The sequence below is a fragment of the Chelonia mydas genome, chromosome 20 (assembly GCF_015237465.2).
Source record: "Chelonia mydas isolate rCheMyd1 chromosome 20, rCheMyd1.pri.v2, whole genome shotgun sequence".
Lineage (NCBI taxonomy): Eukaryota > Metazoa > Chordata > Testudines > Cheloniidae > Chelonia > Chelonia mydas.
The window spans coordinates 7761959-7831922 of NC_051260.2; the positions used below are offsets into that span (position 1 = coordinate 7761959).

Below are 69964 nucleotides of genomic sequence, written 5' to 3' on the forward strand. Positions count from 1 at the left end.
TGCACCAGTTTCGTTTTAATTGGTTTACAAACTGAGTTAGTGCAAATCAGTGATTTAGTGGACACTGTGAAATCGGTGCCGATAGCTGGTGTTAAGCCGATTTAAGAGTGTTCACACACAAAGCAGCCCCAGTTTAAATAAACGGGAGTGAAATTGCATCTTCAGTTAAACCAGGGAAAGTTTTTTGCATAGACCAGACCCTGGTGAGTCACACCAGTTTAACGCACTCACTTATGTGGACAAGGCCTTGAAGAGCTGGATTCTCAAAAGTGCTGAGTCCCCGCAGCGCCCATGGACCCCAGCAGGAGTGGAGAGTTGCCAGTGCTTGCAAGGATTGGGACCTTGGGGAGGCAAACAAGCCCAAACGCCATGGTGATGGGCTCGGGGTCCTGTGGGGACAAAGAAGGCTCTGTTCTCTCCTCTTTACAGTGCACACCCCAGAGTGCACTCCCTGGGGTTGTGGGGGGCACCCACTAGACCCTGCTCCTCTCTTACAGCAGGGAGTAGAACCCAGGAGCCCTAGCTCCCAGACCCGTCTGCCACTCCCCTCCCCTCCCTGAGCTGGGGATAGAACCCAGGAGTCCTAACTCCCAGCCCCTTCCCCCACGTTTTAACCACTGGACCCCTCTCCCACCATCTTGCACATGTAGGTCGTTCTCCTGCCCGCGGCTGGTGGCATGGGTAGAGATTACACCAGCTGTTCTTCCGCTGACTCGTGCTCTAGCCGCTGATGTCGCTGTTCTTTGCAGCTGTCTCCACCCTGAAGGCAAAGGAGCAGAGAGGCTGTGGGAGAAAGTCCTTGGGCATCCTTTATGCCCTGGTGGGGGTGTCTCTGCTGCTGTCGACAGCCGCCTTCTTGCTCATGCTCCTGAAATGTAAGTGCTGGTCCCGGGCCTGCTGCCTGGTGTGTCTGGATGGAGGCTTCAGGCAGACAGTCCTGCACCAAGGAGGGGCGGGGAGGTGACAGCAGAACCTCCCGCATACTAGTGCTGCATCCACGCAACCTGCAGGGGGAGGATCAGTGGCCTTGAGATGGACCCAAAGCGGGATCTAGATCCAGATCCAGATCAGAACTTTCACATAGTCTGGGCACGTTCAGCCCTGAAGAGGCTTTAGATGGGGGCTGATTTGTTTTGTCCTTGAATGCATCACTGTCCCAGCACCTATGCTACATAGAGGATAACAGCCTATTACTGCCACCAGCTGAGGGAGCCGCTCCTTTACCTCACACGGCCGGAGCTGGGTGCTCACGGTACCAGGTTCAATCTCAGCTGTAGAAGTGACTGTCCCACAAACTTGGGATGTTCCTTTCCCCCTCAAATCTTTCTCGTGACTGAGCTGAGCTGTAGGTGCTGGATCCTGGGTGTGAGTCAGGGTGACTAAGGCTTCCTGTCCTGTAGTGGTGGCTTTGCTCTGGCCGAGCTGGTTTCTCACAGTGACAATTTCTTGTTTATCTCTTTACTTGGGATCCTGATTTCTCAAGATTTGTCTGATGCAAAACAGGAACAAACGTGTCCAGGCGACTATCTGGGGCGCGGGGGGGAGGCGAGTGGCGGGGGGGTTGTGTGTCTCAGACCAGGGATCTGGGATCATAGCCCACAGCACGAACGCTCCTCCCCCGAGCAGAACTACAGGCTCCTTAGGGGCCGAACGGGTGCCGCTGGAGGTGGGAGTGGGAGGGCTGGTGGAGAGGACTCAGGGCTCTGCTCTAACCTGGAGGGGAGCCCAGCAGGTTGGGAACTTTTGGACAAAACCTTTTTTCCCAGGAAAATGGCGATTCATCAAAGCCGAAACTTTTCACAGAAACGGGTCAGTTTTGACTAACCGTTCCACGGGAAGGTCTGTCAGGGCCGCGGTGGAAGCTCTGGTCAGAAGCAGCTAAAGGAAGTCCCACCCCATTCTGGGCATAGCCTGGGGCACGCAGCTGGGATGTGGGAGACCAAACCAGGCACAGCAGGGACATGGAGCTGGGTCTTTTACCACCCTGGCGAGTGCCCAAGCCAGGGGGCTCTAGGGTCAGTCACTCATGTGCATATGCACACTCTTTCTCCCCTCCCCCAGAGAATGCCTCTATAGCTGGGCGTTCAGGGCACGTGCCAGGGTTGGGGGGGACTGAGGTTCAAGTCCCTGCATTACCTGAGTCAGAGGCTTGGCCCTGGCTTTCCCATGCCCCTGGTTGGTGCCCTCTTCACTGGGCCATTGGTTATTCTGGGCCAGTCTTAGCTTCATTTTGCAATGGAATGAAAACAAATGTCAAAACCTTCCGTTCAGTTCATCCCGTTTCTTGCCGGCCCCGGCACGGAGGCAGCGCAGTCGGCTGTGTCCAGACAGGAGTTAGGAATCGCCCAGCTGGTGACCGTGGGTAGTGTGGGCTGGGAGCTGCAGAATCACACGGTCTGTTCCTGTTCCGCAGCCTCCTGGGCTGGGAGCGAGCAACCGGCTGGGATACTCGATGGGGCTGGCCTGGGCTGGGATGCAGGATGAGCGGGATGTTACCAGCATGGATCTGTGGGCCCTGGGGTGAACTGCAGCCTGTGTTGCAGGGATCCCGTGCTGCCCGCATGGCTGGGAGGAGTTCCAGAAGAAATGCTACTTCTTCTCCGCGGACAAGGAGACCTGGGATTCGGCCAAGAACTCATGCAGCAGCCACAGTGCAGAGCTAGCTGTCATCGGCAACCAGTGGGAGCAGGTAAGTCCCCATACTCCTGCCCCCGGGGAGAGGCAGAACTGGGCGAAGTGCTGGGCCACCTGCCTGGGATCTCTCCTCCCAGGCCGAAACTGCTGCTGTTATCCCAGCCTGCTGGGCCCATGCTTCGCAGCCTCTGAATCCAGCCCAGCATGCCCAGGGGAAGGAGGGCAGCTGCATTGCTTGACCCTGGGTCCTGTGCTGTGAGGACATTGCAGGGACCCTACTTCCCTGCCCCAAGCCCCCTAGGCACAGCAGATGCTGCAGCCAAGCACCAGAGAAATCAGCAAAGGCTTGCTCTAGGGATTTCTGTCACAAAGCTCCACCAGCCCCTGCCCGTTGCAAGCCCCCTCATCCCTCCCACAGCTCCTGCAATCCCAGAAGAGACATGACCCCACTGGCAGGCCCCTCACCCAACCACCCCTGCTGATGTGGCCACCAGTGGGGATTGCCCTCCAGCCTCCAGCTCTTGCGATCAGCTCTGCAGGGTGTGTGTGGTTGGAACCGATAGGCATAGGTGCACCTTGTTACCTGGAGACACTGACGGGATCCAGGCAAAGCCCTGTGACCAGATCCTGCTCTTGTTTACACCAGTGTAAATCCATATTCCCATAACCCCGCTCCACCTCACAGCCCTTTCCCGGTAGCAATGACTTCTCGCTTCCGCCCCTGCTCCTGCCTTGCCGTCCGGTCTGTGTGCCTGCAGGTGGGGTAGGCGGTTTCAGCACAACACCTGGACAAGGCAGGTGATGGAGGGCTGGGCAGGCCCCGTGGGACGCGGGCCCCTGGTGGTTTGCAGAACACCATGTAGGAGACAAATAGCTGCTGTTTGTGCTTCTCTCCCATCCCCCCTTAGGCCTTCCTGACAGTGGGGATCAATTCCGTTCACCACTGGATCGGCCTGAGCAACGAAGGCCCAGAAGCAAACTGGACGTGGGTGGATGGCTCACCGGTATCATATACGTGAGTAAGGCCATGTCTACACTACAAAGTTAAGTCCACTTATGTTAGTCTCTGTACCGACACCAGCAATTACTGTGGTTTATCATATTCACCCTGCCCTCCTGTCAGTGGTGTGAGTCCTCATCAGGGGCAGTGCCGGGGGCTGAGAGCCTGGGAGGCAGCTGGCTCCAGCTGTGGGGACTCCAGCTGGGAGGGAGCTCACAGCCCGGGCTCTCAGCACTGGGCAGCGAGGCTCCAGCTGTCAGCACTGCTGGGGCTCACAGCCCGAACACCCCCGCCCCGATCCATTTCAAAACAGGGACCCTACCAGCCGTGAAATTGACATTCTTGTCAATTTCACGGCTCCAGCAGTCAGCCAGGCTGACAGCCAACAGGCATGCAAGTAAAGGGGGGAGGGATAGCTCAGTGGTTTGAGGAGGGATAGCTCTGTAGTTTGTGAGTTCAATCCTTGAGGCGGCCAGTTAGGGACCTGGGGCAAAAATTGGGGATTGGTCCTGCTTTGAGCCGGGGTTTGGACTAGATGATCTCCTGAGGTCCCTTCCAACCCTGAGATTCTATGATAAAGCAGTGTCTATACAGACACATCAACGCTCGGGCTATGTTGACCTAAGCCTTATGCCTCTCGAGGTGGATTTACTAAGTCGGCGTAGCAGGTGAGTTACAGCGGTGGGAGGGACACTGTAGTGTGACACTTACATAGTTCGGTCAACATAAGCTACCTCACATTGACTTCACTTTTACTCCTGGGGGAGCTCTGCACCAAAAAATTAAACTCTGTGCCAAAAAATTTACAATTCTGCACACAATATATTAAAATAACACAATAGAATCACACCAGTTACAATTATTTTGGTAATTTATTTCAAAATACCTGTTAGCAAGTATGTCTGTAGGAATACATGCAAAAAAAAAGATTCAGGAAATGGTTGGGGTTTTGGTTTTTTTTTTGACAACTAGATTCCTTACTAGGTATAGTAATACAGAACTTTGAGTAGTTCATTTAAACTACAATACAGAACTGTATTTCCGCACCTCTCAGAAGCAGTGCAAAGGCTTGGGGGAGTCAGGGGTAATAGAGGAGCTGAAGGAGAGGGAAGGAGCCCAGGAGTGAACCTGGAATTTTTTTGGGTATGGGTGGGGGAAGTTTCTTTTGGGGCTGGGGGAATTGTTGGGGAGCCTCCCCCATGCAGATCCTGGCTGACCCCGAGCCTCTCCCATTCAGTCAGGCATATCTGGCCCCGTCCCTGTGTGTCACTGCATCCCCTGTCCCCATGTGGCCCTGGAGCCCTCCTACCCCCAGTCCCCATGTGGCCCAGAGCCCCCCTCTTGTTCAGCCCCTGGATCAATGCTGTCACTCCACTAGCTTCTGAGCCCACACCCCAGTCTGTCCCCCTCACTATCCCTTCTGAACCCCAGTCTATGACCCCCTGGCAGCACCGTGTGCCCCACTGTGCCTCCTAACCTGGCTCACTGGTAGGCTGCTGTAACGAACGTGACCAGCTGCTAGCTGTTACTGCCGGTCAGCCAGTCGTTCTGGTGGGCAACAGTCGGAACTTCAGCACTTCTTGGGCAGAATGTATTTTCTGTGGGGAAAAAAAATTCTGCACCAGACATGAATTCTGTGCATGTGCAGCAACACAGAATTGCCCCAGGAGTAAACTTGGTAGTGTAGACATGCCCTAGCATTTACTGTCCTCTGCCTGCTTTCATGTGTCTCCTCACCCTGCTCCCAAATCCAGCAGGGACCTGTACACTACACCTCACTCACCCCCTCCTCTGGAGTGGGGAAGATGGCTGGCCTCCTCCCACAAAGCACAGTCTGGCCCCTCGGGCTGGTGAGTCCCGGGGTCAGGACTATGGGGAGAAGGGAATAGCCAACTGACTTCAGGCTGGCATCGCTGGGGACGAGCATTGTTACGTGGCCTAGAGCCAGCAGGGGAGTCAATGGGGCAGGTTGAAAATTTTCCCCTGAACGGTTCTTTGATGAGAAATCGGGATTTTGACTCAACATTTTTTGCATCGTCTTGCAAAACATCTCGATTTTTTGTTGAAAAATATATGCCCCAAAAGCAAAATATTTTCCTTCAGAAATAGTGCCCTAGTGCCTCATGGGAGTTGTAGTTCAGTTATTGCATGTTCTCCTTTTCCATTACAGGTCAGCCTCCCCAGCCTGACTATATCTCCCATGATGCTCTGCCTCTCTTCTCCAGAGGGAAGACCAGAGTTCAGTTGCTGTATGTCATCATTCTCCCCTATGAGCCGGGCTCCCAGCAGGATTACACCTCCCATGATGCATCATGGCCAGGGAGTCCCAGGATGCTCCACCTCTCCCCTCCAGGGGGAATACCATAGTGCACTGTGGGAGATGTAGTCCAGCCAGGGAGCCCACCTTATAGAGGAGAATAGGACATGAGGCACCCAAACATGAGCTGATCTCAGCTGTTCTCAGTGGAAGCGGCAGGTGCTCAGCACCAGGAAGTCTGGCTCTAACACACTGCGGTCCTGCAATAAACCTTGGATAGGATCACAGTGGGGAGGATGGGGTTAGCACGGGGAGTGGGGAGGAACATGAGCTTTATTCACAGACACTGAGCCCTGTGCAGTGCAGTGCAGCTCTGCTCTGAGCTGGTACGCTGAGGTAGCTGCGCTGTGGGGGGCCCCGTCCCTCTGAGACCCCAGACCAAGTGGGCTCCGGGGGCAACACTGCAGGTTTCCTCAGGATCAGAGTCAAAAGGGAGCTCATCACTTCTCCTTGATCTTCCCCGCTGACCCTGGTGCTTCCACCCCCTTCACCCTGCCCGCCCCCAAAATTTTGGCCGAATCTAGTCAACGAATTTGTGTCAGATTTTCAAATGGAAAAAAATTCACTCAGCTGTAATGGGAATGGTTGTATGGGAATGTCCAGGGAGAGACAGGCATAAGTTTATGGAGATAGATATCTACATAGGTAGATAGATAGGCAGCAGGTATCGAAGGCCAGGGGAGGATAAACCTCCCCTAACCCAGGCAATGGCCCCGCCCATGCTCCATCCTGAGGCCCTGCCCTCTCTCCCCCTCTCCCCTGAAGCCAGCAGGGGCTCAGCTCCTGCTGGTGGTCTGGAACTCGGGGCTTGGGCCGACAGCCAGGGGCTGGGGTGGCCAGGGCGGCTTGGGACAGTCTAGGAATTGGGCCAGCTGGCACAGCTGGGGCAGGTCAGCCAGGGCTCCTCCAGCCATGGGGGGCATGGGGGTGGCTCAGGGTTCTGGTGGGTGAGGCCTCAGCTGGAAGGGGCGGGGCTGTGAGGCTAGCCTCCCTGAAGGGAGGGTTCACCTGCCACCCATGGATAGATAAAGAGTATGGGTATAGATGGGAGTGTATGGGGCTAGATAGGTAGATTGATAGATGGAAGAGTATGGATGTATGCGATTGGTAGGAGGGTATGGGGATGGCTAGATAGGGGGGTGGATGAACACGGACAGGTAGGTGTGAATGGGGACAGATAGGCAGATGGAAGTGCATGGGGATGTATAATTAGGGAGCTGTGTGCTGGGATCACTAGGCGGAGTGCCTGGGATGGATGGATAGATGTGTGATATGGGGGTAGATAGAGAGATATTGCCGTCTTCCCTTTTCAGCGGTTGTGGTAAGTTGCTCTGTTGGATCATGTGGATCCATGACAAAGAGGTTCCTGACTAGAGCGGATTCCCCAGGAGCTGCTCTAGCCACTGGAAATATTCCCCTTGTTTCTTTCAGATCTTGGTCTTCAGGGATCCCCAGCGTTAATAACACTCCTAAACAGTGCATCCACCTCACAGGGGGTGTCAGAGGCAAGTGGAACAACACAGAGTGTGCGACTTGCTATAACTTCGTTTGTGAAAGATCTGGGACCTTTTGTGTGTAATTTGCACCTTTGAAAACATTTTGCCATTTCGAGGTTTATTTTCTTTAAGCAGCCAATAAAAGTCAGCAGAGCCCTAGGTGCATTCATGGGCTAGCTCACCTCACTGACCGCGACCGGGCTGTCGGCGCTACTGAGCACGGTGAGATCCATTCTACAGGACTTTCAACTGTCAACCTCCCTCCTAGCTGAGCAAAACCCAATGTCTAACAACATTGTAAGGAGAGTGATCACTTTGATAAGCTATTACCAGCAGGAGAGTGGGGTGGGGGGAGAGAAAACCTTTTGTAGTGGTAAACACCCATTTTTTCATGCTTTGTGTGTATAAAAATCTTCTATACTTTCCACAGTATGCATCCGATGAAGTGAGCTGTAGCTCACGAAAACTTATGCTCAAATAAATTGGTTAGTCTCTAAGGTGCCACAAGTACTCCTTTTCTTTTTGCGAATACAGATTAACACGGCTGTTACTCTGAAAAATGTCTAGCTGAGAGGCTGCCAGACCTGGGTCCAGCTCAGAGCTCTGCAATTCCTGTGTGACCTGGCAAGGGTCATGTAAGATCCAGGCCAGGTGCTGAGTGCCATTGACTGCCACTAGAGTCAGAAGTGGTCAGCCTTGGGCGCGATGAGACCGACAGTCCCTCTGCTTCTCCCCTCGCTCTCCAGGGTCCCTCGTTCCCACTAGGTTTAGCTCCCAGGGTACGGCACAAATTGGCTGTGCTGGCATTGAAATCTGAAGCCCAAAGAACTCTGCTTCTGAGGTTACGGGGAGTTCTGTGCACTGAGGGCGGGGATCCCCCAGCAGTTCCAGTTTCCTGCAAAAGTATCTGCTGTGTCTCCCTAGCCAGTGCAGAGAACATCTGTGTGCGTCTGGGTTCAGCTCACTGGGCACTCAGAACTCTGCAGAAATCCCTCTTCTGCTCCAGTGAACAGTGCTGTAAGGGCCTGATCCTGGACGTGCCCGGCTTCCCCTGCCAGGCCCCGAGTCCCTCCTGCCGGGGTGCCCAGAGCTAGCGGCACTAGACAGGAGGAGGCATTTTGCCATCAGTGAGTCACCCACCTGAAGTCACACAGCAAGTCAGTGGAAGGGTTGGGGAGAGAACCCAGGAATCCAGACACCCAGATCCCCCCCACACCCCACCCCCGCTGTAACTGCTAGGCCTTGTCTACGCTACAAAGTTTTGTCAGCAAAAGTTGTGCTGCTTTAATTAAAATCGCTGTTGCATCTCCACGCTATCTTCTTGTGCCGGCAGAGCGCATCCACACTAGCAGCTCTTGCATCAACACAGAGGGCAGTGCAGTGTGGGTAGCTATCTCCCAGTGCAGCTGGCTGCAGGGTGCTTTGGGAAAGGTTTGCAGTGTCTCGTGGGGCAGGAACAGCGTCACATGATGCAGGTTTCTCAATCTCATCCTTCCCGGAGTAGACTGTCAGCTGCTTTTTCAAAAGAAGTGTGCGGGGGAGTGGTGTGTCTGGGACGGAGAAGACAGCAGGCTGACCGACCTATCCTGCGGCAGGGGGAATGGGACACCCCTCCCCCCCTACCCCCCATCAGCCCCTGACTCTGCGCAGCGTAGCAGTCTCTCCCCAAGCACAAGTAGCCTGCTCTGCCTGCCTGCCTATGGTTCTGTGATTCCCTCCGAGAGCGGCATCCTGAGCAGCCCGGGGAGCTCTCCGTGCTGCGGACTGTCAAAGCAGCCCAGCGGTTCCCTGCTCCCTGCAGCAGCAGCCTGCCTGTGTTCCTAGTGCAGGGCAGAACAGGAGCATGCCACATGAATGATTTGCTCTTTGTTCCCCAGCAAGCTCAGCTGTCCGATACTTCCCGGAGCTTTGAAAGGGGAGCTTTTGCTGACAAAACTTGGTAGTGTAGACAAGGCCTTAGACCCCACTCCCCTCCCAGCACTGGGGAGAGAAACCAGGAGGCCTGACTCCACTCGAGCACACGCTTCACCTCTACATCACGCTGAGCATGCTGCTGCCACAGCCTGTCTGTCTCTGAAAAAAGAAAAGGAGGACTTGTGGCACCTTAGAGACTAACCAATTTATTTGAGCATAAGCTTTCGAAAGCTTATGCTCAAATAAATTGGCTAGTCTCTAAGGTGCCACAAGTCCTCCTTTTCTTTTTGCGAATACAGACTAACACGGCTGTTACTCTGAAACCTGTCTGCCTCTGGCCATTTTCCTGCACCACCCCTGGCATCAGAGAAGGGCAGTGTGCGTGTGAGAGAGCCAATACCTGGGGGAAGAATCAAACAGAGGCGCTCTTAGAGGGAATGGCCACACGGTGGCGCCGTTACTCTAGGAGTGGGGCCAAGCTGGGGGGGTCAGAGGCAGCTGCAGAATGTATTTCCAGCTCCACTCCGCAGGGCTACACTTGACATGAGTCTGAATATCCAGGGGTTCCCTGGCCCTCAGCATCTTCAGAATGACCATTCTCCCAGCCCGTTGCTTTGCCCCTGCCGCCCCCTCTTCGCATCCCTCCACTGGGTCCCCCTTCCTCACACCAAACACCAGCTGCTCCTCTTCGCTGTCATCTAGAGCAAGGGGAAATTCTCCCGCTGAATTCTTTTTTTCTGAGTCGTTTCGCTGAATTGTTGGTTTTGGGATGGGGACCAGAATAAGCAAAAGTTGAAACATTGGTCATTGCGGTTGGAAATGACTTTTTGGTCGCCCAGTTCCTTGGATTGTATTTTAAAAAATTCAAAAGCAATAAAAACCATCAAAATCTAAATGAAACAGCCCTCTGGATGGAGGGGGCCCTATTAAGCTTGTATTGAGGAATTCTGGGCACTTCACATTCATCACCCAGCTGAGAGGGGTGGAGACCAGGTGACAGGGTGTGAAAATCATCATGCAGCAGTTTGCGACCCCCAGTCCCACGCACTGGACCGTTTGCGCTTTCACAGAGTCATGGATAAAAAGGGAGCTAGGGTGGAGAACCCTGTGCAGAATGCCACAGAGAAAGCAATTTGATATTCAGAGATGGTAAAGCTAGGGGGGACCATTAGGCCATCCTGCCTGATGTCCTGCATAGGGCAGGCCAGAGATGGCTGCCAGGGGTCCTGGCACCCAGCCCAGAACTTCTGATTAGCGGGACCATATCTTTTAGAAAGAGACACCCACGCCTTATTTAAAGACTCCAACTCAGAAAATAAGAATGGCCATAATGGGTCAGCCCAAGGGTCCATCTAGCCCAGTGTCCTGTCTTCCAACCATGGCTGGATGCTTCAGAGGGAGTGAACAGAATGGGGCAATCATCGAGTGATACATCCCATGTCGTCCAATCCCAGCTTCTGGCAGACAGAGGCTTAGGGACACCCAGAGCATGGGGTTGCCTCCCTGACCACCATGGCTAATAGTCATTCATGGACCTGTCCTCCAGGAACTTATCTAGGTGTTTTTTGAATCCAGTGATACTTTTGTCCTTCACAACAGCCCCTGGCAATGAGTTCCACAGACTGATTGTACGTTGTGTGAAGAAATACTTCCTTAGGTTTGTTTTAAACCGGCTGACTATTAATTTCATCGGGTGACCCCTGGTTTTTGTGTTATGTGAAGGGATCAATAACACTTCCCTAGTCACTTTCTCCACATCAGGCATGATTTTATAGACCTCTGTCACCATAGTCGTCTCTTTTCTAAGCCAAACAGTTCCAGTCTTTTCAATCTTCCCTCATATAGAAGTTGTTCCAGCCCCCTGATCATTTTTATTGCCCTTCTCTGCACCTTTTCCATTTCTAATATAGCTTTTTTTGAGATGGGGCGAGCAGATCTGCACACCATGTTCAAAGTGTGGGCATACTATGGATTTATATAGGGGCAATATGATATTTTCTGTCTCATTATCTACCCCTTTCCCAATGGCTCCCAACATTCTGTTCGCTTTTTAGACGGCCGCTGCACATTGAGCGGATGAGTTCTGAGAACTATCCATGATGGCTCCAAAATCTCTTTCTTGAGTGATAACAGATAATTTAGGCCCCATAATTTTGTATGTATAGGTGGGTTTATGTTTTCCAATGTGTGTTACTTTGCATTATCAACACTGAATGTCATCTGCCATTTTGTTACTCAGTCACCCAGTTTTGTGAGATCTTTTCGTAGCTCTTTGCAGACTGCTTTGGACTATTTTGAGTAGTTTTGTGTCATCTGCAAATCTTGGCACCTCACTGTTCACCTCACTTTCCAGATCATTTATGAATATATTGAACAGAACTAGTCCCAATACAGATCCTTGGAAGACCCCACTATTTACCTATTTCCATTTTGAAAAGTGACCTTCCTACCCTTTGTTTCCTATCTTTTAACCAGTTGCTGATCCATGAGAGGATCTTCCCTCTTATCCCATGACAGCTTACTTTGCTTAAGAGCCTTTGGTGTCTTGTCAAAGGCTTTCTGAAACTCCAGGTACATTATATCATTTGCATTACTCTTGTCCACATGCTTGTTGATCCCCTCAAAGAATTCTAATAGATTGGTGAGGCATGATTTCCCTTTACAAGAGCCCTGTTGACTCTTTTCCAGCACATCATGTTCATCTATGTGTCTGATAATTCTGTTCTTTATTATAGTTTCAACCAATTATAAACTTTATTATAGTTTCAACAAGGACAAGTGCAGAGTCCTGCACTTAGGACGGAAGAATCCCATGCACTGCTACAGACTAGGGACCGAATGGCTCGGCAGCAGTTCTGCAGAAAAGGACCTAGGGGTTACAGTGGACGAGAAGCTGGATATGAGTCAACAGTGTGCCCTTGTTGCCAAGAGGGCCAACGGCATTCTGGGATGTATAAGTAGGGGCATTGCCAGCAGATCGAGGAACGTGATCGTTCCCCTCTATTCGACATTGGTGAGGCCTCATCTGGAGTACTGTGTCCAGTTTTGGGCCCCACACTACAAGAAGGATGTGGAAAAATTGGAAAGAGTCCAGCGGAGGGCAACAAAAATGATTAGGGGACTGGAACACATGACTTATGAGGAGAGGCTGAGGGAACTGGGATTGTTTATTCTACGGAAGAGAAGAATGAGGGGGGATTTGATAGCTGCTTTCAACTACCTGAAAGGGGGTTCCAAAGAGGATGGCTCTAGACTGTTCTCAGTGGTAGCAGATGACAGCACAAGGAGTAATGGTCTCAAGTTGCAATGGGGGAGGTTTAGGTTGGATATTAGGAAAAACTTTTTCACTAGGAGGGTGGTGAAACACTGGAATGCGTTACCTAGGGAGGTGGTAGAATCTCCTTCCTTAGAAGTTTTTAAGGTCAGGCTTCACAAAGCCCTGGCTGGGATGATTTAATTGGGGATCGGTCCTGCTTTGAGCAGGGGGTTGGACTAGATGACCTCCCGAGGTCCCTTCCAACCCTGATATTCTATGATTCTATGATTCACTTTGCCTGGTGCTGAAGTCAGGCTTGCCGGCCTGTAATTGCCAGGATCTCATCTGGAGCCTTTTTTAAAATTAGCGTCACATTAGCTCTCCTCCAGTCATCTGATGAAGTGAGCTGTAGCTCACGAAAGCTTGTGCTCTAATAAATTGGTTAGTCTCTAAGGTGCCACAAGTCCTCCTGTTCTTTTTTCCTCTGGTACAGAGGCTGCTTTAAGCACTAGGGTACATACCACAGTTAGTAATTCTACAATTTCTCTTTTGAGTTCCTTCAGAGCTCTTGGGTGAATGCCAGCTGGGCCTGGGGACTTATTACTGCTAAATTTATCATTTTATTCCAAAACCTGCTTTACTGACACCTCCATCTGGGACAGCTCCTCAGATCTGTCACCTGAAAAGAATGGCTCGGTTGTGGGGCTCTCCCTCACATCCTCTGCGGTGAAGACCCATGCACCCGGATTCTGCTGGAGGATGGCCCAGGGGCTAGGGCACTAAACAATCAATGGGTGCTGAGGGACTTCTGAAAACCCCACTAGACACAAAAACCTTTTAGAAATCTGGCCCTTAGCATGCCTGTGCCTCAGTTTCCCAGGTGTAAAAATTAGGGTTATAACCCTGTCCTGCCTCAGGGGGGCATGTGAGGATAAAGCCACTTTGAGATCTACCGATGAAAGGTGCTATATTCAAGCTTAGGGTAACCAGATAGCAAGTGTGAAAAATCGGGACGGGGGGTGAGCGGTAATAGGCATCTATATAAGAAAAAGCCCTGAATATCGGCATGGTCCCTATAAAATCAGGACATCTGGTCACCTGAGTTAAGGGAGATTATTACAATCCCTGGGGCAGTTGTTCCAATGGCTAATTCCCCTTGCTGTTAAAACTCTGCACCTTTATTTCTAGCCTGAATTTATCTAGCTTCAGCCCGCGGCCCTGGCATCTCGTTCTGCCTTTGTCTGCCCTCTGTTCTCAGAACTCTCCTCCCCATGGAGGTGGGTACAGCCAGGGACCTGGGCACCTCGGAACCTTCTCTTGGAGAAACGGGAGAGACTGAGCTCCCAGGCTCTAGCTCTAAGGCAGGTTTCCCAGCACAAGCACCTCTTTTTCTGAGCCCATGTCAATCCGTCACCCTCCTTTTTGCAGTGCAGCCCCCAGAACTGGACCCAGTATCCAGTGATGGGCTCACCAGTGCTGTATACAGAGTAACACCCCTCCCTGCTGCTAGTGAGATTTCCCCACTTATACAAAGCAGGGTGGCATTAGCCTTTTTAGCCGCAGCTCTCGTTCAGCCAGTTCCCACCATGACCCCATTTCCCTTTTAGGGCTTTCCAGGGTACGATCCCCCATCCTATAAGTGTGACCTACGTTCTTTGTTCCTAGATGCCTGATCTTGCATCTGGCTTTACTGGAACGCGTATCGTTCCGATGAGCCCACCTTACCAAGCGATTGGACAATGGATCCAATCTCCCTGCAGGCGCTCCTGCCTCCAGGCACAAATAAGACACATTTAAAATTCACAATGCAATTATGATTGTCACGCTGCCTGGTATGGGCCACATCTAAGAGCGCCAATCTCAGGCCAAACTGCCAGGAAACAGGGCATGTTCCCCAAACTGGTGGTATATTCGCTTGTAAAATTTCACCAAACCAGTAACAGATGTGTGCTTTCAACTACTCACTAGTTATTATGGATCCACAGACAGGCCCCTCTAGCCCCTCCTGAACCACCCAGACATACCAGACTTCTGTGATAAATGATTATTAAAACCAGAAATCACATGTATTAGGTTCTTCCAGTTCCAAAGAACCAGACAAACACCTCGGGGCAAAATATACTTCAACTCTTACCCCAAACAGCATGCTGGTAGCCAGTCCTTTAGTAACTAGAAACTAAAGGTTTAGTCATATTAAGAAAGAAAGAGAGTTATTAAAAATTTAAAGGCTTCAGAGTAACAGCTGTGTTAGTCTGTATTCACAAAAAGAAAAGGAGGACTTGTGGCACCTTAGAGACTAACCAATTTATTTGAGCATAAGCTTTCGTGAGCTACAGCATCCGGTGAAGTGAGCTGTAGCTCACGAAAGCTTATGCTCAAATAAATTGGTTAGTCTCTAAGGTGCCACAAGTCCTCCTGTTCTTTTCTAAAAATTTAAAATGAATCAGGTACATTACAGTTGATTTCAGAGTTAGTAGATCAGGATAATAGCAGTGATGTTAAATCTGCCAGTTTGTAATAAGTCTCTCTGGTTCATCCCAAATATTGGGCTCCTCAGTCCATTGTTCAAAGCTCTTCTTTGTTAGAAATCATAGTCCAGAGAAAGAGGCAAGGGGATGATGTCACCCTCTTCAAATTATCCCCGCTGCCGTGTGCCTGGCAAGCTACTGTCTGGAACAGGGAGTTCTACGTGCCCTGTTGAGTCACGGGGCCTCCATTGTCCACAAGCTGCTGAGGCGTCCTTGGGAGGGGCCCTTTGGAAGAGTCGATTCTCTGCAATGGCCCATCAGCCTACGGCTGGCTGCTCCTGATGGAAATTTGTCATGTGGGTGCTACCCAGGAACACAACATGTCTGAGATACGGCCACACAGCAAAGATTCGTAACTTCAAAATACGGCGATAATACGCACATATCAACAGGGTAACATTGTTCAGCAGATCACAACTTGAACCAATGACACCTTACTTTGTATAAGATTTATCACAGTCGTGCAAGAGTGTTGGTACATCAGTGGCTATAACAGTGTACGCAAGGTCATCGTCCTTTCTGTATAGTCACAATTATTACGATTTATTATTTCTTTGCAGACTTGCCCAGTAGCAATGTAAGGACAGTCCTAGCACCAAAGGAACGGAAACCTGCTAGATTTGGAGCGTTTCACAGTTGCAAATCTTATAGTTTCCTCCAATTATGATCCCAATAGGGAAGGCAAGACGGAGTCACTAAGGGATCTGTCTCAGGGCACACCCGCTCTAACCCAGAGGTTCTCAGACTGGGGGGGTGCACCCCCTTTAGAGGGGGAGGAATGTATTGGGAGGGGTGTGAGAATCTGGAAAGAAAAAAAACCTTCCTGCTCACATTTTACCCACAGCAAGGAATAACTAGCTAAACTGATCCCTCCAGGCACATCAGGTGCTCAGCTTGTGCTGTGCGTTTGACTCCAGATGGCGCTGTGCATTTTGACGGATTTCTGTGAAGCTTGCACAGCATTATCCTAAGTTGTTGCCATCTGTACATTAATCTCTTTGCTACAACGCGCTGTGGGCATTTCACTGTAAGCAGCGACCACAATCGCAGTTTTGCTTTTGCTCTTTGCTCTTTTTGCATTGGCTCATTCCTGCAGTTCATGGAATTGTAATGATACCCCCTGGGTTCTGTTTCTTTGCCTTCTGAACTCTGAGCATTGCAGGGTCACTCTTCCACCTTTTCTCTGCCACCATGAGGGCTGACAGTATGCTTAAAAAAAAAAAGCCGAGATTGTCCCTTAATCCCACGATGCTGGAGTTGGGGCTTTAACACTAAACATCATGAGATATAAAATAAAATCATAACACTGGGGGAACTCTGGAGCTGGGATCTGGGATTCATGGGCCAGGCCCAACTCCAGTGGAAACATGTCGTGGTGGATTCTGCATCACTGACCATTTTTAAACCAGGATGGGATGTTTTCCTGAAAGCTCTGCTCCAGGAATTATTGTAGGGAAGTTCTCTGGCCTGGGTTACCCAGGAGGTCAGACTAGAAATAAAAATGAGCCCCTCTGGCCTTGGCAAGTTTGCTCCAGTGCCATTTCTGGAGCCTTCCCTGCTGATGGAAACTCTATGGCCACTTCCCTTACCTTGTCCCCGCACTGTCTCATTCTCCATGGCATGGGCCAGGCCAGTCCCACTGGGATTAGTATGATTTATTAGGTGTATTATGGTAGCAGGCCCCAGTCATGGGCCAGGATCCCATTGTGCTAGGCACTATACATTATTTATTAGGTGTATTACGGTAGCGCCCAGGAGCCCCAGTCATTTCTGCATTATGTAACGTGTAGAATAGCATGCTCCAAAATTGCGGGCAGTGAAACCGGTCACTTAGGGCGGGTCAGAGCTAACTCCAGCCAGAGTGGACGTCCTCCTGCCCAGCCCGGCCAAGTGTTCACAAGAAGCTGGTGTGGGCCTGTGCAAAGCACAGAAGAGCCCAAGAAAAAGACTTTGAATAGGGGCCCCGAAAGGAGCGAACTGACATTAACGAATCTTCCTGGTTATGGAAGGAGACGCCGATCGGGGACCGTACGATAGGAGGCAGGAAGGCACAAGATGGGATCCATGACGGAGGTGACAGGCACTCTGCCACCAGAAGCGTCTCATCAAAGGTGGAGCCCAGCTCCCTGGACCGCACAAGCGCCGTACGGACTGACCGTTGGGGCCAAAGTACCTAGTTAGACCGGAAAGGAACTGGTTAATAAGTACCCGCTCAAGACTGCAGTTTATATTTTTCTTTTCTCTGTAACCATATGTTTCCAAGCCTTATACCAGCTTCTATTTAACTCTCTTAAGCTCTGTCAAATAAACTTCCATCTGGTTTTACTCTAGGCACGACGAAGTGGTGTGTGCTAAGGAGAGGGTTGGACTGAGGTGAAGCTAGTGAACCATGGGGCGGCTGCTTCCCTGGGGGCAGTGAGTCTGTGCACGTTGCAGGTTGCCAGACGTCACGGGACTGGGCACTGAAGTGTAAGGAAGTGGGTATATAGACAGGTTGGAGGGACCTGTGGGCAGAGGAGAACTCTAGAGGCTAAAAGAACAGGAGGACTTGTGGCACCTTAGAGACTAACAAATTTATTAGAGCATAAGCTTTCGTGGGCTACAGCCCACTTCATCGGATGCATAGAAGGGAACATATAGTAAGAAGACACACATACACATACAGAGAAGGTGGAGGTTTCCATAGAAACTGTAAGAGGCTAATTAATGAAGATGAGCTATTATCAGCAGGAGAAAAAAACTTCTGTAGTGATAATCAAGATGGCCCATTTAGACAGTTGACAAGAAGGTGTGCGGATACTTTGCTAGATACCATTAACTTGGGTTTGAATAGAGACTGGGAGTGGCTGGGTCATTACACATATTGACTCCATTTCCCCATGTTAACTATCCTCAAATCTATTTGAGCATAAGCTTTCGTGAGCTACAGCTGAAGTGAGCTGTAGCTCACGAAAGCTTATGATCAAATAAATTGGTTAGTCTCTAAGGTGCCACAAATCCTCCTTTTCTTTTTGTTCTACTACAGACACCCTAGACAATAGACTGGCTCCCAGGGGTTTGTGTGGGCGGGGGTGGCCTGGCCACGAAGGCACCTGGTCGAGGTCTGGGATCACCGAGGGAGGCTGAGGCAGGTGACAGCAGGGCTGGAAGGTTATAAAGGGCAGAGGCTGATCTATTCTGGGTCTTTGTACGTTTCACCAGCTAAAGAGGAGCGACCCCAGAGCGACCCCTGCCCCGACTGCTGCAGGATCCTGACGAGGTAAAGGGGACCCTGTGACCTGAACCCAGACAGACCCCGAAGGACTCCCAAGGGAAAGGCGAGCTCGTGAGCGGCACTGTGGTGGGAGATGGCTCTTTGCTTGTGATCTGGGCTCTCTGGGCTCTGTTAAGTGAAGAGCAATGGGGCCAGAACCCTGTGCGCAGTGTCTGTGCGCGCCCGGCTACACTGGCCACCCGGCCCCTGGAAGAGGGAACCCACCTAGCCCACGTCTTCAGAGGGAATTCTGGGAGAAGGGGCTAGGGGTTCAGTTACTGAGCTATTTGGGGGTCAGTGCTGGGCCTGGGGGCCTAAGGCAGGTGGGCCATGGGGCTCCATTTCTCTGAAGGGATAACAGACAGAGTCAAGTGCCCAGGAAATGTGCCCCAGAGGCCACATGAGTAACCAGTGCTACAGCCTGCTGAGACCCAGGGAAGCTCAGAGCCACTGATGGACCCTATTCTCCAGGAATTTATCTAGTTCTTTTTTAAATCCTGTTATAGTTTTGGTCTTCACAGCATCCCCTGGCAAAGAGTTCCACAGGTTGACTGTGCGTTGTGTGAAGAAATACATCCATTTGTTTTTTTTTAAACCTGCTGCCTATTAATTTCATTGGGTGACTGCTAGTTCTTGTGTCATGTGAAGGATTAAATAACATTTCCTTATTCACTTTCTTCACACCAATCATCATTTTATAGACCTCTAGCATATCCCCCTCTTTGTGGTCTCTTTTCTAAACTGAAAAGTCCCGGTCATTTTAATCTGTCCTCCTCTTTCATACCCCTAATCATTTTTGTTGCCCATCTCTGCACCTTTTCCAATTCCAATATATCTTTTTTGGGATGGGGTGACCAGATCTGCACACAGTATTCAAGGTGTGCGCGTACCATGGATTTATATAGAGGCAACCATGATATTTTCTGTCTTATTAGCTGTCCCTTCTTAATGATTCCCAATATTCTGTTTGCTTCTTTAACTGCCGCTGCACATTGAGTGAATGTTTTCACAGAACTATCGACAATGACTCCAAGATCTCTTTCTGTACCATCTGCAATTTTGCCAGCTCACTGTTTACCCATTTTTCCAGATCATTTATGAATATGTTGAATAGGACTGGTCTCGTAAAGACCCCTCAGGGACACCACTATTTTTCTCTCTCCAGTCTGAAAACTGATAATTTATTCCTACCCTTTGTTTCCCATCTTTTAACGAGTTACTGATCGATCAGAGGACTTTCCTCTTATTCCATGATGGCTTACTTTTCAAAAGTCAATTTAAATTATTATTTTCTTTAAATTATATTTGTTTTAGAAATCTAGAACTGTTATGTGTTTTGGTGTAATTTGCATTATCCTTATGTTAAATTTGCATTATCCTAACATAACATTTAATTTATTCATATCTCTTTTATATGTTGCAGGTCAAAGTGAAAATGAGAAGACAAAAACAATACGACAATTTTTCCACTCAAAGGCCTCAAAAACTAACCAAGCTGAAGAACACATCAAGAACTAAGACTATATCAACATGTCATCTGAAGGGTCAAGTGGTGTATCTACATCCGACCAGCCCGAAGCACAAATACAGCTACCTACTGAAGAAACCGTGTCTCCAAAACCTAGGGGCCTTTCCCGAGGTTTGTCGGTCAAAGTGTGCCCATTTATTGAAGTTACAAAAGATGGCTACTGGTGCACCTCTTGCAAAAAAGCTTATGAAGAAGGAAAGCTTCCCAATGCTATAACTGGTAAAAGTGGAGGAGGTTTGTTTGTCAGATCGATCAGCAAAGCCAATGCTGACAAACTACGTGAAAAGGCTGCAAAACACCATGCCTCTGGACTGCATCCACATGCAGAAAGCCTTATAAGCCCCTTTTCAAATCCAATTTTAGAAGTACTTAATGAGGCTCTTAAGAATGCTGGAGACATAACACAGTTCATGTGAACAAACATGGCTGTGACATCATACTTTCTATTTAAGCAAGAGATACCACACACTACAAACTGGAGGCCAATGTTAAGTGCATTGTCACTTGTTCATCCTGAAGTTGAACACTGGTTCCGAACAAGACGGGTAAATGCTCACTAATTTTCTGCAAGAAACTCGACTGACTGGCTAGAAGCATGTGGTGCAAGCGTGAAAGACTCAACAGCTGAAAAAGTGAAGAACTCTCTCACCACATTCAAAAAATTTGCATACCTGGCTGATGGATGCACCGATGCAAATGGACATCAAGTATTAAGTCATTGTGTACGTTATCTTGATGTCAGTGGTAGGCCAGTAGATGCATTTCTAGGTGTTCAAGTTACAGAAGACACATTGGCTGCACCTGTGAAAACCCACATCTTATAAGAGTTAAATGCTTGTCAGTTGGACCCCAAACAAACAGATGGCTGCTTGTGCATTTGATGGAGCTGCAAACTTCTCTGGAAGACATGGTGGAGTACAAGCTTTGCTCAGAAAAAAGTGTAACCCTAATCTCTCCTATACACACTGCAGAGGCCATCTACTCCAGCTAGCTCTAGTACGAGTTGCAGACTCTTCAAAAGACATTAAAAAAGCTATAAATGTAATGTTTTCATTATATTCTTTTTTCAGCAAGAGACCAAAAAGACTGAATATCTTGGAAAATATAGAAGATACACTGGGACAGAAGTTGAAATTAGTCCAACCTGGGAAAACCCTCTGGCTTTCTCATGAGCGATCCTTGGCTGTTGCCTTAAAATTACTGCAACCATTATTACTGACTTTGGAAAGTATCTACAAGATGGGATGGATCTAAGTAGTGAGGCTGGTGGATTACTTTTGCTACTATGTTCAGAGAAGACTATTGCCATTCTCTCTCTTGTAAGTCTACTGTTTAAACCACTTGGGTCATTGAACAATGCCATCCAGGCATCTGCTACAACAGTAGTGGATCTTTGTCCAGGAACAGAAGCTACATTTGGACCAACCAGAGAGCTATCCATTGAAAAAGTACTGGAAGAAGCAAAGACTTCAGTCCAGAAGTTGACTAATGGAGCCATTTATATTGAATCCTTAAGTGAAGAGGACAAGAAGTGTTTGTTAAGACAACTGAAAAAGTACACAGACTTGATTCTAAAAAATCTGCAACAGCGACTTCTAGATTCTACTCAGCCTCTGCGTAGCTTTTACAGATCCCTGTCCTATAAAACACCGACAGTTGAGTGGAGTGAGGCACTTCCAGCAATGCGACTGCTATGTGATCATGACAGAATAGAAACATTTTTCAGTTTTTACTATGGTGCCACACAGCCCACCTTCACCCTCACGGTCTGACCCCTCATCTGCCCTTACGCCCCCCCTCCCACCGTAAATTCGAACACTTCCCCTAATTTCAATTCCTGGGGAAAACACGGTCCAGGGTGATTCAGTGTCTGGACTCTGGTAGCGATCTGGTGAGCCGCCTGCACGGGCAGCCCAACCGGATCTGGAAGAGAGGCCTCTCTGGGGGAAATAGGAGAGGGAGGCAGAGTTGAGCCCCCTGCCCATGCTCTGGCCCTGGGTACCAGAGACCTGGAGTCAGGGGAAGGACAGACCCAGAGAAGCCTCAACAGACCCAGATCCAAGTTTACTCATTGCATGAGAGGCCCAGCATGGTTCTGTGCCAGGGCCCACGGCAGGGGCAGCAGGCTGGGTGGGGCTCTCCAGTGCCCCAGGCTGGGGCTGGGCATCACTCCAGGCCTATCTTGCAGCAGCGTGCGGCCGTCCAGTCGATGCCGGCGCACTGGCAGTAGCAAGTGGAGTCGGTGCGAATGTCCCAGGAGCCGCAGCCCATTCCGCAGGCGCAGCCCGTGGGCTTGTACCCTGTGGGGGGATGGTGGGAGGTGAGTTAGGGGAGCAGCTGGTGGCAGGACGGGAGTCATGGGGGGCACCGAGGTGCCCTGCTGTCTCCTCCTCCCCAGCCCCCAGGGTATGGCCCTGAGGCTCCCTTGCAGCCAGGCCACTGCCCAAACAAGGGAGGTCAGTGAGAATCTCGCCCATTCCTCACAGAGGACTATTGTGCTATGTTCTTGCATAGCCAGGCAGTGATTGGAGAAGGAGCTGTGGGGCTAGGATGCCCAGGGCCTATTCCCACCTCTGCCATTGATTCTGCGTGGGTCACTTCAATTGCCCTGCGCCTCAGTTTCCCTGCCTGCTAAGGATTAGTCTTTTGGGGCTGAAATAAACTCTGGTATTGTTGCCATCTGAGCAAGCCCGGCATCAAGTCTGTGGAGCCTTTAGGAGCCCATGGAAACATCCTCCCGCTCTATCCCCTGCTGGGTGACCGGGCTACACCGCCCTTCTGCTAGCCCTGCCTGTGCTCTGCTCCCACCCTCCGCCTCCAGCCGGGGAGTGGACTCTCGCCCAGTCCAGGTGGCTGGGAAATGGCACCTGAGAGGCAGTTTGCATGGGGAGGATGCGCTAAGATGGGGTGGGCTCTGCAGCTGTAGGGTGAGGAGATAGGGGTCAGACTCCTGGTCCTAGAGACCCTCCTTGACCCCAATCCTAGTGGCACCCACCTGACCCTCACTAGATCCCCCTACCAAGGTGCAGCCCAATGGCAGGGAGGGGCAAGAGCTGGGAAACACCTCTGTAGCTGTTCTTACCTGCCTCCTCTGCCTTCTGTTTTGCCAATGCCTTTCCTCGCTGTACCTGGGCTTCTTTCACCTCCTTAAACACTGAAGACACCAATCGCTTCCATCTACCTAGAGTGTCAGCTCTTTGGGTCAGGGACCCTCTTGGTATTCAGTTTGTACAGCACCTAGCACAGCAGGGTCCTGGGTCATGAGTGGGACTCCCAGGAGCTACTCTAATACACCTAATACATAATGTACAGCACCCATTATAATGAGGTCCTGGGCCAAGACTGGGGCTCTGAGGCACTAGAGTAATACATCTAATAATGTACAGCGCCCAGCACAACAAGGTCATGGTCCAAGACTGGGGATCTGAGCACTACTGAAATTCAGATCGCAAGGATTCCTAGCCCCCCAGGTCCCCAGCTATGAAAGCTGGCCACAGAATGGGGGGAGGGCATTCCATGGAAAATTTCAATGAAAATGATGAGAGGGGAAAATCATATCTGCCAAAATTTTCACAATTTTTCAGAAAATCTACAACTTTTTGGTGTTCAGCAGCTGAAATGCTGCAGCTGAAAACTACCCAAAAATGTACAACAAATTCAGTTTTGGCTAAAAAAAAATTGTTTTTGTTTTTCCCCCTGCTTTTTTGATGAAAAATCAAAAATCTTTGCCGGAGGCAGATACATTCTGCAAAATGAGTTTAGTCAAAAGCCCAATTTTCTGTCAGAAAAAAGTTTTGATGGAAAATTTCCCCTGGGGCTAGACTGGGCCTAATTCTCCTGGCCTCGTGTGACGAAGTGGGAATGTTCTTGATGTTTTCTCTGAATGTGGTGTGGGTGCCTCAGTTTCCCCTGTGCATTTCTTGGGTGTCTAGGTGGGGGGATTAGGGGGTGTGATTGTTGCAGAGCCTTAGAGGGCCAGTTTGATGCTGTCTACACAGAGAATGGCTGACACCCTGTCTCCTAGCAACTGATGGCCTGGGCCCCTCCCCTGCAAAGGTGCCAACTGAAGGTGTTGGAGAACAAAGAGATCAGGTGACTCCTGGCCTGGGAAAGAGACAAAGGCCAGAGGAGGTGTTGGAGAGTTTCAATTTGGAGCTGGCTGGGCAAATGGAGGGAGGCCCAGATGTGGCTCTGGCCTCCCTGCCCCCCAGGATGGACCAGACTGAGGGGTCCTGTTCTCTGTACCTACAAGCTCTGTTTTGACTGTGTTCCTGTCGTCTAATAAACTTTCTGTTTTACTGGCTGGCTGAGAGTCACGTCTGACTGTGGAGTTGGGGTGCAGGACCCTCTGGCTTCCACAGGAGCCCCGTCTGTGCGGACTCGCTGGGGGAAGCACATGGTGTGGAAGGGGATGCTGAATGCTCCGAGGTCAGCCCCAGGAAGGTCGAAGCTGTGGAAGCTTCTTGTCCTGGACACAGTCTGCTCACAGCGAGGAGGTTCTCCAGAGTCCTGACTGGCTTCGTAGGGAGCAGTTCCAGAGCATCGCCCGGGGACTCCGTGACACCTCGTGCTCACAGAACCCAGCCTCTCCCCACAGGAGGTTATGGAGAATGCCCATTAGCTGTGCCCACTCCATCAATGGCTCAGATGCTCTATTGGCAATGCCCATGCCCCTGGACTCCGTGACTGCTCCTTATGGGTTGCGTGTGATGGATGATGCTCCAGCTTCTTCAGTGTTTTCTGTTGACCTAGAAATACTGGTTCTGCAGTCAAGACAGGAAACAAACGTACCTTGGTTTATCCTCTGGGAAAGGGCAGCATTTATCCTCTTTAATTCCCCAGTCATCTTCTGGTCTTAAAGCAACAACAACAAAATGTTAAACAGGCGTAGTTTTCATTGCAGCTTTATAATTCCCTTAACTCAATCAGTCTGGACATTTCCCACAGAGGGGTGGGGAGAGTTGATGATTGTCTGATAGGAAGGATCTCACTACGCATACATATGCATCAGCATCCATATTCATCTATTCATCCATTGGCATACATACAGTTCCATCCACCCGAGCGTATAGACACATCCATCGACACATCCTCCATCCTTCAGTATACATACACATCCAACCAACCTCCATCCTTCAGTATGCATACACATCCCTGGCTGGGATGATTTAGTTGGGGTTGGTCCTGCTTTGAGCAGAGGGTTGGACTAGATAACTTCCTGAGGTCTCTTCCAACCCTAATCTTTTATGATTCTATGATCTTTCCATCCATCAGCATATATGCTTCCCTATCCATTCACACATCAGCATACATACTCAGCCTTCCATCTATCCATCCATCAACATATATACACTTCCATCCATCAGCATCCACACACATCCATCCATCCATCCATCAGTGTTCATATGCATCCATCCTCCAACCATTGGCATACATACTCACCTATCCATCCATTGTCATACATATTCCTCTGTCCATTCACTCATCAGCATAAATACCTATCCTTCTGTCTATCCATCCATTGACATACATATCCCCCTCCATCCATTGGTATTAGCACATGTATTTAGCCATCACACTGTATGTATTAATCTATTCCAAAACAAAAATTAATTCTGTAAAATACCATGTAAGGGTCACTAAGTGACTGTCAGGGTTCCCTCTACTCTCTGAACTCTAGGGTACAGATGTGGGGACCCACATGAAAGACCCCCTAAGCTTATTTCTGCCAGCTTAGGTTAAAACTTCCCCAAGGCACAAATTCTTTGCTCTTGGAGGGTACACTGCCACCACCGAGTGATTTAACAAAGAATCAGGGAAAAGACCACTTGGAGTTCCTATTCCCCAAAATATCCCCCCAAGCTCTTACACCCCCTTTCCTGGGGAGGCTTGAGAATAATATCCTAACCAATTGGTTACAAAGTGACCACAGACCCAAACCCTGAATCTTAGGACAATAGAGAAATCAGTCAGGTTCTTAAAAGAAGGATTTTATTTAAAAAAAAAGGTAAAAATCACCTCTGTAAAATCAGGATGGAAAATAACTTTACAGGATAACAAAAGATTCAGAAACACAGCAGAACTTTCTCTAGGCTAAGTTTCAAAGTTACAAAAACCAGGAATAAACCTCCCTCCAGCAAAGGAAAAATTCACAAGCTGAACAAAAGATAATCTAACACTCCTTGCCTGGCTTTTACTTACAATTTCTGTAATATGAGAGACTTTTAGGATGGTTTATAGGAGAAGGAGTTTTCTGGCCTGATGCTTCTCTGCTTTCCAAAAGAACACACACAAAAACAAAGCCTCCCCTCCCCCAAGATTTCAAAGGATCTTCTTTCCCCATTGGTCCTTTTGGTCACGTGCCAACCAGGTTATTTGAGCTTCTTAACCCCTTACAGGTAAGGAGGAATTCTAGGCTACCCTTAGCTGTATGGTTATGACAGTGACATTAATGTATTGACCTATCATTATGTTCACAAAACCCAAGCACCCACAAGCAAGGGACAGACTAGCTGAGAATACAATCTATCTAGCACAGCCCACATAAAAAACACAAACACAACAGTCATATCCAGTGCAGAGAAATACATATTTCATCTTAACACAAGAGCCTTGACTCTGATCCATGGATTGTTTATTTGTTTGAATGTCTGATTCTGGTATTATCAGTTAATATCTTTAGCCATTATTTTGGAAAGTACTTTGACTTGTGATGTCTTGAGAAAGATGGAGAATAGATAGTTTAACAGGCTATACCCCAACAAAACCAGGTAAGCAGCACCATTGAGTGAATAGGGCACTGGCTTTGGGAGACCTGGGTTCTATTCCTGGCTTTGCCACTGACCTGCTGGGTGACCTTGGGCAAGTCACTTCCCCTTTCTGTGCCTCAATTTCCCATCCTTTGCCTACTTAGATCATAAGCTCTTTGGGGCAGAGCCTGGCACAAGAGGACCCTGATCTCACTTGGGGTCTCTAGGAACCCCGTAGTCTGTATGTTTCTATCTCATAAGGATCTCACGTTGTGTTGAACTGCTGGGATCACATGCAGGCAGACATGGGGCCTAATCCAGAGCCCAACGATGTCAATGGATCAGGCTCTCAGCAGAGAGGAGTCTTTGGGCTGTATATAGGTGGAAGGGTCTTTCCCCACCTGGGATGAGGTCTTTCCTTCCACCTTAACCATCTGTGTTAAAACTGCCAACTACACCCCATCTCTGTAGCTCCAGAATCCTGTCCCAAGGAGGTTTCGTGCTTTCCCCCTGATTTTCACTGTCTGATTCACAGATTGCTAGGGTGAAATCCAGACAACGTTTTGCCATTGATGTCCATGGGACCAGGGTTCCACCCCTCAGGTTCAATACCAGAAGGGACCAATGTAATTCAGTCTGAACTCCTGTAAAACAAAGTCCAGAGCAGTCCACACAGTGAACCCTGAGTGGAGCCCAGGAACTGCTGGTGGAGCTGGAGTGGATCTTATAGCAGGAACCACTTGGTCTGGTTTTAAAGCAGCTAAAGTCCAGGACAGTCCACCACACCCCTGGGTCAGCTGTCCCAATGGTTAATTCCCTGCCCTGTTCAAACTATGTACCTTATATAGCACAATCTGAACTTGCTCCCAGCCCTTGGATCTGTTAGATTAAAGAACCCCCTGGCTGTCAGAAAAGTCATTGAAACATAGAAATTCAGGGCTGAAGGAATCTCAAGAGGTCATCTAGTCCAGCACTGAGGTAGGACCACGTAAACCAAGTATCCCTATAGATGTTTGTCCAACCTGTTCTTAGAAACCTCCAGTGATAGGGATTCAACAACTCCCGAGGTCACCTGTTCCAGAGCTTAACTAATATCCAGCCTAAATCTCCCTTGCTGCAAACTGCACCAGTTCCTTCAAAGCTGGGACATGAAGAACAACTGATCACTGTCCTCATTATAACAACCTGCTACAGATCTGTAAACTGTCATCAGGTGTGTGTCCCCTGCCAGCCTTCTCTTCTCTAGGTTAAACATGCCCAATTCTTCCAATCGCTCCTCAGAGGGCAGGTTTTCTAACCCCCTGATCAATTATGTTGCTTTCTTCTGGACTCTCCAGTTAGTTCACGTCTTTCTTAAAGTGTGGCACGGACAATAGGACACAGGACTCCAGCTGAGGTTTCCCCAGTGCCCGGGGGAGCAGAACAATTAGCTCCTGTGTGTTTACATGCAGCACTCCAGAATGACATTTGCCTTTTTCACAACAGCATCACATTGTTGACTCATATTGTATTTGTGGTAGATCTTTTAGGGCCGGCCGTGCTGCGGAAGTTCCTCCCCATAGATCCCTAGTGACCTGTTAACTTTCTCTCTGATAAGCTGAACAGATGGTGCTCCTTTAGTGTCTCCTTCTCAGGCAGGTGTTCCACACCTCGAATGGTCATAGGACCTGGGGTCTTCTCTGCACCTTTCACAGGTGATCACCCATCCGCTTGGCGGCCAGGGCTGGATGGGGGCAGACTCACCATTCACGACTGTGAGCGAGAGGAGAGCGATCCACATGAGAAAGCAAACGGCCATCAGGAGGTACAGCATCAGCATGTGTTTCTGCTCCCGGGTTCTCCCTTTAGAATCATAGAATATCAGGGTTGGAAGAGACCTCAGGAGGTCATCTAGTCCAATCCCCTGCTCAAAGCAGGACTTTGGCAGGCTGTGGGGTGGATGGAGCTGTAGGGGCTGGAAAACAGCTGTTGTTACATTTGAGCAGGTTCTGGGTATGTTCTGTATGTGCTAACATGTGCCGTACACAGCAGGGGATTAACACATGGGCCCACGGGGCCTGTACCAAAGGGCCTGGCCAATTTTGGTGCCCCCACAGGAGCCCTGGAATCTGTGTAGAAATCTGGGGAGGCCACCAGCGCTGGAACTGTGGCCCTGCCCCTGTTCCTTCTCTCCCCCCAAGGCCCTGCCCCCTGGCCAGGCCAGAAGTCAGAGCCGGGCCATGGCAAGAGCCACCCAAGGAGCCTGGGATGCTGGGGGGAACCCTGGACCCTCCTCCTGCCTGAGGAGCGGGAGGGTGGGGGGCACAGGGTGCCCAAAAGCAGCCCCCAGCCCAAGTCCCTGCCCCCTGGGTGCATTGCCCAGGGCAGGTGGAGGGTCCGGGGCTCCCCAAAGTGGCCCGGAGCCAGCTCTTACCATGGCCCAGCTCTGGCTTCCGGCCTGGCCAGGGGGCACGGCCTGCAGGGTGTGAAGCCCTGTGGTGAGAAGCAGCTAAGGCCCACCTCCGCCCCCACCACCACGAAGAGGCTGGCGCTTCTAACAGGGACTGTGCTGCATAGCGGGGGAGCTGATCACCTTCTCAGCGCCCTGCCGCAAAGTTCAGCCCTGGCCGCTGCTCTGCGCCTGCCCATGTTAAAAGATGTGCAGGCATGGGCCTCCCTCTTTTAAAAGTCGGGGGCTATGGCCCCTCTGCCCCCCCGCCCCTCCACCCTGGTTCCAGTGTTCTTGGGTCCCCGGGGTGTGGAGGGCCCAAATGTTCTTTTTGCCCAGGGTCCCAATAAATCATAATCCGCCTCTGGGGCCGTACATCACAGTAATACCTGGCATTTACACAGGGGTTTCCACCCCTAGATACCAGAGCCTGGCTGGCTTGGTGATTCCATGGCCAGCTGCCATGCTGCCTATGGGTGGAGCGGGAGGGGAAGGTAGGGGGAGGGAGTGATGGATGACTCAGCCCCATCTGCCTAGAGCTGGGCCTGGGCAGTAGTTGGGTGACCTCCCCAAACAAACCACAGCTCCCTGGATGCTGTAGAGGGTGGTGTGAATTCAGTGCTGTGCTGCAGGGAAGGTGGTGAGGACAGGGGCACTGTGCGGTAGGGATCAAGGTGGGGGGCTGTAGGGGGCGCTCTCCCCATGCAGTCAGTGCTGACCGCAATGCCCCAGTGTGGCACTAGGAGGTGCTGTGCTGAAGGGAGCAGGGTGGGGGGCTCAGTAGGGGGCGCTCTCCCCTGGCAGTCAGCGCTGGCCCCAGTGCCCCAGTGTGGCACTAGAAGGCACTCCATGCCCTGCTGGCTTGGGACTGGTTCTTTTCATCCTCCTGCCTGGTGAACTCACTACAACCTTGCGGTTCACATATATGTCGTTCATGTCCATGGCCCCGTCCCGCGACTCAGTTCGACCATTCCGTGAGCTGTCTCTCCAACTCTGATCCCGATGACGCAACAGAGCATCTTATTTCAGCAACAGGCCCTGTTGCGTAATCCCAGACAGCATCAGAGCCAGGGGGGAGCCAATGGGGCTGCATTTCCGAGACGCTGCTGCTGGGTCCAAGAGCAAAGGACGACAGCAGCGTCTCCTGACTATGCTGGCCCTGGGAGAGCAGGTGCCGTGGGGCTGCTGTTCAAACCAGCACCGCCTCCAGGTGTGGAGCAACAGGGCAGATGCGTGGGTGTGGGAAGGGAGGTTCTCTCCAGTCCAGGCAGAGAAATGACCCAAGCAAAGGGTGGGAATTTCAAGACATCAGCTGGGGCCAAAGTTGGGGTGAGATGATGAAATCAGATCCTCCGGGGCTCTTTGGATCAGAATCTGTATCTCCATGGCAAACTGGCCCAGTGTGGTCTTGATCGTTTATTAGGTGTATCATGGTAGGACCCCACTGGTTAGGGTTAGGACCACACTGGACGCTCATTCCAATGCACTACTGATGGATGAACCTCCCAAGTCCGTAATACACCTAAGAAATAATACTAATGCCAATGGGACTGGATTGACCCAGGTCCTGGGGCTGACTGTTTGGAAGGGTATGGTACGTAGAGTCAGGGAGGTGGCATTAGGTTGGGGATCCAGGAGGGTTTCCAGCAGCAGAGAGGTCTTTAGAAAATAGCCAGGGAACGCCCTCAGGACTTGTTTCCGCTGGAGTTTGGCCCAAGCTACAATACCAGATCCAAAGCACTCCCAGTGCTACGATTTTGTCACGAGTATCATGCTGTTTGACGTTAAAGCCCCAGCTCTGGGAGTCATGGGATTACAGGAGACTCTTGCTTTCTTCTTTTTTTTTAAAGCAGGTTTTCTGCCCGCGCACAGGAAAGCTGGAAAATGTGACCCGGCAAGGCTCAGAATCCAGCAGGTAAAGAAACAGAATCCAATGCATATGATTTTATTTTTTAATTATGACTTTTCAGCCAAACCCCTGATTTTGCTCGACTCGTCATTTTTGAAGGTTTGGGGCTGGTGATGCTCTTAAAGAGGCAAGATTTTTGCTAGGAAACATGGCTTTTTTTATTGCCATTGCATCTAGCCTGGCTGAAGTCATGGGCCATTGATAACTGATTCAAATGGGTTGTTAGGAAGGTGGCGTTGTGCTGGGGATCTGGAGGCGCTACCAGGAAAAGGGAGACTCCAGGAAATGTTGATAAAGTTCCCACCAGAGATGGGCCCAGCTAATGAAGCCCAGATCCAAGAGACAAACTGCACAGAGCTAGGGGAGTAGTTCGGCCTTCCACTACTGCCCAGTCCAGGACAGGATGTCGGGAATGGAGTGGAGACACAGACTGGGAATTTGGGGAGTTGTCATAAATATAAAGGGAAGGCTAACCACCTTTAAATCCCTCCTGTCCAGAGGAAAAAACCCTTTAAGGGTTAAGAAGCTAGGATAACCTCCCTGGCACCTGACCAAAATGACCAGTGAGAAGATAAGATACTTTCAAAGCTGGAGGGGGGAGAAACAAAGGTTCTCTCTGTCTGTATGTTGCCTTTGCCGGGACCAGAGCAGGAATGCAGGTCAGAACTCCTGTAAAGAGTCAGTAAGCAATCTAGTTAGATATGCGTTAGATTCTGTTTTGTTTAAATGGCTGATAAAATAAGTTGTGCTGAATGGAATGGATATTCCTGTTTTTGTGTCTTTTTGTAACTTAAGGTTTTGCCTAGAAAAATAAGCTTAGGGGGTTTTTCATGCAGGTCCCCACATCTGTACCCTAGAGTTCAGAGTGGGGAAGGAACCTTGACAGGAGTAGACTCTGCTCTAGGTACCACAATGTCTCCTGGGAATTGTAGTTCAGGTATGCCATGCCTTCACTCTTCCCCAGGGGCCCCTCCCCAGACAGCATCCTAGTAAATGTATGAGCCATCAAGAATGAAATGAGCCACATTTCCCAAGGAAAATCTTTTCTCTTTAATGAGGATTTTTTCCCAGTGGTTGGTCGGCCATCATTTAAATGAGGGGTGGGGTGAAGAGGGGGCATAAAGGCAAGGGAGGGAGCAGATGTCATCTTCCACACTGCTGAGGATTCCCGTTACCTCCTCGGAGATGCAGCAAAGCAGACGTGCAATAGATGAGAGTCCCGGATGCGGGGTGAAATGCACAGTGAGGCCTGGAAGCACCTGGCATAGCAGGGAGCTCTTGTTGACTGAATGCTGGAAGTGGGAGCATGAGCCTCCAAAACTTTTTTGCGGCTGAAATAAACTCTAGTATTGTGGCAGTCTGAGCAAGCCCGGCATCAAGTTTGTGGAGCTCTTAGGAGCCCATGGAAACATCCTCCCCACTGGAATCACTGGGAGTTAGAAGCCTCTGAGAATCTGGCCCTTAGGAGTCCAAGCCTCTTTGAAAGTCAGGGGGAATTGCTGATTTTCAGAGACTTGGGCTCTTAAGAAGAGCTGGAGGACATTTTTCACCCAAAATCATTTTTCAGAGAAAAATGTGGATTTGGCACCACAGAAACACTCCTCAAATTCATGCCAATGTCTCTGAATTGTTTCAGTTGGGAAAAAAACCTCCAAAAAAAATTGAAAGAATTTGATTTTCTGGTTCCAAACTAGTTTTTGTTTTGAAAGTCTCTCTAATTTAATTTGAAAAAAATCAAAAATGTTCAAAAATGCTTCAAATAAAAACTAATCGAATGAAATAAGGGGTGTTTTTTTACTTTTCAATTAACTCAAAATTTCATAGTTTTCAATTTAGCCCAACACGATTTTATAAAAACTTTTTGCTTTACCTACGAATTTGGAAAATTTCATTTTGGGTTCAACCTGAAACTATTTCGCTCTGTTTCTTTGGGATTGCCAAAGAACTGAGAAAGCCGTTATTCACTTCAAAATTCCACCCCCAGGTGTTAGAAAAAAATACAGTGGGCCAATTCTACTCGCTCCATCTGTCCAACCTGTCTGAGAGCGTCAGTTTGTTCCACGCACACACTGGTGATAGCTGCACGCCAGCTCTCAGCCAGCCCAGGGTAGATCCAGAGTGAAGCCACTCTAGAGTCACACCTCAGATCGGGGCGTGGGTGGCCCTTTGTGTCTCTATCAGACACTGATGCCAAGAGAGAGGACTCGGAGCCTTTCGTTTTTACAGCAGGTGAGCACTTCAAAGCTGCTGCTGGTTTATTGCGGCAAAGGGTTGTTACCCACCCAGTGGCTGCTCAGTGGGAATGCACGGGAGGGTCTTGGCTTAGCTCCCCACAAGCCACACAAATGCCATCTGGCGGAGAGGCCAAGGGCTGAGTGGGCTGTGGAGAAGGGGGACCCACAGTGCACTGTCCCCAGTCCAGGGCTCAGGCAGGCTGCTGCCCCCTTTGAGCTCCTCAGGAGCTTGGAGGCTTGGTCATCGAGGCTGGAAACGAGACAAAAACATCCCTGGTCAGCCAGGCCCAGTGGGTGGGAGCCAGTTCCCCATCCCCCCCCATGGCAGCCAAGCTCACCTCCACCTGAGCCCTCTGATAGCCCCTCCTCTTGCCACCTAGTGCTTCCATCCTTTGGACCGGCCCAGATCCCTCCGTGTGGGGGATTGGGAAGGGACCACCACAGCGAACCCATCCACAAGAGGGGCCTGGCCCATGACGGGGACTCTGAGCAGCTGGTGAGCAGGGACGGGGGCAGATGAAGGGACTCACCCACGTACAGAGGTGGGTGCTTCGGATCTGTGAGAAGTGGAGTTACCTTGGCCAGCAGCGCCCCAAGATCTGCACCCGTCTGTGCCCCAACCACTGCTTCACGCCCACAGGGGATGCATGGAGCAGCATCGCTGGGCCTAAAGGAGCCCCGCAGAGAACACAGCCCAAGGGCTCTATGCCACAGGCTTTCTTCCTGCTGCTCGGTGGGAAGGGCTGATCCAGCCATGCGTGTGGGGTAGTGAATGGCGTCCCTGGGTCACTCTTGTCTCATGGAGCCTGATTTCCCAAAGAAGCTCAAGGCTTGGATTTCCAGCCACCATCAAGGCTTCATTTCCTAGACTCCTCAGCAGTCCCCGTTGGGAGGGTTACGGTCAATTTCTCAAGGGGGCTCTGCCCCCAGCGTGCTAAACACGGAGAATCTCGCCCGTTCCTCACAGAGGACTATTGTGCTATGTTCTTGCACAGCCAGGCAGTGACTGGAGAAGGAGTTGTGGATGCCCAGGATGCCCAGGGCCTATTCCCACCTCTGCCATTGATCCTAGGTGGGTCACTTCAATTGCCCTGCGCCTCAGTTTCCCTGCTTGCTAAGGATTAGTCTTTTGGGGCTGAAATAAACTCTGGTATTGTTGCCGTCTGAGCAAGCCTGGCATCAAGTTTGTGGAGCCTTTAGGAGCCCATGGAAACATCCTCCCGCTCTATCCCCTGCTGGGTGCCCAGACTACACCACCCTTCTGCTAGCCCTGCATGTGCTCTGCTCCCACCCTCCACCTCCAGCCAGGGAGCGGACTCTCGCCCAGTCCAGGTGGCTGGGAAATGGCACCTGAGAGGCAGTTTGCACAGGGAGGATGCGCTACGATGGGGCGGGGTCTGCAGCTGTAGGGTGAGGGGATAGGGGTCAGACTCCTGCTCCTAGAGACCCTCCTTGACCCCAATCCTAGCGGCACCCTCCTGACCCCCACTAGATCCGCCTACCAAGGCTGGTGAATACCCACTTCCCAGGTGCAGCGCAATGGCCAGGAGGGGCGAGAGGCAGGAAACACCTCTGTAGCTGTTCTTACCTGCCTCCTCTGCCTTCTGTTTTGCCAATGCCTTTCCTAGCTGAACCTGGGCTTCTTTCACCTCCTTAGACACTGAAGACACAAGCAAGAGGCATCTGATCTCAGCACAACAAGGTGATTTCAGTATGAGGGCCCCTCCCCCAATCAATTCCATCTACTTAAAGTGTCAGCTCTTTCGGTCAGGGACTCTCTTGGTATCCAGTTTGTACAGCGCCTAGCACAGCAGGGTCCTGAGTCATGAGTGGGACACCCAGGTGCTGCTCAAATACACCTAATACATACTGTACAGCACCCAGAGTAATGGGGTGCTGGGCCAAGACTGGGGCTCTGAGGCACTACCGTAATACATCTTATAACGTACAGCGCCCGGCACAACGAGGTCATGGTCCATGGCTGGGGCTTCTAGGCTCTACTGGAATTCAGATCACAAGGATTCTTAGCCCCCCAGGTCCCCAGCTATGAAAGCTGGCCACAGAATGGGGGGAGGGCATTCCATGGAAAATTTCAACGAAAATGATGAGAGGGGAAAATCATATCTGCCAAAATGTTCACATTTTTTTCAGAAAATCCACAACTTTTTGGTGTTCAGCAGCTGCTGCAGCTGAAAACTACCCAAAAACGTACAACAATTTCAGTTTTGGCCAAAAAAATTTTTTATTTTTTTTTTTGTTTTGGTTTTTTGATGAAAAATCAAAAATCTTTGCCGGAGGCAGATACATTCTGCAAAATGAGTTTAGTCAAAAGCCCAATTTTCTCTCAGAAAAAAGTTTTGATGGAAATTTCCCCCCCAGCCCTACCCACTGCACCACATGCTGGGGCTACCTGGGCCTAACTCTCCTGGCCTTTGTGCTCACAGAACCCAGCCTCTCCCCACAGGAGGTTATGGAGCATGCCCATTAGCTGTGCCCCGGGCCCACGCCATCAATGGTTCAGATGCTCTATTGGCAATGCCCATGCCCCTGGACTCCATGACTGCTCCTTATGGGCCGTGTGTGACTGATGATGCTCCAGCCTCTTGTGTTGTCTGTTGACCTAGAAATATGGTTCTGCAATCTAGACAGGAACCAAACGTACCTTGGTTTATCCTCTGGGAAAGGGAAGCGTTTATCCTCTTTAATTCCCCAGTCATCTTCTGGTCTTAAAGCAACAACAACAAAATGTTAAACAGGTATAGTTTTCATTGCAGCTTTACAATTCCCTTAACTCAATCAGTCTGGACATTTCCCACAGAGGAGTGGGGAGAGTTGGTGATTGTCTGGTAGGAAGGATCTCTCTATACATACATACACATCGGCATCCATATACATGTATTCATCCATCCATCCATTGGCATACATACACTTCCATCCACTGGCATATAGACACATCCATCGACATATCCTCCATCCTTCAGCATCCTTCCCCTGGGAGGCTAATATGAGAGGGAAAGGAGTCCACGAGAGATGGCTGTATTTCAAAGAACCTTATTGAGGGCGCAGGAACAAACCATCCCGATGTGCAGAAAGAATAGCAAATATGGCAGGCGACCAGCTTGGCTTAACAGTGAAATCTTTGGTGAGCTTAAACTCAAAAAGGAAGCTTACAAGAAGTGGAAATTTGGACAGATGATTAGGGAGGAGTATAAAAATATTGCTCAAGCATGCAGGCGTATAATCAGGAAAGACAAGGCACAATTGGAGTTGCAGCTAACAAGGGATATGAAGGTAACAAGAAGGGTTTCTACAGGTATGTTAGCAACATGAAGAAGGTCAGGGAAAGTGTGGGGCCCTTACTGAATGGGGGAGGCAACCTAGTGACAGATGAGTGGGATAAGCTGAAGTACTCAATGCTTTTTTTGCCTTGGTCTTCACAGACAAGGTCAGCTCCCAGACTGCTGCACTGGGCAGCACAGCATGGGGAAGAGGTGAGCAGCCCTCAGTGGTGAAAGAACAGGTTAAGGACTATTTAGAAAAGCTGGACATGCACAAGTCCGTGGGTCCAGATCTTAGGCTTCCGAGGGTGCTGAGGGATTTGGCTGATGTGATTGCAGAGCCATTGGCCATTATCTTTGAAAATTCATGGTGATTGTGGGAGGTCCCGGATGACTGGAAAAAGGCAAATATAGTGCCCATATTTTAAAAAGGGAAGAAAGAGAACCCGGGGAACTACAGACTGGTCAGCTCACTTCAGAGCCTGGCAAAATCATGGAGCAGGTCCTCAAGGAATCCATTTTGAAGCACTTGGAGGAGAGGAAGGTGATCAGGAACAGTCAACATGGATTCACCAAGGACAAGTCATGCCTGACTAACCTGATTGCCTTTTATGATGAGATAACTGGCTCTGTGGATATGGGGAAAGCAGTGGTTGTGATATATCTTGACTTTAGCAAAGCTTTTGATCAGGTCTCCAACAGTATTCTTGCCAGCAAGTTAAAGAAGTATGGGCTGGATGAATGGACTATAAGGTGGATAGAAAGCTGGCTAGATTGTCAGGCTCAATGGGTAGTGATCAATGGCTCCATGTCTAGTTGGCAGCCGGTATCAAGTGGAGTGCCCCAGGGGTTGGTCCTGGGGCCGGTTTTGTTCAACATCTTTATTAATGATCTGGATGATGGGATAAATTGCACCCTCAGTGAGTTCGCAGATGACACTAAGCTGGGGGGAGAGGTAGATATGCTGGAGGATAGGGATAGGGTCCAGAATGACCTAGACAAGTTGGAGGAATGGGCCAAAAGAAATCTGATGAGGTTCAACAAGGACAAGTGCAGAGTCTAGAATTTAGGAAGAAAGAATCCCATGCACCGCTACAGGCTGGGACCGACTGGCTAAGCATCAGTTCTGCAGAAAAGGACCTGGGGATTACAGTGGACGAGAAGCTGGATATGAGTCACCAGTGTGCGCTTGTTGTCCAGAAGGCCAATGGCATATTGGGCTGTATGAGTAGAAGCATTGCCAGCAGATCAAGGGAAGTGATTATTCCCCTCTATTTGGCACTGGTGAGGCCACACCTGGAGTATTGCGTTCTGTTTTGGTCCCCCCACTACAGAAGGGATGTGGACAAATTGGAAAGAGTCCAGCGGAGGGCAAAGAAAATGATTAGGGGACTGTAGCACATGACTTACGAGGAGACGCTGAGGGAACTGGGGTTATTTAGTCTGCAGAAGAGAAGAGCGAGGGGGGATTTGATAGCAGCCTTGGAAGGCGGGTTCCAAAGAGGATGGAGCTGGGCTGTTCTCAGTGGTGGCAGAACAAGAAGCAATGGTCTCAAGTTCCCCAGTCATCTTCTGGTCTTAAAGCAACAACAAAATGTTAAACAGGCATCATTTTCATTGCAGCTTTACAATTTCCTTAACTTTATCAGTCTGGACATTTCCCACAGAGGAGTGGGGAGAGTTGATGACTGTCTGGTAGGAAGGATCTCTCTACATACATATGCATCGGCATCCATACATATGTATTCATCCATCCATCCATCGGAATACATACACTTCCATCCATCGGCATATAGACACATCCATGGACACATCCTCCATCCTGCAGCACCCATACTCATCCAACCAACCTCCATCCTTCAGTATGCATACACATCTCTGGCTGGGATGATTTAGTTGGGGTTGGTCCTGCTTTGAGCAGGGGATTGGACTAGATGACTTCCTGAAGTCTCTTCCAATTATATCTTTTATGATTCTATGATCTTTCCATCCATCAGCATATATGCTTCTCAATCCATTCACCCATCAGCATACATACTCAGCCATCCATCCATCAACATACATTCACTTCCATCCATCACATCAACATACATTCACTTCAGCATCCATACACATTCATCCATCCATTGGCGTTCATATGCATCCATCCATCCATCCTCCATCCTCCTTCCACTGGCATACATACTCCTCTATCCACTTACTCATCAGCATAAATACTCATCCTTCAGTCTATCCACCCATTGACATACATACACACACCCCTCCATCCATCGGTATTAGCACATATATTTAGCCATCACACTGCATGTACTCATCTATTCCAAAACAAAAAACAATTCTGTAAAATACCATGTAAGGGTCACTACATGACATTAATGTATTGACCTATCATTACGTTCACAAAACCCAGGCATCCACAAGCAAGGGACAGACTAGCTGAGAATACAATCTATCTAGCACAGCCCACATAAGAAACACAAACACAACAGTCATATCCAGTGCAGACAAACACTTATTTCATCTTAACACAAGAGCTTTGACGCTGATCCGTGGATTGTTTATTTGTTTGAATGTCTGATTCTGGTATTATCAGTTAATATCTTTAGCCATTATTTTGGAAAGTACTTTGACTTGTGATGTCTTGAGAAAGATGGAGAATAGATAGTTTAACAGGCTATACCCCAACAAAACCAGGTAAGCAGCACCATTGAGTGGATAGGGCACTGGCTTTGGGAGACCTGGGTTCTATTCCTGGCTTTGCCACCGACCTGCTGGGTGACCTTGGGCAAGTCACTTCCCCTTTCTGTGCCTCAATTTCCCATCCTTTGCCTACTTAGATCATAAGCTCTTTGGGGCAGAGCCTGGCACAAGAGGACCCTGTTCTCACTTGGGGTCTCTAGGAACCCCGTAGTCTGTATGTTTCTATCTCATAAGGATCTCACTTTGTGTTGAACTGCTGGGATCACATGCAGGCAGACTTGGAGCCTAATCCAGAGCCCAACGATATCAATGGACAGACTCCCATGGATAGCAGGAACCACTCGGTCTGGTTTTAAAGCAGCTAAAGTCCAGGACAATCCACCACACCCCTGGGTCAACTGTCCCAATGATTAATTCTCTGCCCTGTTCAAACTATGTACCTTATATAGCACAGTCTGAACTTGCTCCCAGCCCTTGGATCTGTTAGATTAAAGAACCCCCTGGCTGTCAGAAAAGTCATTGAAACATAGAAATTCAGGGCTGAAGGAATCTCAAGAGGTCATCTAGTCCAGCACTGAGGTAGGACCACGTAAACCAAGTATCCCTATAGATGTTTGTCCAACCTGTTCTTAGAAACCTCCAATGATAGGGATTCCACAACTCCCGAGGTCACCTGTTCCAGAGCTTAACTAATATCCAGCCTAAATCTCCCTTGCTGCAAACTGCACCAGTTTCTTCAAAGCTGGGACATGGAGAACAACTGATCACTGTCCTCATTATAACAACCTGCTACAGATCTGTAAACTGTCATCAGGTGTGTGTCCCCTGCCAGCCTTCTCTTCTCTAGGTTAAACATGCCCAGTTCTTCCAATCGCTCCTCAGAGGGCAGGTTTTCTAACCCCCTGATCAATTATGTTGCTTCTTCTGGACTCTCCAATTAGTTCACGTCTTTCTTAAAGTGTGGCACGGACAATTGGACACAGGACTCCAGCTGAGGTTTCCCCAGTGCCCGGGGGAGCAGAACAATTAGCTCCTGTGTGTTTACATGCAGCACTCCAGAATGACATTTGCCTTTTTCGCAACAGCATCACATTGTTGACTCATATTGTATTTGTGGTAGATCTTTTAGGGCCGGCCGTGCTGCGGAAGTTCCTCCCCATAGATCCCTAGTGACCTCTTAACTTTCTCTCTGATAAGCTGAACAGATGGTGCTCCTTTAGTGTCTCCTTCTCAGGCAGGTGTTCCACACCTCGAATGGTCATAGGACCTGGGGTCTTCTCTGCACCTTTCACAGGTGATCACCCATCCGCTTGGCGGCCAGGGCTGGATGGGGGCAGACTCACCGTTCACGACTGTGAGCGAGAGGAGAGAGATCCACAAGAGAAAGCAAACGGCCATCAGGAGGTACAGCATCAGCATGTGTTTCTGCTCCCGGGTTCTCCCTTTGGCAGGCTGTGGGGTGGATGGAGCTATAGGGGCTGGAAAACAGCTGTTGTTACAATTGAGCAGGTTCTGGGTATGTTCCGTATGTGCTAAGATATGCGCTGTACACAGTGGGAAATTAACGCATGGGCCCACGGGGCTTGTGCCCAAGGGCCCGGACAATTTGGGGGCCCCCACAGGAGCACTGGAACGTGTGTAGAAGTCTGGGGAGGCTACTGGTGCCGGAACTGTGGCCCTGCCCCCTGCTCCTCCTCTTCCCCCCAAGGTCCTGCCCCCTGGCCAGGCTGGAAGCCAGAGCCGGGCCATGGTAAGAGCCGCCTAGGGAGTCTGGGCTGCTAGGGGGAACTCCGTACCCTCCACCTGCCCTTGGGGGGGGGCAGGGTGCCCGAGAGCAGCCCCCAGTCCATGTCCCTGCCCCCTGGGGTGCATCGCCCAGGGCAGGTGCAGGGTCCAGGGCTCCCCACAGTGGCGCAGGACCATGGCCCAGTGCTGGCTTCTGGCCTGGCCAGGGGGCAGGGCCTGCAGGGTGTGGGGCCCTGTGGCGAGGAGGAGCTAAGGCCCACCTCAGCCCCCACCACCACAAAGAGGCTGCCGCTTCTAGCAGGGGGTATTAATCCCCGAGAGCTGGGAAAGGTCTTTATTCCAGCATCTCTCCTAGACAGTTTGGGAAGAACGCTGTGTTTGCCCCAGTGTTGGCAATGCCTGCAGCTAGCTGGGCTGGAGTAACGGAAGCAGCTGTCTCTGAGCCCAGGGACCAGCCTCTCACAACTTTCCAGGTAGATGTCTCCCCAACAAGACCCTTGCACAGCCTCTCCCACCAGTACAGCCGCCCTGTGGGACGGAGAAGGCAGGGAGGTTGTTGCTTGGCTAAGGTGTCTTTCCCTCCTCCCACCCCCCGTGGACAGGCATCCCATTTTACTGCTTACTCCCCTTCCCTCCGCCTCCAGGCCATATTTCCACTGGAGTAATTCCATCCTGTTACCCTTCCAGCTGGATACAGGATTCCTCTTCACTTCCCGTCCTAAACTGTTGTTAGACAGATGCCTTGCCCCCTCCTCAGAAGTGGCTGCGTTTCAGCGCTGTGTGAGTGAGTGATCTCTGTGACGCACCACAGTGCAGCTGTTAAACAGTTGCTACATCCCACCCCAGCAGTGGCTGCATTTCAGCGTGGGACAGCTGATCCCTTTCCACATAAGCAGTATAAAGCATTTTTGAGACCCTTCATCTGGCATTAGAATGCAGCCACTTCTGGGGCTGGGGGTGCTCGTGCCATGCTGTTCTGACTTACCTGGGTCTGAGGGAGGCATTTCTGCTGGAGGCTGGTGATTCTTCTTGTCAGTCGTCACCGATATATTTTCGTAAACAGGCATTTCATCATCAGACCACTCCACTGCTGCAAAACAGGCAGGGTTTTTTTTAAAAAAGGATGATTTCAAACTGGAACAAACTAAGCCTTGTCATTAGCAGAGTTGAAAATTGAAAAATTTTCCCATATAAACGTGTGTGTGTAATTTTATTTGTTTTGTTACAAACCAGACTCTTTTTTTCAAAAACAATTTTTTTTTTCAATTTTCATCCAAAACCTTGTGGAAAAGCCCAAAAATGCATTGGGGCTTTTGGTTCATTGGAAATATTTATTTTCTGAAGAACCCCAAAAATATTAGAAAAAACTGTGATGAAAGAAATCAATATTTTTGCTGACATTTTTCTCCAGGGTGAAAAAAAATGTCCTGATTTGATCTAGTCACTAGCTGACTGGTGTCTCTGTGCCATGGCTGCCCTCCACTGGCATAAACCTCTGCCCTCTGTGGTCTCTGTACTTCCCTGCTAACACTGGTTCAAATCTGCTCAGCTGTGGGTCTGGGTACTATTACAGATAACAACTAGTACTGCCTTTCCTGACTGCGCTATGATCAGCCACCTCTGGGTCAGGCAAGCTGGGGTGGAAATTAAATCCTGGCTCAAATCAGCCCCCCAAAATCCTTCTAGTGATCCAAATTTGGCTGCAGTTCTGCTCTACCGAGCTGCCTAAGCCAGAGGTTCCCATGCTGTGGCCCATGGACAGCTTGCTGGTGGTCTGTGGGCAGCTGGCTCCTCTTCCACATGAGCTGTAGTGGCCACAGGGCTCTTATTCCGGATGGGGTGCTGTCAGGCCAGGCTCCGCGCTATTGGAACCCGCTGCTTGGATGCCGCGTGGATCTGAGTTGGCGACTGGTGTTGGCTTTTACCTCCATGCCCTGCTGGCTTGGGACTGGTTCTTTTCATCCTCCTGCCTGGCGACCTCACCATAACCTCGTGGTTCACATATATGTCCTTCATGTCCATGGCCCCGTCCGGCAACTGGGTTCAACCATTCCGTGAGCTGTCTCTCCAACGCTGATCCCGATGACGCAACAGAGCATCTTATTTCAACAACGGGCCCTGTTGCGTAATCCCAGACAGCATCAGAGCCAGGGGGGAGCCAAAGGGGCTGCATTTCCGAGACGCTGCTGCTGGGTCCAAGAGCAAAGGACGACAGCAGCGTCTCCTGACTATGCTGGCCCTGGGAGAGCAGGTGCCTGGGGGCTGCTGTTCAAACCAGCACCGCCTCCAGGTGTGGAGCAACAGGGCAGATGCGTGGGTGTGGGAAGGGAGGTTCTCTCCAGCCCAGGCAGAGAAATGACCCAAGCAAAGGGTGGGAATTTCAAGACACCAGCTGGGGCCAAAGTTGGGGTCAGATGACGAAATCAGATCCTCTGGGGCTCTTCGGATCAGAATTTGTATCTCCATGGCAAACTGGCCCAATGTGGTCTCGATCGTTTATTAGGTGTATCACGGTAGTGCTGGAGTCCAGGTCATGGACTAGGACCCCACTGTGCTAGGCGCTGTACATTTTTTATTAGCTGTACTATTTTAGTGCCTAGGTACCAATGGATCAGGACCCCATTGTGCTGGGTGCTGCACGAACGCCGACCAAGAAGGCAGCTCCTGCCCTATCCCCAGAACCCCATCCCCAGGTCCTGTCCTCTCCTCTGAGCACCTCTTTGGATCGTGAGCACACTGGGACAAGGACTCAGGCCTGCTTCCCTCCTCACTCACACCGGTGTCAAAAAGGAGTGACTCCACTACAGTCAACAAATGAATCCTGGGTGCAAGCAATGCTAGTCCCGAGCACCCATACAGCACTTTCCATCTTTGGATCTCAAAGCACTGCACAAAGGAGATCGGTATCATTGTCCCCGTTTTACAGATGGGGAAACTGAGGCACAGAAGGAGTCGTGACTTGCTCATTGGCAGCGCCAGAACTGGAACCCAGTTCTCCGAGTCTAATCCAGTGTTCTAAGCTCTAGGCCACACTGCCTCCCCATAGGGTGACAGCCTTATGACTGTGACACAGCAGAACAGCAAGCCCAGATATGACTGCGCTTCGGGGGCAGTCCTGATCCAGATGGGGTCCTGCAGTTCCAGCCTTGTGCCTCCCCCCACAAACACACACCCACCCCATAAATTGCTCTCCATGGTCTCAGTGTGTCTGCTAGTCCTCGTGTCAGGACAGTCCTGCCTCTGGGAGAAGCAGGCCACATTGTGGCAGGGGCTGGTGGAGTTGCCTAGTGGGTAGGGCATAGGACTCCTGGGATCTATTCCTGATTCATGACTTGGGAAGCAGGTTCATCCATCAGTAGTGTATTGGAATGAGCTGCCAGGTTTATATCTCCACTTCCCTCTGCTGGAGGGAAGCAGACCTAGTGACCATGGGTCATAGGCTCCATACTGTTAACAAGGATTCTCCTTTAGCTCTGGTGGTAGGAGCCTGGGCTTATCAGCTCTATCCTCACTGCCTCCAGCAAGTTCCAGCCCAGGTGTGCACATGCTGAATAGCAGCATGGTGCTACCTGGCCCTGGGAAATCCCATCCCTGAGTGGCTGGAGCAGTGACATCACTTCCTGAAAAATTCCTGGTAGGGAGTGGGGATTCCAAGTTTAGTGTCCATCCCCTTGTGCCTAGCCCCAAGGCAGAGCCTCATGTCCTGGTTTTGGTGCCAAATGAGGCCCTGACTTCCCCTGGGTGAGGATTCCAGCTCCCCATGCAGGTTAGCGGTTCCCCCAAGCCCTGTTACTGTCTGGGAGCAGCTTGAAAGAGCCAGGGCCAATTGCCCCATAGGCTGAGTATGGTGCAAAGGCCCCAGGAAATTGCATGGCACAGAGTTACACAATGAACTGTGTTATGAGCAAGGGAAGTGGGACGTGATCGTTCTCCTCTATTCCAACCCTGATATTCTATGATTCTATGAAGTGACATGGGGGTGGGGGGAACCAGCAGCATAGTTGTGTTTGTGTTTCTGGGGGCCACCCCTCACCCGACGAGCCCCCCTTCTCCCTAGCACCCACCTGACCCATCTCTTGTCTCCCACAATCCCCCTGGCCTGCACTCCCCTGTCTGCCCCCTGGATGTGCAGTTCCCATGCAGCCTGCCATCCCAAGAGTAACCAGTCTCACAACATTATCATCATATTGTGCTATTCTCACCAGACCAGTGAGTGAGTGAAGAACAAGCACAAAGGCGCGTAACTTTTGCCCCCTTTCGAAATGGCCCCCGCTTCACAGAATCATAGAATCATAGAATATTAGGGTTGGAAGGGACCTCAGGAGGTCATCTAGTCCAACCCCCTGAGCAAAGCAGAACCAATCCCCAACTAAATCATCCCAGCCAGGGCTTTGTCAAGCTTGACCTTAAAAACCTCTAAGGAAGGAGATTCCACCACCTCCCTAGGTAACACAGTCCAGTGCTTCACCACCCTCCTAGTGAAAAAGTTTTTCCTAATATCCAACCTAAACCTCCCCCACTGCAACTTGAGACCATTACTCCTTGTTCTGTCATCTACTACCACTGAGAACAGTCTAGATCCATCCTCTTTGGAACCCCCTATCAGGTAGTTGAAAGCAGCTATCAAATCCCCCCCCTCCTTCTTCTCTTCTGCAGACTAAACAATCCCAGTTCTCTCAGCCTCTTCTCATAAGTCATGTGTTCCAGCACCTTAATCATTTTTGTTGCCCTCCACTGGACTCTTTCCAATTTTTCCACATCCTTCTTGTAGTGTGGGGCCTAAAACTGGACACAGTACTCCAGATGAGGCCTCACCAATGCCAAATAGAGGTGAACGATCACGTCCCTCGATCTGCTGGCAATGCCCCTACTTATACAGCCTAAAATGCCATTAGCCTTCTTGGCAACAACGGCACACTGTTGACTCATATCCAGCTTCTCGTCCACTGTCACCCCTAGGTCCTTTTCTGCAGAACTGCTGCCGAGCCATTCGGTCCCTAGTCTGTAGCGGTGCATGGCATTCTTCCATCCTAAGTGCAGGACTCTGCACTTGTCCTTGTTGAACCTCATCAGATTTCTTTTGGCCCAATCCTCTAATTTGTCTAGGGCCCTCTGTATCCTATCCCTACCCTCCAGTGTATCTACCTCTCCTCCCAGTTTAGTGTCATCTGCAAACTTGCTGAGGGTGCAATCCACGCCATCCTCCAGATTATTAATGAAGATATTGAACAAAACCAGCCCCAGGACCGACCCTTGAGGCACTCCACTTGATACCGGCTGCCAAGTAGACATGGAGCCATTGATCACTACCCGTTGAGCCTGACAATCTAGCCAGCTTTCTATCCACCTTATAGTCCATTCATCCAGCCCATACTTCTTTAACTTACTGGCAAGAATACTGTGGGAGACCATGTCAAAAGCTTTGCTAAAGTCAAGGAACAACACTTCCACTGCTTTCCCCTCATCCACAGAGCCAGTTATCTCGTCATAGAAGGCAATTAGATTAGTCAGGCATGACTTGCCCTTGGTGAATCCATGCTGACTGTTCCTGATCACTTTCCTCTCCTCTAAGTGCTTCAGAATTGATTCCTTGAGGACCTGCTCCATGATTTTTCCAGGGACTGAGGTGAGGCTGACTGTCCTGTAGTTCCCCGGATCCTCCTTGTATCCTTTTTTAAAGATGGGCACTACATTAGCCTTTTTCCAGTCATCCGGGACCTCCCCCGATTACTATGAGTTTTCAAAGATAATGGCCAATGTCTCTGCAATCACATCTGCCAACTCCTTTCGCACCCTCGGATGCAGCGCATTCGGCTCCATGGACTTCTGCTCACCACGGCTGCCCTCAGTTAAGATAAGAACATTACGGCCAGGCTGGGTCAGCCCAATGGTCCATCCAGCCCAGTATCCCGTCTCCCGACAGTGGCCAGTGCCAGAGGTTTCAGACGGAAGGAACAGAACAGGGTAATTATAGGGTGATCCACCCCCTGTCACCCAGTCTAGGGACAACCAGAGCATGGGGCTGGGTCCCTGACCATCTTGGCTCATAGCCATTGATGTCCCTGTCCTCCATGAACTCATCTCATTCTTTTTTAACCCAATTATACTTTTGGCCTTCGCAATGTTCCCTGGCAACGAGTTCCACAGGCTGACTGTACATTGTCTGAAGAAGTACTGCCTTAGGTTTGTTTTAAATCTGCTGCCTGTTAATTTCATCAGGGTGACTCCTGGTTCTTGTGTTATGAGAAGGAGTAAATAACACTTCCTTAGTCACTGTCTCCACCCCAGTCATGACTTTGTAGATCTCTGTCACATCGCCCTTAATCGTCTCTTTTCCAAGCTGAAAAGTCCAAGTCTTTTTAATCTCCCCTCGTACGGAAGCTGTTCCATCCCCCTCATCATTTTTGTTGCCCTTCTCTGCACCTTTCCCCATTCTAATATATCTTTGTTAAGATGGGGCGAGCGGATCTGCACACAGGATTCAAGATATGGGCATGCCATGGAATTATACAGAGGCGTTATGGTATTTTCTGCCCTATTATCTATCCCTTTCCTCATGGCTCTGGCTCCTAAAATGGTGTTAGAACTGAGCCGCACATCAGCATTTTTCAGTCATCTTTTTTTCTTTTTGCACCATCCTGTAGAATTTAAACAGATGCCTGCTGTAGACTTCTGCAGTGTGCATCTAAAAACCCCCTATAGAAGGCATTTCAATCTATTCAAATCTACAGGTTAGAGTTAGCATGGTTTCTATAGGTCCCTAGGAAATTTCTGTAGTGCCATAGTGGCTGAATTGCTACAGGATTTCCGATTTTCCCATAAGGGGTGACTTAGCTTGGGATCTGGGCGCGGAAAAGCTGGCAGTGTGGTTTCTCTGCGCACCTTTGACGGGACAATGGAATCGGATGGCAGAATATCTCCCCTCAGACCTTTCGTATCAGGGGGTCCTGGTGTGCCCTCCCTGAACTCTATTCTCCCATCCTCACTCAAGCAAAATCCTTACTGGGCAAGACAGGAATTCTCGACGGGTGTTGAGGGTGGGGACAGGACCACCCTGCCTTTCTGATACTGCTCACTGGGAGGGGGCCTGGCCAGATGTGGGTGAGGGGGCTTGGGACTCCTGGCTTGGATCAGATTGAGAGCCACTGGGCTGGGCCTCAAAAGGGCTGGGTTCACCTCCCAGCTCTGCCACAGACTTGCTGTGGGCAAGTCACTTTCTCTGTGCCTCAGTTTCCCCGTCTGTAAAACATCCCTACCCCGCAGGGGGAGGGGGTTGTGTACAGCTGTGCCACCTGAGGTAAGCACCTCCCAGAGTCTGCACCCCTCACCCCAACCTCTTGCCCCAGCCCTCAGCCTGCTCCCAGAGCATGCACTTCAACCCCCTGCCCCAGGTCAGAACCCCCTCCCACATCCTAACTCACTCTGCCAGCCCTGAGCCCCCTCCTGCACCCCAAACGCCTCATCTCCAGCCCCACACCACCTCCTGCACCCCCAGCCGGAGCCCTCACCTCCTCCCGCACCCCAACCCCCTGCCCCAGCCCGGTGAAAGTGAGTGAGGGTGGGGGAGAGTGAGCAACGGAGGGAGGGGGGATGAAGTGAGCGGGAGACGGGGCCTCAGAGAAGGAGCGGGCAGGGGTGGGGCCTCAGGGAAGCGGCAGGGCAGGGGGCAGGGCAAAGGTGTTCGGTTTTGTGCGACTAGAAAGTTGGCAACCCTAGCCCCAGCCCCTACAGCTAACGAGCCCCCGCCCGCACGGGGGTGAGCTGGGTCTGCAGTGACCTGCCCGCTCAGCATTTCCATTCTGCACTAGCTCGCTTCTCACACAGCGTTTAAGGGACGGCCGGGGAGGCTGGATTGACAGTCCCGGAGACTGACGGCTTCTGTCCCCAGAACAGCTCCAGCCTGGGCAGCATCAAGGTCCCCCCTCTTTTCCCAACCCGCCCCTTGGTCTTGCTCTTGCCCCTCTTGTGCCTCTTCAGTGCTGGGTACAGGAGCCCGTTGGTGACAGGGCAGCTCTCTCCCACCCTCGCCGTCTGGCCTCAGTGCCCCCTATATGGGGGTGGCGGGGGAGGGGACACACTGCAGTCTTCTTCCCTGCCCTGGTTGGGGCTGTTGGGGGTGGGGAAAGGGAGACAGAGAACGGGGGCACTCAGGATTTGGTTTATGACCTACCAGCACTTGGAACCACGTTGTCCCCTCCTCCCGCCCCCTTGCTAGGAGCTGCTGGCTGTGGCTGCCCCCCACACCCACAGCTGCCTGCTCTCCCTCCCCCTCTCTGCGTACCCCGAAGGCTGAGAGCGGGGCTGGCGGCTGCTCCCCAGAGCCCGCTGCAACCCCTTCTGGCTCTGAGTGTCCGTCACTATGTCCGCTGCCAGCTATGCCCGAGTCAGTCTCTGAGTCCCATTAATATAATTACAGCCATCCCCTCTCAATAGCAGAGTCCCAGCTGAGCCCATTGCCATGGCAATGAGCTCTGGGCTGCTACCCCCATCCCTCCCTGCAGCTGCTTTTCATCCAGGACACTCATCGGTGATGTGTTTCACGTTTTTCCTTTGATGACTGTAGGGAGATGCCAGCTGGGCTCAGCTAACAGGCTGGGCAGCTCTGTGGCTGGGAGGACAAAGGGTTGACTCAGTGATTGTGCTGCGCTGCAGGCATGACGTACACGGCCCCTATAATACGGGCAACTTGTTGATTTGAAGGCTAAAAGGTTCCATGATCATCTTGGTCGACCACCTGCACAGCACCACGCAGGCCTTCTCACGCCAGCGTCCAGCCCAATAGCTTCCGGCCAAGCTGGAGCAGGTCTTTGAGAAAGAGACTTCACTGACAACCTGTTAATTTTTCAGCGCCAAATTGATCCGCCTCGATGGAGAGCAGTTAAACCACCTCCGATTGGTGGACGACAGCGTGCTGATTGCCGAAAACACTCTCAAACTACAGCAAATGCTGCGAGGGCTCGACACAAAAAAGCAGCCACGTCGGACTGAAAAGGAGCCGCTCTACCAGGAAGCGTATGCGGGCTGCTGTCTTGCCAAAAGCCCACATAATAGTCAAGGGAGAACACATGGAAGAAGTTGAGCTATACTTTTATTTGGGCCAAGAAATTAACGTGTGCCACCATCAGGAAGGCGAACTCTCGCGAAGAAGGAAAGGTGGTTGGCACGCATTGAGTTCTATCAAGGATGTTCTCGAAGGAAAAATCAATGAGGCGATACACGCCAACCTCTTCAACTCAACAGTACCGCCAGCAATGTGGTGCCGCAGTGAAACACGGGCACTGACGAAGATAGAAGAGCAACAGCTGTCTGTCACGGAGAGGGCGATGGAAAGAAGAATTTGAGGGATTTCAATCCGTGACCGACTCCCCAGTGAAGTGATCAGACAGCAGAGTGGAGTGCAGGACGTCGTTGTTGAAAGCAGGTAGGTACAATAAAATGTGATGGGCCAGGCATATAACGAGGCTCACTGACCACTGATGGATTGCAGCTGTCACCGAGTGGTACCCACGGGAAGTGAAACGACCACTCGGCCGACCTCCAAAGAGATGGGAAGATTTTATAGTGAAAAGGCACATGGAGAAGGAAGGCCAGGATAAGAGAAGAATGGAAGACGTGTCGTGATCGGCACAATTTATATAGAGGCTGAAGGACTGATCAATCAAGGTGATCAAGGTGAAATTGATTCCCGGCTGACTGATAGTGATCCAGGTTTACAAGCTTCCAGATGGCAATCACGACCCGGTTCTCTATAGCCAGGGCACCCTGTATCCTGGCATCTGGGCACTGGGGGTGGGGGCTGGGTGAGCTCAGCACATAACTCCAGGAGTGTGGCCTTTTGCATCCAAAAGTTCTGGAGCTGCTGCTGGCCATCCTAGGTGCTCATCATGATCTGTGGACTCACCCACTCAGTGCTTGTTGGATGGACAGCAAACCCCACCCCATCATATGCAGCTGTCCCATGAATAGCTCTACAGATGCATCCACTGCATTCAATCACCACATTTTTTCCACAAATTCTTTGGGGGTTTTTGAGTGAAAAGTCCATTTTGGGGGTTTAGAAACTGTTCACTGAATCTGAATTCGAAGAACGGTTTCCGCTGCGGAAAAGAAATCTTGAAAAAGTCAAAAACATTTCACTTTGACTTTTCAATTCCAAACAGGGTTTCCATTTCAGATTTGGCCAATTAAAAAAAAAACCAACAAGAGGGTGAAAAACACCCAAAACACCATAATCAAAATGAAAAACTTGGGGGAAAAAATTCATTTCCAGTTGACCAAAACGTTTCGTTCAACTTGAAATAAATAAAAATCAAAACATAATTGTGTTGAGTCCATTCAAAACGTTTTAGTCGATTTGAAACAAAAAGTGTTCCAGTTTAGATTTGATGCAATATTAGAAAACATTGTCTTCAGTTCAAATGGAACTGGATTTTTTTAAAATCTATTATTTGCTCGGCTCTATTTTTTGCCCATCCTCAGTAGCCTGTGCCTGAAGACTGTGGCCCTGAATGTACCATAAATAAATAAATAAATTGCACTGTCCTTAAATGGACAAGAAAGCCAAGCTATTCTGTGATGCATTCTCATTTTCAGCAGAGCGGCCGGCAGAACTTTTGAGAGTAAAACCTTCCAGTTCAGACAAACCCAACAGGCTACAAAAGTTTGTTCATTACCCTGGGCTGATCCTGGAGAATGCAGCACATCCCAAAGGAATCTGTTCCCATGCTTACCTCCCATGTAAGAAACGTGCATCTTATTTCCAGCCTGTCTCCCTTCACATCCCAGCTGTCAGATCTCATCCTGCCTTTGTCTGCTAGGGGGAAGAAAATTTCGTAAGGATTGCAATTTCCGCCATGATCTTCTTAGCTGAAGCAAATATATTCATGCCAGTCACAACTGCCAGCTGCTTCCCACTGAATCTCAAAAGCCCCAGGCAGATGCTGGGAACATCCAGCTTCCCCCTTGACAGTTACGACTCACTGATGTGTTAATATGAAAAACCTGCAGCAGATGGAAAATGTATGACAATGCGTTGGGTTTAATATCAGAACGAACACCAACAAACCTGTGGTTTAGTGACAGTTTAAAGTGATGTCAGAAACCCCCACCCCACCCATCCAAAACCTTAAAAGCAAACAACAAGCAAAGGGAAAAGGGACAGGTTTAAAAAGGTACATAATACTAATTAATAATAGTTATAATAATTAATTATTAATAAAAAGAAAAGGAGGACTTGTGGCACCTTAGAGACTAACAAATTTATTTGAGCCTGAGCTTTCGTGAGCTCACTTCATCGGATGCACTGAATGCTTATGCCCAAATAAATTTGTTAGTCTCTAAGGTGCCACAAGTCCTCCTTTTCTTTTTGCGAATACAGACTAACACGGCTGCTACTCTGAAACCTCTAATTATTAATAATAATTCCTAGCTCTTATATACCCCTCGCCATTAGTCAGTTTCAAAGTGCTTTCCAAAGGAGGCAAGAATTATTATCCCTGTCTTGTAGATGGTGAAACAGGCTCAGAGCGGGAAGCAGAGCTGCCCTCGGTCACCCAGTTACAGAGGTGGGACTAGACCCCACATTTCCACACCCCCAGTCCAGCATGTACTCCACGAGGCCACATAGGGTAAGCGACTAATTCACATAGGTGCTTGTGTAAAACCTTTTAGGCGCCTATCTGCATCTTTAGGCACCTAAATACCTTTGTAAATATGGCCCTAAGTCCCCTGCATTGCTTGTGCCACCTGCCCCTACCGCCCTGAGACGCTGCGCCGTGGCAGAGAGACAGCTGTGAGCCTGCGGCAGCCACTGACCTAGCCGCAGCTGTTGTAGCTCAGGCCGTGGGTGTGCGTGGTTCTAAATCTACAGGTCCTGGGCTCTGTCCTGACACTCGCGTCTTTCATATTGCTCACAACACTGTCCTTAACACATGCTAGTGCTCTATGCAGCTTGCCCTTCCAAGCAATACACCCTGTGCGTTGTCAGACTCGCCCCCTCACGCAGAACCAGGGGGAGGGCTAGCGCCTCTGCAATGGAAATATTGGGGGGGCCGATCTGTCGTCCTGTCCATGCATACTGGTCCACTGCACGTCCTGGGACCCAATATGCCCTGTAAACTGCACACATGCCTCCGAGGGCGGGGGCGGAGGAGACAGCAGGATCTGGAGGCTGGAGTGGCTGCTGCAGTGACAAGGACCAGGTAGGAACCGGAGCGATCAGGCTGGGGCTGGGAGCAGCTACCCGGTGGTTGGCAAGACAGAGAATGGCTGAGACAGACTTCCCAGCCTGGAGATAGCTCCGGCCCTGCCTGCTGAGTCTCAGCGGCTCTCACGCAGAGTGCCTGCCCTGCTCCTCCTCCTCTCCTGCCATCGAGGGTGGCCAGGTGCCTGGTTTTCAACTGGACTTTCTGGTCGAAAAGGGGACCTGACAGTGTCCAGTCGGATCTATTGACCGGACACCCAATGTCTGATTACTGCAGGCAGGGGAGGCAGGGAGGCTCTGGGCCACCTCCTACAGGCAAGTCCCTCCCAGCCTGGGCAGGGGCGGGGGTGGGTGGGAGCGGAAAAGCAGCGAGTGACAGGGGGGCGGAGGGAAGAGGAGTGGACGGGAGGCGGGGGCCTTGGGGGGAAGAGGAGGGGCAGGGGAGGTTCCAGAACTCCTGCTGGAGTGTCCGTTTTTTAAATATTACCAAATTGGCAACCCTACCACCACCCCTCCATTCAAAGCAAACTTCTGCAGCCTCCAATGGTGGCCTCCTCAGTATACCAGCCATGCCAGCCATGCACCTGCAAAGTCATTCTCCCTTAATGTGGCAGAGGGTTAATAGAAGATGCCATAGAATTAATAAAAAGAAAAGGAGTACTTGTGGCACCTTAGAGACTAACAAATAAATAAATTTGTTAGTCTCTAAGGTGCCACAAGTACTCCTTTTCTTTTTGCAAATACAGACTAACACGGCTGCTACTCTGAAACCTGCCATAGAATTAATAGTTTGATGGACAGGGTCCTGATTCACAATAGCCCTGCCCCACATGCCCACCCATGCCAAAGTCCCCCATTTTTCCCCCATGTGACCCTCCATTGCCCCATTCCCTCATACCAAGGCCCCCTATTCTGCCCCCCATGCCAGGGGCTCTCTGTTTCCTCCATTTCCCCCGTCTCAGCACCAGAGAAGCTCCCCAGTGGGATTGTGACATCAAAGGCAAATCAGCCAATCAGCTGTTTTAGTAGAAATCAGACCTTTCTGGTTCCCAGTTGTCACCAAAATCCAGAGGGTTCTTCTCATGAATGCCTAGAACATTCCCCGAAATGTTGGAGCTGTTTGGACACTGCCAGCAAAAGTTATCAGATTACAGACAAACTGAAAAATCGCATCCCGCCGAGAGTTAGGCCTCTACTGCAGAAACAAGGCAACCTTGCAACATTGAGATTTAAGGGAAGCTTGCCACAGAACATGCCACATTGTGCTAAGAGGCACCATTATCTCGGGATGATGATAAATTGCACAGCTATTAACCAATGAATGAGTGGCAGAAGCAGTCATATCCTCTGATGAGGAGAAAATCAAGAACTCTTTTGTTGCTCTTCTGAAGAGCTAATTTGCTTTGAACTGGATGCTCCTCCTGGCCTAGTTCAATTATGAAATCAGCCTCCCCCAACTGAAGAATGATGCGACTCTAACTGTCAGGCAGGCTCAGCTCGTTCTGAGACATTACCCGCCCCCCCCCCCCGCCCCCGCTTTTCCTGTCTGATGTAAGCCAGGCCCATGATGCCATGGTTTAGCATGCAGCACGCATTCCTTTTGAGACCTCTTCCTAATTAACTGACAATGGATCAGCCGCTTCTTCTAGATCGGTTGCATCCATCTGATAATAATAACGCTCTGTTTATCTCTAGGCGAGGAGCATGTCTACACTGCAAATTAAACCCATGGAGACGAGGCTCAGCGCCGGGGTCAACGGACTTCAGCTCGTGCTGCAGGGCTAAAAATTGCAGTGTAGACATTCAGGCTCGGGTTGGCGCCCAGGCTCTGAGACCCTCCCCCCTTGCTGGGTTTCCGAGCCCAGGCTCCAGCCCAAGCCCAGACGTCTACACTGCTATTTTGAGCCACGCAGCCAGAGCCCCACAAGCCCGAGTCAGTTTACCGGGCCAACCACAGCGATGCCGCAGGGTTTGTATGCCCGTGTAGACATACACATAAAGGCTTAGGTGTAAAAGCTAGACAAGACCATTTTGGGCACCTAGACTGACCTCCGTCACAGCGCAGGCCAGAGAATTTCACCCACAATTCACCTTGTGGTTGAACTGGAGCTTAAGTTCTTTTAGAAAGAGACATCCAAGCTGGATCTAAAGATGCCAGATGGAGAATGCTGTGTCTGCAGGGTCTCATAGACTCATAGATATTAAGGTCAGAAGGGACCATTATGATCATCTAGTCTTGACCTCCTGCATAATGCAGGCCACAGAATCTCATCCGCCCGCCCCCACTCCTGAAATAAACCTCTCACCTATGTCTGAGCTATTGAAGTCCTCAAATCATGGTTTAAAGACTTCAAGTGCAGAGAATCCTCCAGCAAGTGACCTGTGCCCCATGCTACAGAGGAAGGCGAAAAAACCCCAGGGCCTCTTCCAATCTGCCCTGGAGGAAAATTCCTTCCCGACCCCAAATATGGCGATCAGCTGAACCCGGAGCATGTGGGCAAGATTCACCAGCCAGATACCCAGGAAAGAATTCTCTGTAGTAACTCAGATCCCACCCCATCTAACATCCCATCACAGGCCACTGGGCCTATTTACCATGAATAGTTAAAGATCAATTAATTGCCAAAATCATGGTATCCCATCATACCATCTCCTCCATAAATTTATCGAGTTTAATCTTGAAGCCAGTTAGGTGTTTTGCCCCCACTGCTTCCCTTGGAAGGCTATTCCAAAACTTCGCTCCTCTGATGGTTAGAAACCTTCGTCTAATTTCAAGTCTAAACTTCCCGATGGCCAGTTTATATCCATTTGTTCTTGTGTCCACATTGGTACTGAGCTTAAATAATTCCTCTCCTTCTCCGGTATATATCCCTCTGATATATTTATAGAGAGCCATCATATCTCCCCTCAACCTTCTTTTGGTTAGGTTAAACAAGCCAAGCTCCTTGAGTCTCTTTTCATAAGACAAGTTTTCCATTCCTCGGATCATCCTAGTAACCCTTCTCTGTACCTGTTCCAGTTTGAATTCATCCTTCTTAAACATGGGAGACCAGAACTGCACACAGTATTCCAGGTGAGGTCTCACCAGTGCCTTGTATAACGGTACTAAAACCTCCTTATCTCTACTGGAAATACCTTGCCTGATGCATCCCAAGACCGCATTAGCTTTTTTCACGGCCATATCACATTGGCGGCTCATAGTCATCCTGTGGTCAATCAATACTACAAGGTCCTTCTCCTCCTCCGTTACTTCTAATTGATGTGTCCCTAGTTTATAACTAAAATTCTTGTTATTAATCCCTAAATGCATGACCTTACACTTTTCACTATTAAATTTCATCCTATTACTATTAAGGTCATCCAGATCCTCCTGTGATTTCCTGGTTCTTCTCTAAATTGGCAATACCTCCCAGCTTTGTATCATCCGCAAACTTTATTAGCACACTCCCACTTTTTGTACCGAGGTCAGTAATAAAAAGATTAAATAAGATTGGTCCCAAAACCGATCCCTGAGGAACTCCACTGGTAACCTCCCTCCAGTCTGACAGTTCACCTTTCAGTATGACCCACTGTAGTCTCCCTTTTAACCAATTCCTTATCCACCTTTCAATTTTCATATTGATCCCCATCTTTTCCAATTTAACTAATAATTCCCCATGTGGCACCGTATCAAACACCTTACTGAAATCTAGGTAAATTAGATCCACGGCTTTTCCTTTGTCTAAAAAATCTGTTACTTTCTCAAAGAAGGAGATCAAGTTGGTTTGGCACCTTTTATAAAACCATGTTGTATTTTGTCCCATTTACCATTGATCTCAATGTCCTTAACTACTTTCTCCTTCAAAAATTTTTCCAAGACCTTGCATACTACAGATGTCAGACTAACAGGCCTATAATTAACCGGATCACCTTTTTTCCCTTTTTTAAAAATAGGAACTACGTTAGCAATTCTCCAGCTATACGGTACAACCCCTGAGTTTACAGATTCAATAAAAATTCTTGCTAATGGGCTTGCAGTTTCATGTGCCAATTCCTTTAATATTCTTGGATGAAGATTATCTGGGCCCCCCGATTTAGTCCCATTAAGCTGTTCGAGTTTCGCTTCTACCTCAGATATGGTAATGTCTACCTCCATATCCTCATTCCCATTTGTCATGCTACCATTATCCCTAAGATCCTCATTAGCCGTATTAAAGACTGAGGCAAAGTATTTGTTTAGATATTGGGCCATGCCTAGATTATCCTTGAACTCCACTCCATCCTCAGTGTTTAGCGGTCCCACTTCTTCTTTCTTTGTTTTCTTCTTATTTATACGACTATAGAACCTTTTACTATTGGTTTTAATTCCCTTTGCAAGGTCCAACTCTACATGGCTTTTAGCCTGTCTCACTTTATCCCTACATGTTCTGACCTCAGTAAGGTAGCTTTCCTTGCTGATCCCTCCCATCTTCCACTCCCTGTAGGCTTTCTGCTTTTTCTTAATCACCTCTCTGAGATGCTTGCTCATCCAGCTTGGTCTACAACTCCTGCTTATGACTCTTTTCCCCTTTCTTGGGATGCAGGCTTCCGATAGCTTCTGCAGCTTTGACTTGAAGTAATTCCAGGCCTCCTCGGCCTTTAGATCCATAAATTCTTCAGTCCAATCCACTTCCCTAACTAATTTCCTTAATTTTGGAAAGTCAGCCCTTTTGAAATCAAAAACCCTAGTCGCAGATTTATTTTTGTTTATCCTTCCGTTCAGTTTGAACTGAATTAGCTCATGATCTTGTCTGCACAGGCCAGATCTTATCTAAAAACCATGGACTGAACAGAGATACCGGTTTTATAGCTTATTACAATAATTTATAACCCACTACAACCAATCCCTCGCCTCCCCCGCCCCCCCGCCCCCCACCGTCTTTCCTCCCTATGACTGGAGGGGTGTTAACAGACTACTTCACTTTGAATGGTCCCTGGAAATATGTGTTAATTACTTGTGAAACAACCTATTCCAGCCTGTATTTAGCTGTGACACTCTGTGTCCATGTCTACACTACAGACCTTACAGTGGTACAGCCATAGATGGCACATGTAAGAGGCTTGGGGAGGCTAAGCCTCCCCAGAAAAGGTTGTCCATGAAAGAGGCTAAATGCTACAGATGTCGCGTGGGTCTCCTCCCTTTGGAAAAAGAAAAGGAGGACTTGTGGCACCTTAGAGACTAACCAATTTATTTGAGCATGAGCTTTCGTGAGCTACAGCTCACTTCATCGGGTGCATACTGTGGAAACTGCAGAAGACATTATATACACATATAAATATAAATTGGTTAGTCTCTAAGGTGCCACAAGTCCTCCTTTTCTTTTTGCGAATACAGACTAACACGGCTGTTACTCTGAAACCTCCCTTTGGAAGCGCATCGGCCCGCGCCTTTGAAGCACCAGAAGCAAAGCTCCCTAGAAGTTGTGGGGGGGGACACTGGTACCTGGACCATGGCCCCACCCATACTTTGCCCCGAGTCCCTGCTCGAACTCAGCCTCTTCCCCTGAGGCTCCGTCCTCACTCCACCTCTTCTTCCTGGGTGCCCCCCACCGCCACTCGCTCACCTCCGCAGCGAAGGGGAGCGAGCGAGTGAGCAAGAGGCCAGCTGGCCAGTGGGCGAGCCTCGGGGGGAGACACAGAGAGGGGCCGGTGGGTAGGCTCAGGGGAGGGGGTGGAGAAGGGCAGACGGGAGGGGCTCAAGGACAGAGGGGAGGCCAGAAGAGGTGGAGCAAGGGTGGGTCGTTGGGGGAAGAGGCGGAGCTTGGGCGGGCCTTGGGGGAGGCAAAGTCCAGGTGCCAGTGGCCCCCCCCCCCACTTCTAGGGAACTTCTGGCAGTCGCGTGTAAGCCTCCCCAAATGGAAGACTCACGCACCGCCTGTGGGCACAGACGGGGCTGTGCCACTGTAAGATCTCTCGTGTAGCCGCTCTATACCAACAGGAGAGACCTCTCCCATCGACATAATGAAACCACCTCCAACGAGCGGCAGTAGCTATGTTGGCAGGAGAAGCTCTGCTGGGCGGGGGGGGGGTCCACACCTCTGAGGGACATACGTTTTACCGACAGACGTGGTCGTGTAGACATGGCCTAAGTTCCCCAGACCCGAAGAAGAACTCTGCGTAGCTCGAATCCGTGTCTCTGTCACCCACAGCAGTTGGTCCAATAAAACCTATTCCTTCACCCGCCTCGTCTAATATCCCGGGACCTCCCCAGCTACAACACCACAGGCTGCGGCTTCTGTATGCGGGTTGTTGTAGGCAGGGCTCAGTTAGACGCCGCTTCATTCCGAGGTTCGTCATTTCCACGTTTCCTGAAGAGTTTCCACGTAACACAGGCAAGAAGCTGAATCTTCTTAGCATTTGCCAAGGAAGTGGAAAGAGAAAGGCAAGGGAAAGGGTCGGGGAGAGAGAGAGAGATCGATGAAGTCTGCTAGAGCAAAGCTTTTCAAATGCCCATCGGCTTTTCAGCTTGCTTGGGTGAGGCAACTCAGATGCCGGAAAACCCCTCTGGCTTGGTTTCCTTCCTCAGTGCTTACAATGGAAGCACCCAAGGGCACGGCTATTTAGTCTTCTATTGAAAACCAAAGTACTGTTATTAACCGCGGGCCAGCCCAGGCTGGGGCCCCCTTGTGCTCGGTGCTGCACCAACAGAGAGTAGCAGTTTGCCCCTGCCTTGAGGAGCTGGCGATGTAACTAGAGTGGCCAGAGGCAGGGTGAAGGGCAGAATGCCCCCGCAGAGTGACCAAAGGGAGCACAGTGCCATGATTGTGGGGGAGGGTTGGCTAGGCCATGCGGTGGGCAGACACCACCTGGGTCCGGTGCCGTCTGTGCGGGGGTGTTTCCCTGCACGGTTCTGGGGTGCCGGGGGAGGAAGTGTCCCTGGCTGCGCTCCATTTTGCCCCCTTGCCCCCAGTGCAGCACCTGCTTCTGCTCGTACTTGAACTATTGAATATTATCATCATCACTCATGTGCATCATAAACTGAGATCAGGGCCCCATTGTGCTAGGTGCTGTCTATAGTAAGAGACAATCCCAGCCCCAATGAGCATGTAGTGTTAATGAGGCAAAGGATGGGAGGGGAAACTGAGGCACACAGAGGGCATGGGACCTGCCTAAGGTGATGTAGCTGCTCAAGACCAGGACTAGAGCCCAGAGTCTATGTGTGATCAGCTTTGTGTCATAGGCTGTATCCAGAGATTCTCCGTTAGCTCAAGTGGCAGGCGGCTGGGGCTCTGAAGCAATTGCTGGATTCTCTCTCTGCCCTTGTCATGCAGTTCAACATGTCCCTGGTGTACAGCACTACACTAGTTGTGAAGCCCTGGACAGTAAGAGCTCCCTTCTGCAGATAGTGATAAATCACCAGGATACAGGGTGGTGTGTGTATGCAGCCTAATCCGCTGTGTTCCTGTGTCATGGACGAAGGCCAGTGTGTAGTTTTAGTGGGTATTTAAATCCCACTCAGATCCTTCTCCTCTGCGGAGCCTGATAGAGATTACCTCTTACAGGAGAAAATAAAACTCTCTGGAGATGGTCTTGTCACATAATCCCTGGGTTTTACATGCTAGTAATGTGGAGTGGACGTGGACCTAACAGCAATAAGGAAGAGAGGTAGAATCCAGGGGCTAGAACCCAGCTGTCAAATGATCTGTGTTTTATTCCTGGATCTGGGAGGTGAGGGGGATCTAGTGCTTAAAGTTGGGGGGCGGGCTGGGAGAAAGGACTCCTGGGTTCTATCCTCAGCTCTGGGAGGGGAGTGGGGTCTAGTGGTTAGAGCAGCGGCCTAGCAGTCAGGACTCCTGGGTTCTATTCCCAGCTCTGGGAGGGAAGTGGTGTCTAGTGGTTAGACCACGGGGGAATGGTTCTGGGAGTCAGGACTCCTGGATTCCATCTCTGGCTTTGCAGTGGGCTTGTTATGTGACAAGGAAATTGGTTCCATTCTCTATGCCTCAGTTTTCCCATCAGTAAAATGGCGACACTGAGACGCCAGCTGAGATCAGAACCCTGTTGTGCCAATTTCTGCACAAAGTGAGAGACAATCACTGCCCCAAAGAGCTCACAGTCTGACAAAGGAAGGGTTAACATCCACATTTTACAGATGGGAAACTGAGGAATGGGTGCAATGACAGGACTTGCCTAAGGTCACACAGGGAGTCTGTGGCAAAGCTGGGGATTGAACCCACATCTGCTGCGTTCCAGTCCAGTGCCTAAACTAATGGAAAGAAAAAACACAATTTCCTCACCTCCACGCAGGGAGTGCAAGGGTTAATTCATTAGCACTGAAAAGCACTGGGGATGGGGGGGCGGGGGCGGGATATGAGAGCAATGATACCAATATATAGCACTGTTACCACAGCTGACTGGAAAAACAGCACAAAATGTTGCCTTGATTTTTAAAAAATTACGTATGTTTCCAAATGTTTATATTTTAAAATACAGATCATCGAAAAACCCAAACAGTTTGGACACAATTTCTCATTAACACATTTTTTTGGAGTGGGGGGGGAAGGGTGTTAGCAAAAAATCAATTTGGGGACAAAAATGTGCATGAAAAATCAAAATTTGGCAACTTGCTACCCACTGCAATGATTCCACTCCAGTGGGTGCCAGCACTGCCTCATCCGAGCTGGTGCTGTCCTTCGCCTCCCGTCACATCAGAGTACGCTGCCTGGGAGGCCCTAGAATTTGGTCAGGAGCAGGAGAGGATTTGGAGAGTTTCACTGATACTTATTTAGTCACAAACTTTAGGGCAACAGCGGGAATCATTTAAACAGCGTTGCTCAGCCAACTGGGGAAGAAACCAGCAGCACATGACATATGTGGCTAATAAATACAAGGGATCAAATGATTGACCAAACATTTGTTCCCACAGGGTGCGTGGTATGGACGCTGGGGGGGTTTCAGTGGACTGCATTGCTGTGTGCAGGGTGAGGTGGGGAGCAGGCCACTGTGGGTGACTACCCAGTGCATCGTGGTCAGGGGGGCCTGCCCTGGTCAAGAGACATTTTTGAAACTTTTGACCGTGTTTTGACATTTTCAAATCCCCCCTCCCAATTCTCTAAGGAAAATTTCGTCAAAGTCCACACGATTTTGCCAAAATTTTCGGTTTAACCAAAATGGCATTTTCTGATAGAAAATGGTTTCAGCTAAAATTTTCCAGCCAGCTCTGAGGAGCTTTGTTCCCCCTTGTGACTCCTCTTTGTGACTCCGCTGCCCCCTCCCCACTCCCAGGTGCATTCCTGGGGCTCTAGCACTTTGGGACACAAGGCGCTGTTCAAACGCAAATGATGACACTCCAGGTGTTTCTCTGCTGGCTGCAGGCATCCTCTGAGTGCTGGGGGGCTGCAGACAGAACTGGCCCAGCTATTCACTGCAAACAGGTTACTCAACCCATTCTGCCCATGAACCCATCACAACCCCAGCAGATTTTCTCAGACACTGAAATTGTTGGCCGAAGAGGGTTATCTGGGGAGATGTTGTGGTTTTTCCACATGCCACGGCTTGCATGCTGGAGGACGTGGAACTCAGATGGGAGAGCGTAGTGTGCGCGTTTCTCCTCTGGAGCAGTCTGCAGTGACTCTGGCAACAAGATGACTGCTAGCTCCGTGCCTGATCTGCACAGGACATGTGGCTGTGCCAGCCCCAGCCCTGGTTTTGTAGCTCAAGCTATCTACAGCAGCTCTTGCTTTCAGTTGGGATGTTGCCAAGATGGCGGCCATCGCACCTGCTGCACAGGGAGCTCCCACATGAATAGGTTCTGCAGCAGGCTCAAGAACACACTACTTAGGTGCCCTGAATCTGACCCACCCCCACCCCACAGCCCCCAGGGCTCCCTGATGGCCACTGGGGAGGGGGTGGATATTGTCTGTTTCAGTCCCAACCCTCCCCACACAGAACCCCCACCTGGCAGGCTGAGCTGCTCTGGATTGGCCAACAAGCCTACACTGAAGGATTCTTGTCATTGGCTAGTTGCTTTGTTTTTAAACCTCATTGGCTGCATGGAGCTGGGGGGAAGGCGTAACAGGGGGACTGATGGGAGCAGCAAAGAGCTGGCCAGATCCAGCCAAGCCCTGCGCTTGAGGGACTACAGGGTGCTGCTCGCCAAGGGCCATACAGTGGCTGGGGCAGAGGGGCCTGCGGGGGCTTGTCTCAGCCCAGGTCCATATGGATGAGTTATTAAGCTGTTGTCCCCCTTATTCAGAGGCAAGGCTTCACTCTCAATCCTCCAGTCTGGCATAGGAGACACCTTGACAGATGCCCGCCACCCCAAACATCAGGCCTATGTCTCCTTACAAAGCCAAAGAGCTTTATTTCCAGATGCTCTGGGCAGGTCCCTGAGGCGCCAGCGGGAGATGCTCATGGCTACAATGATGTGCCAAGGACAATGGTATGGTGGGAGGAGGGAGGGAAGGGAGGCGTCTGGCTTAGGACCCAGACTTCCCAAAGTGTCCACTCGTTTCTGGTTGCCTCAGTATTTGGACTGTGAGGATGCCTCCGCCTGAGGACAGAGGAACCCCAAATAAGAAGGCACTTTGGGAAGAAACCCTTCCAAGCCAGGGATTCTGAAGAACCAGTCACCACAGCTTCCATTGAATGGTGCCTCTTGTCCTGAGTAATGTCAATGTGGCTCGGCAACCATATTGGATTTACCACCTCAGCGTCCAGTCAGGAGGAGCAGCCGCACAGGCTGGCACGACTGGGAGGCCTCAGGGACCCCCGGAAGGGCTGGGACTAGGTCTCCTCAGTGATGAACTTCATCTCGGCATTGTGGGAGCCGGAGAGAACGGTGCCGACCCGGCGCCGGAAGAGGAAGGGGAAAGCCTTCTTGAAGGACTTCCTAAAGCTGTCGCCCATGAAGGCGTAGACGATGGGGTTGATGGAGGAGTTGGCGTAGGACATACAGTTGGCCCATGTCTTGATCTTGTAGGTCTCGTAGTTGGCCTGGAAGCTGTCATAGAAGCCCTGGAAGAGGAGGTAGAGCTGGATGGGGCCCCAGCACACAGTGAAGAGTACCACAATCACCACCACCATCTTGGACACCTTGGCCTTTGTGGCGACAGAGCGCTCGGACAGGTGCTGTACCTGCTGAGAAAGGGGAGCAGGAACATAGAGGCCTGGTTTAGAGCAGGGGGGCTAGGAGCCAGGACTCCCTGGTTCGATCCCTGGCTCTGAGAGGGGAGTGGGGTCTAGTGGTTAGAGCAGGAGAGTTGGGGGTGAGGACTCCGTGTCCTATTGAGAAAAGTCCTGGGGCTGGGTGATGGGGCTTCCAGATATATTGGGCAGAGGGGGTCCCCAATACAGAGACACCCCCGTTTACTGCCCCTGGCTCACCTGGTAGTTGTGGTCGATGGGCTCCACAATGGGGCGCCCCACACGCTTGAGCATGACGGAGTAGCAGAGGCAGATGGTGAGCAGGGGCAGCAGGTAGATGGCCAGGAAGGTGTAGAGGATGATGCTGCGCTCCTGGCTTTTGCTGGCGAAGGCCTCGATACAGTAGGTGCGCAGCCCATACCAGTAGCCCACCTCAGTGCGGTGGTACATGGCTATGGGCAGCGAGAGAAGGAAGGAACCTGGGGACAGGAAGGCAACAGGATGAAAGGTACGACAGGGCCAGTGCTCTGGGGAGGCCTGGGGTCCAGCCATGGCTCTGAGCATAAGGAGAACTGATTTGGCACATTCATGAATGGCTGAGGCTGATCAGCGTAGAGGGTTAGCATCCGTCTCTGTTCAGCAAAGACCCAGGAGCGTAGAATAGCAGGGGGCTGTGGGTCGGGACTGAGGGGCAAAAGCAGAGCTGAGCTGGGGAGGCAAGGCCTGGAATAGCAGAGGATACAGGGTGGGATTGAGAGGTGCCAGCAGAGCTGTGTGTGTAGGGAGCCTGGGCTGAGATAGCAGGGGGCTGTGGATTGGATTGAGGTGAATTAGCAGATTTGTGGGTGCTGGAGGGTTAGAACCAGAACAGAAGGTGGAAGTTTCTATTGACCATCAGATGCCGAGGCACAAATATTAATTCCCTCTGCCTGTGTTCAGAGATCCCAGATAGGGTGACCAGACGTCCCGATAAAATTGGGACTGTCCCGATATTGAGCAGTTTGTCCTGATATTGATGCCATTTGTCCCGATATTTTGTTTCGGGCGCGTCTTTTTGTTTTTTTCCCCTGAGGCGGCGGTGACAGGCAGGGGGAGCGCCTTTTCAATTGTTACACTCACCCGGCACGTCTGGGTCTTCGGTAGCACTTCGGCAGCGAATACTTCAGTCGCTGACATGTCCGTGGCTTCGGCGGCATTTCGGCGGCTGGTACTTCTTTCTTCGTCGGCAGGATTTATTTCCTGCCGCCGAACGTGCCGGGTGAGTGTAACAATTGAAAAGGCGCTCACCCTGCTGCGGTCCCGATATTTTGTATTTACCATCTGGTCACCCTAATCCCAGAGGAGACCTTGCGCTGGGTATGGGGCTGTGCTGCTGGGCTCAGGACTGGCCAGGGTCAGGCCAGGAATCCCTGGGGAAACGTTTTACAAGATCTTTGCAGGGTTGGTGTCCTGGATGCATGTTCAGGGACACAGCTCTCCTCCTTCCTTCCCTTCTTTCCACCATCCCTGGGAGGCCCTTTCCCCAGCTCTTTGCTCTCCCCTGGCCCTGACACATCCCACTCACTGATCCAGATGGCCACGCTGACGCCCATGGCCACGCGTGGGGTGCGGTAGCGCAGCGACTGCAGCGGGTAGAGGGTAGCGTAGCAGCGGTCCATGCTCATCGCTGTCAGGGTGATGCAGGTGGCCTGCGCTGTCACCTGCAGAGAGCAAGGGCGACCTGGTGATCCAAGGCAAAGGCAACTGGGGGGCCCTGAGCCCTTTGCCAGTCACTGCCCTTCCTGCAGGGCAGGGCCCTGGGACTGTACAGCATCCCAGGTATCAGCAGCTGTTGCATGTCCCTCCCCAGCACACCCATGCACACACTCACCCACGCATGTTTGCACCCCCACCCGCAGCCAGCCCCACCTGTTGCAAGTAGTTGACGAGTTTGCACATGAAGTCGCCGAAGATCCAGCTGGGCAGGGGGTAGAGCGTGGCGGTGAAGGGGACACAGCACACCAGGAAGATGATGTCTGTGGTCGCCAGATTTGCTGGAACAGATGTGGAACTGGGATCAGGGGGCAGGGCCATTGCGGGGACTGGCCAGACAAGGGGGGCGGCTCCGTGGCTCAGGTGCCAGCCTGGGATCCAGGAGTCCAAGGCTCAATGTCTGGCTCAGCCACAGACGTGGGCAAATCGCTTGGCCTCACTGTGCCACAGTTTCCTCCCTCTGCTATGGAGATAACAGACCTGCCTGTCCACATAGAGATAAACCACCAGTAACTGATGGGCACTGGGTGATGGGGGCTGTATGAACCCCGAGCCTGGGCTGAGTCCCCCATCCCTGATGCACTCAGAGCAGCCCCTGGGAATGAAGGGTTGGGTGGGAGTGGGCAGTGATTGGGAATTATGGGCAGGGCGCCTGTCAGCCCCACATTCTCTACTCCCATTTGAAGATGCCAGCCTCCCGCCTACTCCCCTTTATCCCCACTGTCTTTCGCCGGCCAGAGCCTCTACCCCACCATTTATCCCCTAGCTGCAAACACCTCTCTCTCTATTCCCCCAACTTCCCTACCTGCACCCTCCCAATCCCCAGCATGGCTCCCCCCATTCCTCCAAACCCCCATCTTCCCACACTCTGCCCCAGATATGCTATAAGAATCTGAGCCACTCGCATTGGGGGACTGTGCATCTGGAACCCCTGGAACAGATGACCCAATGACTTGCTTTCCTCTGATCACACTCAGTGCTCTTGCTCAGGAAACCTGCCTACATTATCTTAATTGTCTGTCACCTTTGCTCTGTTTAATCATGGCTGGTTTCCTTGTCCATCCAGTTTGGTGTTGTAAAGAGCTGGGTTTTTAGGGGAGCTGTGTCTCGGGAACCCCTTGCTCACCTAATCCCAAATTTGGATCACTAACTCTACCCCAAACCCCCATGAAGCATAGCAATTTTCAAGACAATCGGAGTCAGCGTGTGGATTTCAGAGGACTTAGAATAGTCCCTCTTTAAATAGAAAGCAAGGCTTGACCCCAACCACAGCAGAGTGGGCGCTCTGTTATAATGGGGGGAACGCAGTGCTACAGGGAATTTACAGAGTCAGGGGTGTTGAGGGAGCCCTGGGCTGGGGTAGCAGCGGGCTGTGTCTCAGGATTGAGGGGCATTGGCTGGGGGAGCCAAGTGCCACCCTCTCGCTAATGTTGAGCCGTGATGATGATCATTGGTGGAGAGGGGTGTTTCAGGCCAGGAGTGGTGTGCAGGGGCTGGCACTGGGGGGAGGAGCAGGGGGGAAGGCACCCAGGCACTGGGGTTGGTGGGGGTGGTGCTGGGGCACCCACCAGGAGTGTGGCGAGACACCCAGGAGCAGGGGGGCTGGTGTGGGGCTGGAGCTGAGGCAGGGGAATCCACTGGGGTGGAGGTGCTCAGGAATGGAGGGGGGCGCTGATGCTGGAGCACCCATCGGGGGAGGGAAGGTGCCTGGGGACAAGAGAGGGCTGGCACTGGGGCACTCAGCTGAGGGAGAGATGGTGTCCGGAGGTGAGGGTGGGCTGGAGCTGGGGCATGCAGCTAGGGGAGGGAAGGTGCCAGAGGATGGGGGGGCTGCCATAGGGGCACCCAGCCAGGGAAGGGGAGGGATAGTATTTGGAAGCGAGGGGGGGAGCAGGTGCTGGGGCACCCATCTGGGGGAGGGATGGTGCCCAGAAGTGAAGGGGGCAAGTGCTGGGGCACCCACCCAAGGGAGAGAAGGTGCCCAGGGCGAGGGAGGGCTGGCGCACCCAGTCGCGGGAGGAATGGTGCCTGGGGTCCAGGGTGGGGGGGATGGTGTTGAAGGAGCCAGCCAGGGGAGGAATGGTGCCTGGTGTCCGGGATGGGGGGGGGCAGGTGCTGGGGCACCCAGCCAGGGGAGGGATAGTGCCCAGGGGCTAGGGAGGGCTGGCACATCCAACCAGGGAGGGACGGTGCCTGGGGGGGGGCAGGTGCTGGGGCACCCAGCCGGGGGAGGAATGGTGCCCGGAGGCAGGGGAACAGATGCTGGGGCACCCAGCCGGGGGAGGAATGGTGCCCAGGGGCTAGGGAGGGCTGGCACATCCAACCAGAGAGGGACGGTGCCCGGGGGGAGGGCAGGTTCTGGGGCACCCAGCCAGGGGAGGGATGGTGGGGGGACGCTCACCGATGTAGAAGTTGGTGGCTGTGCGCATCTGCCGGTGCTTGGACACCACGTAGATGACGAGTGAGTTGCCCACCAGCCCCAGCAGCATGATGAGGGCATAGAAGAGCGGCACCAGCCAAGCATCCGTCAGGAACGGCGGTGATGTGTCCTCCCCACTGCTGTTAAAGATCCACAGCCCCCTCCTGCCCTGGCCCCCCAGTGCGCTCATGTCTGGGTGGGGGGCAGCAGTGGGCACTGGTGTCCAAGAACCATTGTCCAGCCAGCCGCCCAACGGGGAGGGCTCTGCATCCATCCTCGGCGACCCTGCCATGTCTCCAAGCCCAGGGCAGGTGAGCACTGGAGCCAGGACTGGTCCCTGTTTCCAACGTGCCAGTCCTGGCCAGCTTCTTCCCTGTGGGGGAAAACATGTAAACAGAAGGGAAACTGAGGCAAGGGGTGGGGGTTGATCCAGCAGAGATGGGGCACAGAAGCCAGAGCCAGCAACTTCACCCCCCCCACACACACACCCCCAGAAACAGGCCAGCTGCTCCCAGTGCCTTGGCTTTGTCCTGCAACCATCACCCCGAGACACCCCCCGGCTGAGTTGGGCTCCCCGCCCTGCTTCTGTCCACACACTGAGCTGCGCTCAGCTCCTGAGTACCCACTCCTAGTCCAGCCGGGCATCCTTGGGCCGTGCGCGGGGCCTGAGTTAGCCCCAGCTACTGGTGGGTCCCCTATGGAAGTGCGGGGGCTGGGAACCTGGACTCCTGGGTTCCCAACTCTAGGGGGAAGCAGTATGGGGGCGGGAGGGGGCTGGGAACCAGGACTCTGGTTCGATCCCTGGCTCTGGGAAGGAAGCGGGCTCTAGCCGCCCCACAAGCTGCTCCCAGTGCCCTGTTCCCCTTCACCCCCAGCTCTCACCTGCGCTGCCCGGGACGGGGGCGGCTAGCGCCGAGCCGGCGGGCGGGCTCCGCGCAGGGCTGCGCTCTCCCACCCCGGACGCTGCGAGCGCGGGTCTGCAGCCAGGCTGAGAGCGGCTCCCTGAGCCCCGCGCAACTTAATGGGGGGGGGGGGGCAGCGCCGAGCTCTGATTGGCTGCGGGGTGGTGGCAGCCAGCGCTGGGGGGGCTCGTCCCGACAGGGGGCTCCAGAGGGACCCCTGGGGGGACGGACGGACCAGACCCCTCGCCTGGAATCCACGGGGACGGGCTCGCACCCCCTGCCCAGTCTCCATGGAGCGGTTTGCCAGCGGCTCCCTTCACGGACTGACCGGAGAAGTAGGAGCTTAGGGGGAAAGTAGGGGACGGAGTGGAGCCGGGACTAGTGGTTAGAGCGGGGGAGGGGGGCTGGGAGTCAGGACTCCTGGGTTCTAGTCCCAGTTCGGCCGCTGCCTGTGTTGTGAGCGACCTCGGGTAAGTCCTGTCTTAGTTGGTCCCCTGGGACCAGGCTCCTTGCCTGCTTGCTGGGGGCTGGGAGTGAAAATATTTGTAACCAAAGGCAAAGCTGCCCCCTTTGTCTGGGCACGTGGACTCATTTGGCAGAAAACATGCCCCCTTCC

General features: G+C 51.1%; 3 protein-coding genes across 6 annotated transcripts in view; 1 reads left to right on the plus strand and 2 right to left on the minus strand.

Moving 5' to 3' along the window:
• LOC102947416 (C-type lectin domain family 4 member F) overlaps nucleotides 1-7606 on the plus strand; it is a 13788-nt gene extending 6182 nt beyond the window's left edge. Inside the window, exons 3-6 of the mRNA XM_007072481.4 lie at nucleotides 750-875; nucleotides 2544-2689; nucleotides 3543-3649; nucleotides 7383-7606. Of these exons, the coding sequence (XP_007072543.3) occupies nucleotides 750-875; nucleotides 2544-2689; nucleotides 3543-3649; nucleotides 7383-7530 (527 nt within the window). The 3' untranslated portion in view covers nucleotides 7531-7606. The remainder of the gene's footprint in view (nucleotides 1-749; nucleotides 876-2543; nucleotides 2690-3542; nucleotides 3650-7382) is intronic.
• Nucleotides 7607-32038: 24432 nt separating this feature from the next.
• LOC114022543 lies at nucleotides 32039-43176 on the minus strand. 2 transcript variants are annotated; one of them, XM_037884170.2, is made up of 6 exons: nucleotides 42896-43176; nucleotides 41956-42057; nucleotides 40568-40702; nucleotides 35909-35971; nucleotides 34835-34906; nucleotides 32039-33496 (listed from the first exon to the last, which is right to left on the minus strand). In XM_037884170.2, exons 1-6 carry the CDS (start codon nucleotides 42990-42992, stop codon nucleotides 33468-33470), a joined length of 498 nt encoding a protein of 165 aa, XP_037740098.1. In that variant the 5' UTR covers nucleotides 42993-43176; the 3' UTR covers nucleotides 32039-33467. The 2 variants fall into 2 exon arrangements, with proteins under 2 accessions (XP_037740098.1, XP_037740097.1); XM_037884169.2 differs by having other exon boundaries at nucleotides 41956-42060; nucleotides 42896-43062.
• Nucleotides 43177-63468: 20292 nt separating this feature from the next.
• Nucleotides 63469-69429, minus strand: LOC102946740 (G-protein coupled receptor 54). 3 transcript variants are annotated; one of them, XM_043532498.1, is made up of 6 exons: nucleotides 69329-69429; nucleotides 68429-68819; nucleotides 66184-66308; nucleotides 65840-65975; nucleotides 64516-64754; nucleotides 63469-64146 (listed from the first exon to the last, which is right to left on the minus strand). In XM_043532498.1, the coding sequence occupies exons 2-6, from the start codon at nucleotides 68736-68738 to the stop codon at nucleotides 63916-63918; spliced, it is 1041 nt and encodes a 346-aa protein (XP_043388433.1). In that variant the 5' UTR covers nucleotides 68739-68819; nucleotides 69329-69429; the 3' UTR covers nucleotides 63469-63915. The 3 variants fall into 3 exon arrangements, with proteins under 3 accessions (XP_043388433.1, XP_043388432.1, XP_007072540.1); XM_043532497.1 differs by having other exon boundaries at nucleotides 63469-64266; XM_007072478.3 differs by having other exon boundaries at nucleotides 63469-64269.
• Between the last annotated feature and the right edge of the window lie 535 nt (nucleotides 69430-69964).

Coding starts and splice junctions, on each gene's coding strand:
- LOC114022543 (XM_037884169.2), bottom strand. CDS start 42,992: ATGGACATGAAGGACATATATGTGAACCACGAGGTTATGGTGAGGTCG. Junction 42,061..42,895: donor CAAGCCAGCAGGGCATGGAG/GTAAAAGCCAAC, acceptor CCTGTTTTGCAG/CAGTGGAGTGGTCTGATGAT. Junction 33,497..34,834: donor ACAGAAGGCAGAGGAGGCAG/GTAAGAACAGCT, acceptor TCTCGTTTCCAG/CCTCGATGACCAAGCCTCCA.
- LOC102946740 (XM_007072478.3), bottom strand. CDS start 68,738: ATGGCAGGGTCGCCGAGGATGGATGCAGAGCCCTCCCCGTTGGGCGGC. Junction 65,976..66,183: donor TCGTCAACTACTTGCAACAG/GTGGGGCTGGCT, acceptor TGCTCTCTGCAG/GTGACAGCGCAGGCCACCTG. Junction 64,755..65,839: donor CAGCGTGGCCATCTGGATCA/GTGAGTGGGATG, acceptor TCCTGTCCCCAG/GTTCCTTCCTTCTCTCGCTG.